General features: G+C 38.4%; 5 protein-coding genes and 1 non-coding gene across 6 annotated transcripts; 3 read left to right on the top strand and 3 right to left on the bottom strand.

The window, feature by feature from the left end:
• Positions 1–11,275: 11,275 nt before the first annotated feature.
• Positions 11,276–13,079, bottom strand: LOC108829268 (uncharacterized protein At3g60930, chloroplastic-like). The gene is made up of 3 exons (XM_018602934.1): positions 12,551–13,079; positions 11,884–12,470; positions 11,276–11,794 (listed from the first exon to the last, which is right to left on the bottom strand). The coding sequence occupies exons 1-3, from the start codon at positions 13,077–13,079 to the stop codon at positions 11,276–11,278; spliced, it is 1,635 nt and encodes a 544-aa protein (XP_018458436.1).
• A 13,232-nt stretch (positions 13,080–26,311) lies between these two features.
• Positions 26,312–26,419, top strand: LOC130497815 (small nucleolar RNA R71). The gene has a single exon (XR_008936835.1). It is a non-coding gene; the product is annotated as a small nucleolar RNA R71 (small nucleolar RNA).
• A 7,320-nt stretch (positions 26,420–33,739) lies between these two features.
• LOC108829267 (uncharacterized) lies at positions 33,740–34,572 on the top strand. The gene is made up of 2 exons (XM_018602933.1): positions 33,740–34,415; positions 34,559–34,572. Exons 1-2 carry the CDS (start codon positions 33,740–33,742, stop codon positions 34,570–34,572), a joined length of 690 nt encoding a protein of 229 aa, XP_018458435.1.
• A 351-nt stretch (positions 34,573–34,923) lies between these two features.
• Positions 34,924–36,520, bottom strand: LOC108829274 (transcription factor MYB93). Its single transcript, XM_018602940.2, has 3 exons — positions 36,387–36,520; positions 36,146–36,275; positions 34,924–35,981 (listed from the first exon to the last, which is right to left on the bottom strand). Exons 1-3 carry the CDS (start codon positions 36,517–36,519, stop codon positions 35,156–35,158), a joined length of 1,089 nt encoding a protein of 362 aa, XP_018458442.1. The 5' UTR covers position 36,520; the 3' UTR covers positions 34,924–35,155.
• A 28,616-nt stretch (positions 36,521–65,136) lies between these two features.
• On the bottom strand, positions 65,137–67,726 carry LOC108829261 (uncharacterized). Its single transcript, XM_018602926.2, has 8 exons — positions 67,310–67,726; positions 67,095–67,235; positions 66,737–66,964; positions 66,396–66,603; positions 66,001–66,137; positions 65,835–65,915; positions 65,673–65,739; positions 65,137–65,595 (listed from the first exon to the last, which is right to left on the bottom strand). The coding sequence occupies exons 1-8, from the start codon at positions 67,597–67,599 to the stop codon at positions 65,308–65,310; spliced, it is 1,440 nt and encodes a 479-aa protein (XP_018458428.1). The 5' UTR covers positions 67,600–67,726; the 3' UTR covers positions 65,137–65,307.
• A 259-nt stretch (positions 67,727–67,985) lies between these two features.
• Positions 67,986–70,595, top strand: LOC108829263 (protein yae1). The gene is made up of 5 exons (XM_018602929.2): positions 67,986–68,497; positions 68,679–68,738; positions 69,763–69,884; positions 69,975–70,096; positions 70,178–70,595. Exons 1-5 carry the CDS (start codon positions 68,482–68,484, stop codon positions 70,467–70,469), a joined length of 612 nt encoding a protein of 203 aa, XP_018458431.1. The 5' UTR covers positions 67,986–68,481; the 3' UTR covers positions 70,470–70,595.
• The last annotated feature ends 1,168 nt before the right edge of the window (positions 70,596–71,763 follow it).

The raw sequence follows: 71,763 nt of genomic DNA, 5'->3' as shown, positions 1-71,763 counted from the left end.
GCTCAGGTCTCGGACTTCTCGATCGGCAAGCTCCCTCTTCCTCAACTCTCTGAGAGCTCAGGTACTTTTGAGGTTAATATGTTTAATATCTCCTTTTCTGGAGAGTTCGGTTCTAATTTGGGATTGGTGGGTTCTTACTCAGCCCCAGTCGAAGCCGCCCTTGGAGATGGCGACAAGGAGATGGAGGAAGAGGTTCCTGAGGAGGATGATCCGGTTGACAAGGGAGCTGAGAAGAGCTCAGGTGACAAGGAGGTTTTAGAGCCGAGGCTCTTTCATGTGTTTCTAGGATTTCAGCCCAATGGGCTTTCGTTTCTTTTATTTCTAAGACTTATAGCCTGAGGAGGCTTTTAAACCTTTGTTTCTGTTAAGGTCTTTTGAACCTTTGTCGGCCTGAGGAGGCCTTTAAACCTTTTATCTATTAAGACTTGGTTTTCAGTTTCGTTTTAAGTTTTTCGATTTGACTTAGTCATTTTTTGGATGAACTCGAATTTGGTTAAGAGTTTCGATAGGGAATGTGCTTTGGTTACTAATTAAGAGGTTTAGTGAATCCTCCGAATTAGATCCCTGATTTCATGATAAGTCTTGGAGACTTGGATCGTTTTTGGCCCCTTAAGAGGGGTTCCTGAAGTATCGAGGTTAGCTTAAGGTTTTTAAGAGCCTGAGTTTAACTCGGGTACCTTAGGTGAGGATTCTTGGGAACCTGAATTTGTTTACGGGATTTTAAGACCCCCCAGAACTTGCTTAGGATTTTAAGACCTTTCGAAATTTGATAAGGGTTTTAAGACCTTTGTATTTTTGTTGAGGATTTCGAGATTCTAGGTTTAGGTCCGAGGTGACCTGACCTTGTTCGAAGGATTTTAAGACCTTGATGATTTCTAAGGGTTTTAAGACCTTAGGTTGAGGTCAATGGAGACCTGACTTTGTTTGAAGGATTTTAAGACCTTTAGTGGTTTCTAAGGATTTTTAAGACCTTAGGTTGGTTTATCAAATTTGATTTCGTTTGAAGGATTTCAAGACCTTCAAGATTATTAAGGATTTTAAGACCTTAGGTTCAGGTTCATGGAGACCTGAGCTGATCCGAAGGGTTTTGGGACCCTAGGTCCGTGTTTGTAGGGACCTGTGTTGTTAAAGAATTGAGACATCAAGGATAATTGCTTTATTGATAATTGGATACTTGGTATCATAATAGTCATACAATTGCTGTATTATAATGGTTACACACTTGCTGCTTGAGCTATGTGATTTTAGTCAGACATATGCCCCCCTTGGTTGTGGTGAACAAAGTGTTGAAATGAGGTTGGGGCTGCACTCATAACGGAGTTGCCTACGTACCCAGTCAAGGGATCAAGCCTAACGTAGTTCAGGAATTTTAGGTACCTAATGATAGTATCTCTTAAGATTCGTGGTGTTCCACGATCTGATTTCAGGTACCCCGGTTCGCACCTTTCGGAGCTTGTAAACGCCAGGTCATACCACATGGATGATCTGATAGGGACCTTCCCAGTTGGTTCCTAACTTTCCAGCATCTGGTTCCTTGGTTCCTTCGAAAACTTTCCTAAGTACTAGGTCACATACAGCGAACTGTCGGAGCCTGACTTTGGAGTTGTATTGTCGTGCCATTGCTTGCTGATAGTTTTGAATGCGAATCAGGGCTCGGTCCCGTCTTTCCTCGATTAGATCGAGGCTGTCCATTAGGAGCTGATCATTAGCTGCGGGGTCGGATGTACAGAGCTCCCGGCGGAGGCTACCAGCAATGGTTTCGGCTGGGACGACATCTTCCATCCCGTAGGCTAAGGAGAAAGGGGTTTCTTCTGTAGCCTTTCGTGGGGTGGTTCGACATGCCCAAAGTACTTCAGGTAACTTTTCTGACCAGAGTTCTTTCTGGGTTCCGAGGCGTTTCTTGAGGTTTGCTAATACTGATTTATTAGCAGCCTCCGCCTGGCCGTTTCCTTGAGGTCGTCGAGGTGTTGAGAAGGTCAGGCGAATATTCTATTTGTCACAAAATATTTTGAAGTCGTGGGATATGAACTGTCGTCCATTGTCGGTTATGATTTCATATGGGACGCCGTGTCTACACACGATTTCTTTCCACACGAATCGTTCGACCTCGATTCTGGTTACCTGTTGGAAAGCTTCAGCCTCTATCCATTTCGTGAAGTAGTCTGTTAGGACTAAGAGGAAGCGTAGCTTCTTCTTTCCACTTCCTGAGGCTACTAGTGGTCCTACGATGTCCATGGACCACCTCATAAATGGGTAAGGGGCGGATATGTTGGATAGCTTTTCCGCAGGTTGGTGTATAATCGGTGCATGCCTCTGGCACTTGTCGCATGAGGAGGAGTAGACCTCACAGTCTACAATAATGGTGGGCCAGAAATAGTCCTGTCTTTTGATTCTGATGGCCAGAGCTCTTCCTCCAGAGTGGTTCCCGCAGGAGCCGTCGTGCATTTCCTTCATGAGTCTCATAGCAACGAGGCCATGGACACATTTTAGGTAAGGTCCGGAAACGCTTCGTTTGTGGAGAACGGACTCGATTATGCAGTATCTCGCGCTTAATGCTTTGAGCTTCCGAGCCTCCCATTTATTGGGTGGAGTCTTTCCTTCCAGGATGTATTGCGTGATTGGAATTCTCCAATCCTCTCTCCCTACAACTTTGTTATGAAGAGACGAGGGAGGTTCCTGTTCGGGACCTGGTGTCGTGGTGCCCCCGGAGGTATTCGTAGGATTAGGCTCCAAGGAGTCTGAATTTCGGGGAATACCTTCCCTGTTTTGGATTGTGTTCCCGGAGGTATGCTTTTTAGAGCTAAGTATTCTGGCTTTTGGGAACCAGAATGTTGTGAGAACTTGGGTAGCTACCGTTTCAGGGCAGGTACCTTCGGGTTGCTCTTTTAGCTTGCTGTCTATCTCAGCTTTAGTAGCTATGTCGATGCTTGGTTTTTCGATTCCTTCTACGGGTATGATCCGTTTTACGAGGGAGTTCGATGTGGAGGCTAAAGCAGCAAACGCATCTGCTGAGGAGTTCTCTCCTCGTGGGATCCTTGTTAGCTCGAATTTGTCAAACTGCCTAGTGAGGTTCTGGACGACTTCGAGATATGCCCCCATTCTTTCGTCCCTCGTTTCATATTCTCCGTGAAACTGGCTAGCTACTAGCTGTGAATCACTATAAGCGTTTAGCTCTCGAATTCCGAGGCTTAGGGCGAGTTTGAACCCTGCGATTAGTGCTTCATATTCAGCTTCGTTGTTTGAGGCGCTGAATCCGAGCCTATATGACTGCTCAATGGTTTCTCCTGCTGAAGAAGTCAGCCTTAGACCGACACCGGAGCCCTGTTTTGATGAGGCTCCGTCGAAATACAGGCTCCACTTTGGAGATTCCATTTCAGAGTCTAATTGCTCGGATGCTAGCTCAATGACAAAGTCGGCAAGGACCTGAGCCTTCGCTGCTGCTCGAGGTCTATACTCGATGTCGTATTCACTGAGCTCTATGGCCCATTTAGCCAATCGCCCTGACTGGCTAGGGCTGTGCAATATCATTTGTAATGGTTGTGAGGTCATTACGACGATTGAGTGCGATTGGAAGTAAGGTCGTAATTTTCTGGCAGCTGTTACGACTGCTAGCGCTAATTTTTCTATTGCAGGGTACCTTGTTTCGGCGTCTATTAAACTCTTGCTGGTGTAATAGACATGCCTTTGTTCGTTTTGTTCTTCTCGCACTAGGACACCGCTAACTGCAGCAGTCGATACGGCGAGGTACAGGTACAGTGGCTCTCCTACTACAGGTTTGGATAGGATCAGAGGTTCAGATAGGTAAGCTTTCAATTGTTTGAAAGCTTCCTCACATTTCTCGTCCCATAAGAACTTCTTATTATTTCTTAGAAGTTTGTAGAATGGGAGGCACTTGTCGGTGGACTTGGATATGAATCGGTTCAATGCTGCGATTCGTCCGGTCAATCTCTGTACCTCTCTGGTTGTCTTAGGTGACGGAATTTCTAGGAAGGTTGCTATCTGCTGCGGGTTGACTTCAATGCCTCTTTCGGTTACGAGGTAGCCTAGGAACTCACCTGAGGGTACTCCGAAGGTACATTTAGTGGGATTGAGCTTCATATCGTATTTATTGAGGATATCGAAGCATTCCCTTAAGTGGGAGATGTGGTCTTCTCCTGCTGAGGATTTGACTAGCATATCGTCAATATAGACCTCCATGGTTTTTCCGAGTTGCCCATCAAACATCTTATTTACTAGCCTCTGATAGGTAGCTCCTGCGTTCTTTAATCCGAATGGCATAACCTTGTAACAATAGGTTCCTCGTTCGGTTATGAATGCAGTTTTCTCCTGATCCTCAGGATCCATCATGATTTGGTTGTATCCTGAGAAGGCATCCATGAAGGATAGGAGTCGATGGCCAGCTGTTGCTTCAACCAGGCGGTCGATGTGAGGTAACGGGAAGCTGTCTTTAGGACAAGGCTTGTTTAGGTCGTTGAAGTCTACACAGATTCTCCATTTCCCGTTTTTCTTCTTTACAACTACCGGGTTAGCTAACCAGTCAGGGTAGTGTACCTCTCGAATGGACCCAGCTTTCGTAAGTCGGTCAACTTCGTCGTTAACAGCTTGAGCCTATTCGAGACCTAGCTTGCGACGCTTTTGTTTGATTGGTTTGAAAGTGGGGTATACTTTTAGTTTATGGGTGGTGACGTTCGGATCTATGCCTTTCATGTCATTGGTGGACCATGCAAAGGTTTTGACGTTGCTTTTCAGGAAGTCAATGAGCTCCCTTTTTGTCTCTAGAGGTAGCTCAGATCCGATGCTCACCTGTCTTTCAGGATTTGAGTCGTCAATGCAAACTTTTTCGGTGAGGTTCTTAGGGGGACCTCAAATATTTTGTTGCATTTCGCGACCCTCCTGGATCTGTAATTGCTATTGGGGGGATTTTTTGAGGATTTCGAATCCTCCCAAGTAGCAGATCCTGGATATCTTCTGGCTACCGTGTACGGTAGTTATCCCTTCAGGTGTCGGGAATTTCACACATTGATGATAAGTCGAGGCTACTGCCTTCATCTTGTGAATCCAGGGTCTTCCCAAGATCGCATGGAACGGGGAAGGTCTGTCGATGACTACTAAGTTGGTCATTTTCATTATTCCGCCAGCTATGATTGGGAGCTTGATAGTCCCCAATGAGGTAGCTGTTTCTCCGGAGAAGCCTACGAGGTTAGCTTTTTGGCCAATAATTCCGGATTTGAACTGGGGAAAAAAGATTTGCATCCCTTTTAAGGTGTTGTAGAAGATAAGGTCAACAGAGCTTCCTGTGTCTATCATGAGTTTAGGGACCTCGTATCCTGCGATGTTCAGGGTGACAATCAGTGCATCATCGTGAGGTCTGTCAAGGTTTGAGGTCTCGCTTTCCCAAAAAGAAATCTTAGTATTGGACTCGGGGTTAGGAGGCTTAGGTCTAGTGTTAGACACAGCCTTCCGTACGTGATTCTTAATGGAGTTGACGGAGTCTTGACATATATCTGATCCTCCAAGGATACAGTCCACCCTCGAGTCGGGGCTCGATTGAGGGGACGGTTTGCTCAAGAGAGCTTCGACTTGTAAACTTTTTCCTTGGGGGAATTTTCCAAGAATCATCTCGACTCTTTTCTTGGGAGCTGGAGGTGGCGAATCGGTCTCCTTCTCAGGTGATCTCTCGCGCTTTGGAGAGGTGTCTCTGGGACCTCTTTTCTGATAAGGTGGTTGCTTTATAAGGTCCACTCCCTTTATTTCTCCGGCTGCGAATTTAGCTGCCAGTTGTCGTTGGAGGTCCCAACATTCCTCAGTTGAGTGCCCTTCTCGATCATGATACGAGCAGTGTTTGTTTTTATCAAAGCCCTTTGACTAGGGAGTTTTGTTTGCTGCGGCGACAGGTTTCTCTTCCTTGTCTTCCTCGATTGCATAGGAATGTTCTCCCTGAGTTTGGTTGTTTCGGAGGTTCCCCCTTTTATGAGGTCCCTTTGCCTCAGAGGATTCACCTTTCGAGTGATTCCGAGGCTTCTTGTGGAGTTTATCTAGTGCAGCTGTTTCCTCCTCCAGAGTAATGTATCTGGTGGCTTTATGAAGAGCATCCTCGATAGTTGGAGGAGTATTGAGTGTTAGTTCCGACCAGAACTTTGATTTATAGAACAGACCTCTCCTAAGAGCCTCGATGGCGACTAGGTCGTTCGGATTCGAGAGCTTAGTTCTTACTGCCCTGAATTTTTCGATGTAGACTCGTAGTGAGTCCCCCATTCCTTGCCTGACCTTCCAAAGGTCGGCCTCAGAGGCTGGCTTCAGGATATGGGTCAAGTACTGCTTCATGAAGGCACTAGTTAACTGGTCGAAACTATCTATCGAGGCTGGTTCGAGACCAGAGAACCATTCAAGGGCTGTTCCGACCAAGTTTTCGGCGAATGTCCTGCAGTTACCTGCTTCACATTCTTCCTGTGTGAAATGGGCTTTCACGATAGCCAATCGGAAAGCTCTCAAATAGGCCTTTGGGTCAGAGGTCCCATCATACTCGGGAATTCTGATTTTTCGGGTATCTCTTATGTAGGAGCTGGCAATTCTGTCAGTGAATGGAGTTCCACGGGTTTCTTCGATCAAGCTATCGATTTCGGGAGCTGAGCTCGTAGCTTTATGGACTTGAGCTCCCAATTTTTGGAGAGCTGCGTGAGTTCGTTCCATATACCTACGGATAGCTTCAGGTCCCTCTAAGGGAAGGACATTTGGATCGTTATTAGGTACCCGACGGGCAGGTTCCTGACGGAATCGTGTTGGCTCATCCTCCCATGCAGTTGGTGGGCTAAGTCGCTCACCAGCTCTTGGGTTATCGGAGTCTATCCTTTGATACCCGTTCCCATTCGGGGTTGAGCTTCTGGTTTGATAAACCGAAGCTGATGTTCTGCCCCCAGATGGAAAGGATACTCCTGCTCCGGACCTAAAATCAGGCGGCGGAGGAGGTAAGCGGGTGCTCCGGTCAGCGACCTGACTAGGTGTGGAACTGGTTGTCGCTATGTTACTTTCCATAACACTGGTGATAGGTGGGTTAAACACGGGAGCTCTCCCAGTATGAGGTGTCTGGAAAGCAGATCCCCGTCCTTCCGGAGCAGTGCTATCAGGAGAAAAATCTAAACGTCCTCGGGGGAATGAGGGATCGGTCAATCGATCTCGGAAGGTGACCCCCGGAGCTTGACGTTGCGGTGGTTGGGTTGTTGTGTTTAGAGATCTAGTTATCTCTTCGAATCGTTGCTGACGAGCATCTAGTTGATGCATCGTACGCTCACTTTCCTGAGCTTTGTCCACTAATTGCATCATCATCTGACGAATCTCAGAGAGCTGAGCCTACGTTTGATTCGGAGTGGCTTGCTGCTGAGGATTCTCGGTGACTGGAAGCCTGGGGGCGGTTCCACTTGATGATCTCGGGTTAGTAGCTCCGGTTGCGGGCTGGCTCGTTCGAGCGCTAGCCGGAGGCTGTTGCCCAGATCGGTGGTCGCCACGTCGAGGCTCCGTGGTTACGAGACTAGAGCCTCCATCGTTCGGTGAGCCATCGCTCTGAATCGGGAGGTTAAGGTCAGACAGATTTGTTGTCTGATCGGTAGGATTCATCCTCAAGTTAGGGTAAGGGATTCGATTGTTTCTTCCCCACAGACGGCGCCAATTGTGAGGGATTAAACTCACCTCCTGATTTTAGGTCAGGTTTATAGTTTAAGAAAAGATTAGGGAAAGATAATCGTGAGCTGAATCCCGTAAGAACTTGTTGAATGAACTTCGATTTGTATTAATGATTTTTGGTAAAAGAACGTTTACAAGAGATGATCTTTGATGAATACAAAGATTATAAGAATGTTACAATAATAAGGATGTTTTCAGAGTATCGAGTGGAATATGAGTTGAATATCTCCTCTTTCTTGATTTGCTTTCTCTTTAAATAGCCACAGGTTCCGCTTGATCGTCGCCAACTGGTTCCTGAGATCTTCTCCGTTTATTGGGGGATCTGCAACAGCTTCCCTTTGACCGGGTCCTGCGCTCCTTCTGTTAAGATGTGAGCTTCCTCGTCATCGTGACCTCTTTGGTAAAAGTCCTTAGCTCTCAGCCTCCGGCTCCAGCTTAACTCCTTTCACATATTGAATTCGTGATGGGCCTGTCGTGGCCTGTTATCGTCTTTTATTATTCGCTATTCAGCTATCGGGCCATATTCGGGCCCAACAGTGCGGGTCGACCGAATTTAAACTGCGGATATCCGCCAACCCGCAAAATTAATTTTTTTTTATAAATATGAATTTTTAATAAAAATATGTTTTTTATAAAAGAATAATAAAATTACGAATATTTTTAAAAAATTAATTAACATATATTATTTATACTGTTTTAAAAAAAATAAAAAAAATAATTTTTATTTTTTTATATTACCCGCGGGTCCCGCGGTTTACCCGCTAATTTATACGGGACGGGTCTTACATTTTCTATATGCGGGTCAAGCGGGTCGAATTTTTAAATCAAAAAATGATTCGAACCGCAGCGGAGCGGGGCGGGTCGGAGCGGTCGACCCACAAACCCAGCACTAGCCACACGTCTATAACTTGGACTTAAATGGCATCTTAACACAAACAGTCAAAACTTAATAGCAAACTCAAAAGCAAAAGCAAGGACTATGTTTTTTTAAATCTCAATCAGACATTTAACGCATCAACAAATAAATCAAATCACAAGCTTATGTATCTCAACTAACCAAATAGATTTAACATCACTGTGCAGGATCAGATGAAAAAAGAGACCTTTATGGAGGACCTGCAAATTCAATTCTAAAAGAAAAAAAATGAATTTAGTTAATGAAAAACATCTGTAAAACCTGAACCTACAAACCCTTGTTATGGCCGGAGAGCACTCGTCTTTTTAAATTTGGGGATTCTCTTTACAAATGGGAATATTTGTTTACAAATACAATTAGACAGGAAAAACCAGAAATTGAATATACGTTGATGAAATCACGGGAAAGCAAAAAGGGAAGAAGGAAATTAAGAGATTCTGGAAAAAGAAGACATACCTATTTATACTAATAGATAGACTGCCCTGACTCGCATTAAAGACCCGATCGTGGTTGATGGATTAAAGAAAGAGTTTAGCGCGATGGATTAGTAATCGGGAGGAGATTTTGAACACCGGCTTCACGATGGCAATCTCCGGTGATGGCTGAAAAAGAAGAGAGGGATATACCCAAAATCGGATGCTGCGCAGTTACAATGTTCACGATTCCCCTCAGCGTAACATTAGGCCCAAACCCTCAATAAAGCCCACATCTTCTGCAAAGTTACGTGAATGAAACAGTGCGGATTAATTTAGGTGACAGATGTCGTGCTGTGCAGAATTTGTGACAAGTAATCCGACGTAGAGAGCTCCAGGAGTGAGGAAACTCATCTTTATATAAATAGATGTATAAGTCCGAAAATCCTAGTTCTGATTGATGCTGCTAAAGTTGGGGTGCAGAGTAATCGATTTCTAGGGTTTAAGAGTCTCTTTTATAGGTTTATGTATTCGAAAATCAGGTTAGATCTTTCCATATCCTGAAAAACAGAAAAATCTTCCTTTATTTTAAATTTTCCATTTTTACACTTAGGCAGAAAAAATACTAACCCGAAAACTAAAAATCGTCTAAACAGAAGAAAACATATCGGCTTCCTACTCTAAGAAAAAAGATTAACTTCATGGATTAACTATCTCTGAAACCTTGGTTAACTATTTACATATAGTTAATTTAAAATTCTATCTAAACTGTAATTAAAAATAAAATAAAATTGATCCTCAAATTTTATAGAATGTGAGTCTCTAGTTTACCAATTTCTTATAAAATTTGTGGCATGCTTACCAAATTTCTTAGCCAGACAAAATTAAGTGTTGTTTATACCTAGCTGCCTAAAACTATGTTTGATTTTAAAGTAATCGTACTTCTTTTAGAGGCTAAAATCTTGAAAGACAAGCATGAAAGATTTGTCTAACTACCCACGCATATACCCCTACGGAGTAGATTAGTTACTATTCTAGAAAACATCATAAGTTACCTGTACCGCTGACCGAAATATATTGTGTATGCATGTAAATAAATATTATCATATTTGTGTTATAATAAATCAACTTATTTACTTTATAGTAAGAGTTGATAATCTGATAATACATTAGGAAGCCCTAGCCGCTCTCTGGCCCTTCTCCATGGCGATTTGCAGACTCCCGTACGCCTGAAGTAGAGCCAGCAACACGACGGCTACAGCACCAGCATTCTCATCGCAAGGGAGGCTTCCAAACACTCGTTGTGAGTCATCGTTTCTCTGGCTACCGGACGGCTCTCATCGCTGCGTTTAGCTCAAGTGACGACCCTAATCATGGCTTGATCTGTCGTGCAAAACCTTAGATTAAAGTTTCCTTTGAAACTTTGATCTTCACCTAATCAATACGTCCTTTGACGTTTAATTATCCTCTGCAGTCTCGGTCATGTTCCGAAGAGAAGGAAGTGGGCAACCAGCAGGCATAAAATGCCTCACCAGATGAGCCACGCTATCCGGATCCTTCGTAATCGGACAGTCCTTGGAGTGCGTAAATTGCCAATGAAACGGCTTCGCGACCCCATCACCAAGAGAACTCTGGTGATGATCAGAACCATTCGTCTTCGCCTTCTTGGAGGGACGTTCACGACCCTCCGAGCCAGTAGGCTTACTCGACTTCACACGAATAGCTGAATCCTTGCCACCAGATTCCTTGCCTTCCTGTCTAGAAGGAACCTGGGGAATTCGGGTTTCTTCACGAAGGACCTCAGTAAGAGCCTCGCTGACATCACCGGATCGAATCCTCTCCACACCGACGCTGCCAACTCGATTTCTCGATTTATCGGCCTCACGGGGATTCGATCTTCTTGTTGACATAATCGCTCAATTTGAAGAGAGAATAGGGATTTCGCAGGTTGCTCAGATGAAACCTGAGTAAGAAACCTCGAGGTCTTATAAAGAACGAAGTGCAACAAGTATCCTAACCGAAAGATTTTAATAAATCTGAAACACCAAAATATTCTTATCGAAAGAAAAACAGATAATATCCTAACAATTCAAATTTGAACCCACAAAATCCCGGGAAAAATAAGGATATCCGCGATGACATAGTTATCCAACAAAAAAGCAAAATCAAAAGAAAAATAAAATTAAGGGTCAGCGTCGCCTCCCGCGTTTGACGGCCCCCCAAGGTCCAACTCCTCCGGCACTTGCGGAAGTTCAAGCTCAGAGATAGTCTAACTCGAGGAGGGATAGGACTCGACGGCTGCTTCACAATCCCTTTCCAAATCTTCCAGGCGAGTCAACTCCCCATCAACGTCGCAGCTGCCCTCTTTGATCTCAGTCAGAAGATCAATGTTAGCAACCACCTCCTGAAGCTGAATTCTAGCTGCCATCTCCCTCTCCTTGTTGGACCATTTTTCTTCTAAAGATCCCAGAATCACCGCGTACTGACGCGACATCTCACGACGAGCAGAACGAACGTCTCGATCCCTCTCAGCTTCAAGCCTTGCGATCTTGGCCTGTTGAGCAGCGACCTCGATCTCTAGAACCGACTTCTCGTCACAAACCTTCACCCACTCTGTCATCATGGAGTTGATCTTCTCAACCTCCTCCTTGCTCTCCCGCTTGGCGACCTCAAGTTTAGCAGAGATCCTCTTGAAGTCAAGAGAGATATGATCAATCTCCACATCTCTCTGAGAGGTCCCTGTACGCTCTGCCATCTTCGGAACGAGGTCGTTACAAGCCTCCATGACCTGGAAGTAAATATAATCAGAAAACGATGCAATAAAAGCAGGAATCGATAATAAAATAACAATTCACTGAGATCAGACCTTGCATTTGCCTCGGCGACCTTGGCATAAGCATCTTCCTCTTCCGAGGAAGAAAAGAACGTCGCCCCGAAGTTTCGAGAGCTAGTCCCATCACCCAAGTGTTTGGGACCAGAACTGGTCTCACGTAGAGGGGAATGATCGCTCCTCCCTACTCTCCCTCTTTTCGACGTCTTGGGAGCAGATCGCGGCGGTCTCGGTGAGGCACTTCGCGAGGCCTTGGCAGACCCGTGCTCGCAAGCTGGCATATCCTCCTCCGAATCGGAGCTCAAAGATAACGGGGTAGGATCCACATGCGTTTTTCTCGAAGCAGACGCCAGGGTTCTAAGCGATCTCCGAAACGAGCACCTCTCAGAACGGCTCGTGTTAGGACGAGCAATTACCTCCTCCGCAGAGGTGGGCTCGTCATGATCAGAGGACTCAGCTTCTTCGAGCAACCCGATCGGCCCCGAGATAGCAGGAGCTATTCCTAAACCGACAGGAAGCAAATTCAAAGTACGAATTCGCTCACTAGTAAACGACGACCAATCTGTATCTCCGAGCTTCAAAACAGCCACCATACCTCGAAGTTGATCAGACATCGGAGAAACTTTCGGATGAGCTAAACAAAAAAAAAGAATACGAATGAGCAATTGCATAGATTCCTTGGATAACACGCAAATAAAAAATTCAAAACCTCACCGATAGTTTTAGCCCAGCGACGAGGGAGCAGGGAGAAATCAAAATCTCCTACTGTGGACGAGTCAACTTTGAAAACAAAGAACTGTTCTCGCCACAGGTCATCCCGATAGGGTGTCCCGCCAATCACGTGGAGGCCAGGGCGAGGAGACGCCAAAAATGTCCCAGGATTCTTCTGGTTGAGCTTTATGAGATATAAACTATGCAGCTCCTCCAGCTCAAACAAAAGCTTCTCCTCTCTGGCTCTGACAAGGATCGCTAGGAGGTGTCGGAGAAGGTTCACGCATAACTGCGTGAGAGAGATCCCAAACTCGGCGAGAATCTCCAGCAGCTGCCTCGGAATCGGGAAAGAAAGCCCGCAAGACTCGAAGAAACTAAGATATGCTCCTCCATACCCGCTTCTGACAGTTTCTGGAGTCTCGTGATCGGAAGCAAGTTCACAGACCACGGCGCGATCTACTCCGAACGAGGAATATAACTCTTTGATGTGCTCTTGCTTGATCGTCGGACTAGGGAATGAAAAGAAAGACATCTCGCAAAGATAGCAAAGAAGAAAAATCGCAAGAACAATAGAAAGAAAGATGATCGGAAGTGAAAAAGAGAGATCAAAACTCTATCGCTATTTAAAGGAAAGCCTCAAACGGCTATTTTGCGGCTCCCGAGGAACACAATTATTGCCTAGGGTGCGCTATAATCGCCATAATCACTTCCCCTTCGCCCTAGAAATTCACGCGCACGACCGTTATGCGGTGCAAAGTAACGGACAAATCGAAACATTAAAAACCGAAGAAGATCCAACCAATTCCCGAACCGAGTAAAACGAATCGTCTCTTTCCATCTCGATCAAAAGAAAAGAGACTGGGGGACAACTGTTGGACCCAATTTTTGACATAGGCTAAATGGGTTATATTTAAAATGGGCCGTAAAAGGATAAAACCCATAGCGACGTCAACGAAGTGGAAAAGGAGGTCGCCGAAGTCGAGAAGGTCGCGGAAGCAGTTACAAGAATAGCGGAGTCGAGCCTATAAAGGAGAGATGATATCAATGCTAAAGACACAGCGAAAACCCTAGAGAGAGAGCACACCACACATTTTCATCTTTCTTACTTTGTTTTAGATCTTATTCCAGATCGACCTCCTTGTTATATTTGATCTCTTAGCTATTCTTTGTACTCGACCTCTTAATCAATAAAAGTCCATTTTTGTCTACCGAATTCCGATTACATCGTTGTGTTCTAAGGATATCGTTGCCTACATCTTTTGTCACTTCCCTAGTTTACTTACAAACACTACAAAATACTTGAGTGTAGATTTTAGGTTCTACAAGTATCGATCGATTCTTATCACAATATTGACTTCCGACTTGGTCTTGAATGGTCAACTCGGGTGTATTATCTCTTGTACTCCAAAAACATCACTTTATCACGAAGCGCTTCTGAACCTGAAAACATACCTAACAGGCTAGAAAACACATTAGTTATATAATAAAATACTACTATACCATGGTAGAAAATGGGTGAAATCCATGGTATCTCAACTCCCCCAGACTTACTCATTTGCTTATCCTCAAGCAAAAACTAGTAGTCTTTGGAAAAGGTTTGAAAACAGTAGGGGCTCAAAGATTCAAAATATTGAAGTCATCACTCTATGGGTTCGCAATTCATATCTAAACATCCTAATCACATAAGTTCATTATGCATTATCCTAGCTTAGCAACCAAATTCATCTAGTCCACAACTTAGCAAATCTTATCTGACATTCCCCTCTACTAACCTCATTTCTTAACATAAAATAAAAGTGTAGGATTTACCTTGGGAATATCGATCAAATGACACATGGATTCAACTCAAACAAGTATCTGAACACACAGGTAGTCTTCTCTGATCCCTTTCTCCCTTCATCTCTCTTCTCTGAATCTCTTATTAGTTTCAATTTCAATAGGTTTTGATGCCACAAAGATCATCTAGTCTATCTCATTGACATTTGCATTTGTAACTCATACATTTTGACAAAGTGTAGCGAATAATGGGGTCTCAGGTAATTTACATGTCCCTCGTTTCCACAATGTGTGATCATCCCTGAGATTTAGAATAATGGGATCGCAGGATACACTCCTACCCCTATGCCTCTCAAGAAATCATTTCAATCTTTTATAACATAAAACTTAGATCTTTGAGATGCCGAAGAGAGAGAAGGAAGGGAACCAGAAACACACAGACTTTTTACCTTCCAGACTTGTAAGAGGATTCCGATCCAGTGACTACCAAGCCCCAAGACAAGCAAATCAAGTCAGTATTAGTGTTGGAGGTGACATGTTGATCCACTTTAGCATCTTTAGTACTATCTGCAATCAGTAAATCTAGAATGGTGCTAAAGAGTGGTTAGATAATCAAGTATAAATCTATATCAATGTCCCCTTTTAGTACTTATGTGAAAAATAATTTTGAAAATATTTTTAATAAAAACCAAAATAAAAACACATATTAGTAAACTCTCCTCCAGGCTTAAATTACACTGTCCCAGTGTAACACAGACAGAGTGAAGTGAATAAATAAATCATACGTACGCAATGTAACAAGATAAAACGACTAAACCTGACCGCAATTGGCGTCGATCGATACATAAAGCTATACGTCGATCGTTAGTGATGGTCGTGTGGTGTCGAGCGATGCTAATGGATTGTGTCGGTCGACGGAATCATCATTCTACTTGGATATTTAAAAATTTGCAAAATCAAATGCGAAAAATAAAAGTAAAAATGTAAAAACAACTTAAAAAGAAAATAAAAGAAAACCTAATAATGGGTTGTCTCCCACTCAGCGCTTTGTTATAGTCATTTAACTTTACTTTGGTGGGTGTGTGACTCAGTTGTGGTAGAAGCAGTTGTTTGCTGGTTGGCAAACGTCTCCTTCATCTTTGGACTCAGTAGCAGTGAAGCTTCTTGTGGCATCATATGGTCTAATCCATCGTTGATGCATATTTGCTAAATCTATTTTGATGACTTGTAGCCTTCTGTCTAAATCTTCCATGTCGAACTGATGTTAATAGAAATCAATTGTTGAATGCTCGGACAGTTCTTCATGTTGTGATGTGTCATGCTGGTCATTAGCCTGCTGATCTCCGTCTGCCAAGGACTCGGTGTCGATCGATGCCACAACGTGTGCGTCGGTCATTTCTCTGGGAGTAATGTCGGTCGATCCAGTGGTAACTCTGTCGATGGATTCTGAAAGATGTCCTTGGTACTGCAAAGCATGTATCTCGTTCTTCAGGAGGCGAGTAGCTCTGCATAGGCTGTTCACTCTTTCGTTGAGAGTGTTGTCAATGTCATCACTTCTTCCATTGAGTCTCTCCGCCATAGCATTCATAGCCTCGTATAGCTCATGTTTGATCTGATCAACTGTTGCTGCTGTGCATGCTTTCTGCGTTGGTGGTTGCTCGATGTCGATCGATATGGGTGTATGCATGTCGATGATGTCGCGTTTCTGTCATGAAGACCAAGATGATCTTGAACTATGCTAATGTCTTGTTGCAACTCGTTCAATTGTTGTGACAGTGTATCTAGGTATCTCATGATAGGTGAACTGTAGTGATTGTGCTTTTCCTCATATGATTTCATCATATCCTCCATTTCTGCGAACCTTGTGTCGATCGACGGAACAGTAGCATTCTGAGCCTGACCTTTCTCCCGAATTGTTGCCAACTCATTATGTAGAAGATCAATCCTCTTACTTAACCATTCGACATTGTTGTTGAGAGGGCTGTAGAGGTCTTCAATCCGTGTATTGATGTAAGCAATCTCCCATTCATCTCTTTTAGGTGATGAACATTCTAGTTGGTCATTGGATGTAGTCTTGCCGATGTCGATCGATGGTGCAGGTGCTGTGTCGATCGATACTAGTGGCGTAGCTTCCTTCTCAAGCATGGTTCTAATGCTCTCAATCTCCATTATTAGCACTGCCATATCACTTTGGAGAGCTTCATAGCTGCTATCCAAAGGCTGGAAAGTATCTTCCACCAATGTGTGAATTTTTTCCTCAAGGTGTGCCTGAGCTCCCCATACATCAGTCACCATATCATATATCTCCTCTCTGTTGTAGGGTATTGGTGCTGGTATGTATGCATGGTAAGGGTGTGCATGGTCTGGAAGGCGTAAGCAATTCTTCTGAAAATGATATGCTCTCTCCAGGATTCTCCTTATGTGCTCCTTGGTCACAGGGATGATTTCACCATCAACTCCTCTAGCACGTCCAAACTCATCTCTGTGGACACCAAATTCATCCTTCGCTTCCCATTTGAATCTTCTGGATCCGTTGGAATCAAAGGCACGTCGTCCAAACTCCATACGTCTGTCGGTCGATCTGACTCTTGCGCTGTCGATCGATCTGGGTAACTCGTCGTCGATCGATGGTAATGAAACGATATCGATCGATGGTGAACTCCTAGGTTGACCGAAAATTTTAGGAATTGTATCCTCCCTCATGGTGACGTGGTTGTTGTCTTGGACGTGAGCTAGGATGTCTGGATGGCCACGTTGCTGTGTGAACAGGTTGTCTGGTCCATTGGCAACTTAAAGGATGTCTGCTATGTCTTCTCTGGATATGTGCAGAACTCTTCCATCCATGGCTCTTGCAAAGCCATCTTTGTCCCTGAAAATACCAAATTCATCAGGTGTTAGTGAAACATTCCTGATATCATATGAATCATGAAATCGAGATTGAGCTCTGGTAAAGGAATCGATCGATGGTGCAGTGGTGGTGGCGATCGATGATGATCGTCTAGCTGCAGGGTTAGATCGATTGTTCTTGATGTTGCAGTCCTCCATGGTGATGTTGCTAGTTACTGGAAGCTGTTGGGTATAAGTTGTTAAATTTTTGAATTTTCGTGGCTGATGTTGACAACTTTATATACTCATTTGTTGCCCTAATCAGTGAAATTTCGATTTTGTCCTTTAAGTCGTCTGAGTCAATATCGAACGATGTGATACCGGCGATGTCGATCGATGGACGATGTCGTTTTGCTGGGCAAAGTAGATAATCGATCGATAATGTGCGGTTGATGTCGATCGATTTTGGGAAACGGTTTGCAAATCTATCATTCTCCATGTAGTTTTCCCAAGCTCTTTCTTCCCAATAATCTTCATCAAATTCTTCACTGTGGTTTCCACTGTGGGAAGATCTGGCTGTATCTACTGCAAAACTCTCATGAAATCCGCTATCTGCCCAACTCCTTACTGAGTGATCATCTTCTTTGCTGTTGGGTTGGATGGCGAAATTTGGGTAGCAATGATCTGGTAAATCGAGTTCATCATCTGGTGTACCTCTGTCGATCGATAATCCATGGTTGGTGTCGATCTCTTCCGACTCGCTGGTGTCGATCGATGATGTAGAGAGGTTGTCGATCGATGATGTGGAGAGGTTGTCGATCGATTCCGAGTACTCTGTCTCATACTCTACTTCACAATGACAAACTGCTATGATACCAATATCATCTTCTCTTTCCACGGTTTTGGCTGGTGGTTTGCCAAGTTTGACAGGGTCGTAGTGGATATCTGGATCTATCACAGTCAAACACATCATGTTGGTGTTCATGTCACATACAGCTCCTACTGTAGCCAGAAATGCTCTTCCAAGTAAGAGGGAAGAGTTCTGATTTAACTTGATGTCTAGGACATGAAAATCCACAGGGACAATGGCATTACCAATCTGCACTTCCAGGTCTCTGATCAAGCCTCCAGAATTTTTCTGAGTGTAGTCCACAAATGTGAACTACACAGGGTATTGCGACTTCCCAGGATCACTCTTCTTCTTCAATGTGATCATTTTCCTCATATCTTCTCTGATATTGTCAAACATTCTCCTAATGTCATTTTCAGTCTCCCTTGTTTCTCTGAAGAACATCCACAATCTACTTGTGAAGTAAACCTCCTCAAAAGTTTTCTCTAGTGGGATTCTGATAACTCTCTTAGTGAAACTATCAATCTCCTTCTCATTAGCTTCCCTCTTAAGGTTTTTAGGAGTTTTCTCCTTTCTACTCCTTAAAGCTTTTCCTTCAGTTCCCTCTTATGTAGGTGTAGTGTCTGAAGGGTTAATAGTAGTCTTTGCAGGGTCAGCTTGTGGTTTCGGTGTGGGTCGGAGTGCATTGATTCGGTTGTTGTCAACCGATGGTAGTTGCACTCGGTATGTGAGAGGTGCATGTTGATCGATAGGTAGAGTAAAGGTCGATCAAGGCGTGTCTCATCTTTGTGTCGATCGATGAGTGGATTGTCTCGTCGGTCGATATCTTCGTAGGTGGGGGTGGTGGATGAGGATGCGAAGCCGTGAATTCAGCATGTGTCAAAATCCTAACCGCGTTACAATCTGTAGTCGTATCTGGAAATGACATCGTTTGTGTCGATCGATGTGGACTAGTTGGTGTCGATCGACACCATTGTGATCCTCCGACACTTAGTGAACTTTCCACTTAGAAATATCCTTCTTGTAGCTTCTCATGCTTCACTACTTGCCAGAAATCATCATCTATGATGGCATTCACGTGGTGTTTCATGCTTCTGATAGTGCTCAAATTACCCAGTAGAGCTTACTCTCTCAAATAAGAGGTACAGCTGTAGTACTTAGGGATCAAATCACGAGGAGCTAGGGAACCAATTAAATAAAACCTACTAATCAATCCTAGGCAAGGTTGGTTTATATGATAGAAATGAAAATAACAATTCCTAAAGTGAGCAAGGCAGTTGCTCTAACTAACAATATGAAGGGTTGTTTAGATGGGATAAAGAGTGCTAGACATAGGGTTTCTATTCAGGAATGGAGATTATAATCTCTATAAATGCTTTAATAAGTTGCTTGCATGATACTATAGATCTCAGCCGCTTAACATATGTGAATGAATCACTGGTTAAAATATCTTGATCTCTGGCCACACATTTCGCATGATGACACAGAAAAAGAGTCGGTCGATATCCTTTTGAGATATCGAGCGATACACCTTTCGCGGCGCCGATCGATTTACCAGTAGGGTATCGATCGACGGCTTCTAGATCTGCCTAGGCGCGAACTGAATATGACCGCGAGGTCTCAAGGAGGAATTGTCGTTCTTCTCAACGGGAAACAGGCATAGCTCAAATGGATAATTCAAGATAATCTAAGATCCTAGTGATCTATGTTCTAGTTAGCTACTCTAAAACAAGCATAGGGTACAATCCATTTGATGAGTATCACAACTTAGCAATTATAGCTTGGGGCTAATCCCACAAACCTATTTAAACCCTAGATCTAACAAGTAGACTACTCAGACATAGCTAAGCAATTCATAACAATAGATAGATGAAAGAATTGCATAGATAGAATAAAGTAGAAATACAAAAGGAGATGAGAAATCTCTCCAATCTCTCTCAAACAAATAAAACTCTAGTCTCTCTCTCACACTCTCTGCTTTGGTTGTAAAAAGCTTCAAGCTTCAAAGGGTTTCAAAACTTACCGTCAAAAGCACTTAGCAGGAGTATTTAAGCATTTCCATTAGGTTAAAAACTCGTCAGGGGCAATCTCTTAATTTGGTGAAGTCTTGGTGAAGTAGTCGGCTAAACCATTTCGTCCTCGATATCGATCGACAACACTAAATGTGTACCGATCGATTATAATCTTCTAGTACTCAGATCTTCTCAGCTACATCGATCGACAACTCAGGATGAGTATCGATCGATTGTAATCGCAATGTTGACTTCCGACTTAGTCTTGAATGGTCAACTCGGGTGTATCATCTCTTGTACTCCAAAATGCTCCAAAAACATCACTTTCTCACAAAGTGCTCTTGAACCTGAAAACATACCTAACAGGCTAGAAAACAGATTAAATATATAATAAAATACTAGTATACCATGGTTAAAAACGGATAAAATCTATGGTATATCAATTCCCCCAGACTTACTCCTTTGCTTGTCCTCAAGCAAAAACAGTAGTCTTTGGAAAAGGTTTGGAAATAGCAGGAACTCAAGGATTCAATATATTGAAGTCATCACTCTATGAGTTTGCAATTCATGTCTAAACATCCTAATCACAGAAGTTCATCATGCCTTATCCTAGCTTAGCAACTAAACTCATCTAGTCAACAACATAGCAATTGTCATCTGACATTCCCCTCTACTAACCTTATTTCTTAACATAAAATAAAGTGCATGCTTTACCTTGGGAGTATCGATCAAAGAACACATGGATTCAACTCAAACAAGTATCTGAACACACAGGTAGTCTTCTCTGATTCCTTTCTCCCGTCTTCTCTCTTCACTGAATCTCTTATTAGTTTCAAATTCAACAGGTTTCGATGCCACATAGGTCATCTAGTCCATCTCATTGACATTTGCGTTGTAACTCATACATTTTTGACAAAGTGTAGCGAATAATGGGGTCGCAGGAATCACTCCTACCCCTCGTTTCCACAATGTGTGATCATCCTTGAGATTTAGAATACTGGGGTCGCAGGAGACACTCCTATCCCTCTGCTTCTCAAGAAATCATTTCAATCTTTTATAACATAAACTTAGATCTCGAGATGCCGAAGAGAGCGAAGGAAGGGAACCAGAAACACACAGACTTTTTACCTTCCAGACTTGTAAGAGGATTCCGATCCAGTGATATCCAAGCCCCAAGACAAGCAAATAAGTCAGTATTAGTGTTGGAGGTCAGCTTTGGTTCCTTCAAACAATCTTAGCTAGTGAATATAGATAGCAAGTTGATCCACTTTAGCATCTTTAGTACTATTTGCAATCAGTAATCTAGAATGGTGCTAAAGTGTGGTCAGACAATCAAATATAAATCCATATTAATGTTCCTATTTAATACTTATGCGAAAAATAATTTTGAAAAACAATTTAAATAAAAACCAAAATAAAAACACATATTAGTAAACTTCCCCCCCCCAGACTTAAATTACACTGTCCCAGTGTAACATCCGGTGGTGAGGTAAATAAAATAAAACATAATAAATGTAACAAGTTGGAATGAATAAACCTGATAGACAAGATTTCGATCGATTCGTAGTGGTATACGTCGATCGTTAGTAATGGTCGTGTGGTGTCGAGCGATATGAATGGTGAATGTCGGTCGATGTAATTATCATTCTACTTGGATCTAATAAAAACTGCAAAATAAAGTTGTAAAAATAAAAGCAAAAATGAAAAATAAAAATAAAATAAAGAAAAAGAAAACCTAATAGTGGGTTGCCTCCCACTCAGCGCTTGGTTATAGTCATTTAGCTTGACTGTGGTAGGTGAGTGACTCATGGGGTGCAGTGAGGGTTTTTGTTCGCTGGTGGGCAAACACTTCCCTCATCTTTGGACTCAGCAGCAGTGAAGCTTCTTGTGGCATCACCTGATCTTGTCCATCTAGGAGATATCTTTGCTAAATCGGCTTTGATGACTTGCAATCTTCTGACCAAATCTTCGGTGTCTAACTGATGCTGATAGAAGTTAAATCTAGAATGCTCAGGTAGATCTGCATGTTGGTCTTTGGCGTGCTGGTCCTGAATCTGTTGATCCTTATCTGCCAAAGCGGTGGTATCGATCGATGCTACAATAGGTATGTCGGTCGCTTCACTGGGATCACTATCGATCGACTCCGTGTCAGCTTTGTCGATCGATTCTGAACGTTGGCTTTGGTACTCAAGATTGCTCTGCATAGTGCGTATCTCATTCTTCAAGAGACCAGTAGCTCTGCAAAGGTTGGTCACTCTTTCATTGATAGTCTCCTCAATGTTATCACTTCTTTCTATGAGTCTTTCCTCCATAGAATTCATGGCTACGTACAACTTATGTTTGATCTCATCAACTTCTGCTGTGGTGCAAGTTCTCTTCGCTGGTGGTGGTTCGGTGTCGATCGATGTTGGTCGAGGCCTGTCGATCGATGCTTCATTGCTATCACGTAGATCGATATAAGCCTTAATGATGCTCATATCTCTTTCTAGCTTGTCCAGCTGTCGTGAAAGCGTATCCAGGTATCGCATGATAGGTGAACTTAAAAGATCATGCTTCTCTTCGTATGATGTCATCCTATCTTCCAATGCTGCGAACCTCGTGTCGATCGACGACGAACTATGTGTGTCGATCGATGGAAAAGTAGCATTCTGAGCTTGGTCATTCTGGCGAATTGTATCCAACTCTTTCTGTAGAAGATCGATCCTCTTGCTTAACCATTCGACATTGTTGTTGAGAGGGCTGTAGACGTCTCCAATCCGTGTATTGATGTAGACAACCTCCCATTCATCTTTCTTAGGTGATGAACGTTCTGGTCGGTCCATGGATGTAGTCTTGCCGATGTCGATCGATGGTACATGTACTCTGTCGGTCGATACTGGTGGCGTAGCCTCTTTCTCAAGCGTGGTCAATATGTTTCCAAGTCCACTCTTATCTCAGCCATATCATTCTGGAAGTCTTTGTAACTGACATCCAAAGGCTGGAAAGTGTCTTCCACCAATGTGCGCATGTTTGCCTCAAGGTGCGCCTGAGCTCTCCATACATCAGTCACCATATCATCCACCTCCTCTCTACTGTAGGGCATTGGTGGTGGTGTGTATGCAAGGTAAGGGCGTGTGTGTATTGGAAGTTGTAAGCAACCTTTGTGAAAAGGGATGCTCTATCCAAAAGTCTCTTTACTTGCTCCTTGGTAACATGGATGATCTCACCATCAACTCCTCTAGCATAGCCAAAATCGTCTCTGTAGACACCATATTCATCCTTAGCTTCCCACTTGAATCTCCTGGATCCATCAGTATTGAAGGCACGTCGTCCAAACTCCAATCGTCTGTCGGGCGATCGGACTCTTGGTCTGTCGATCGATCCTGGATATCCGCCGTCGATCGACGGTGTTGAAACGATGTCGATCGATTGTGAATGTCGAGGTTGACCGAAGTGTTGAGGAACTGGATCCTCCCTTGTGTTGGTGTTGTGGTTGTCCTGGACGTGATGTAGGATGTTTGGATGGCTACGTTGCTGTGTGAACAGGTTTTCTGGTCCATTGGCAACTTGGAGGATGTCGGCTATGTCCTCTCTGGATATGTGCAGAACTCTTCCATCCATAGCTCTTGCATAGCCATCTGTGTCCCTGAAAATTCCAAATTCATCAGGTGTTAGTGAAACGTTCCTGATATCATAAGGTTCATGAGATCTCGGTTGAGCTCTGTTGAAGGTGTCGATCGATGGGTGTGTGGTGGTGGCGGTCGATGGTGCACGTCTAGCTGCACGGTTGGATCGATTGATCATGTTGTTGCAATCTTCCATTGATGAATCTCTGAATGCTGGAAGCTGCTGGGTAGAAGGTGAAAAGTTTTGAATTTTCGTGGCTTGAGTTGTCAACCTTTTATACCCATGTGTTGCCCTAATCGGTGAAATTCCGATTTTGTCCTTTAAGTCGTCCGGGTTAATATCGATCGATATTATACTGGCAATGTCGATCGATGGACGATGTTGTTTTGCTGGATGAAGTAGATAATCGATCGATGGTGGGCGTTTGATGTCGATCGATTGTGGTGCAAATCTGTCATTCTCCAAGTAAATTTCCCAAGCTCTCTCTTCCCAATAGTCTTCATCATATTCTTCACTGTGGTCTCCACTGTGGGAAGAGGTGGCTATGTCTACTGCAAAACTCTCATGAAATCCGCTATCTGCCCAACTCCTTATTGAGTAATCATCTTCCTTTCGGTTGGGTGGGATGGCGAAATTCGGGTAGCAATGATCTGGTAAATCGAGTTCATCATCCGGTGGGTCTCTGTCGATCGATGATCCATTGTTGTTGTCGATCTCCTCTGACTTGAATTTGTCGATCGATGACGTCAAAGTACTGTCGATCGATCCCGAGTACTCTGTCTCGTACTAACTTCACAATGACAAACTGCAATGATACCAGTATCATCTTCCTTTACCACTAATTTGGCTGGTGGTTTGTCAAGCTTGACAGGGTCGTAGTGGATATCTGGATCTATCATAGTCAAGCACATCATGTTGGTCTTCATGTCACATATGGCTCCTACTGTAGCCATAAATGCTCTTCCAAGTAAGAGGGAAGAGTTCCAATTTAGCTTGATGTCTAGGACATGAAAATCCACAGGGACGATAGCATCACCAATGTGCACCTCTAGGTCTTTGATGAAGCCTCCAGAGTTTTTCTGAGAGTAATCCACGAAAGTAAAGATCTGTGGTAAAGGCTCTACTTGCAGGCCCAGATGGTCTGCCATGACCTTTGGTAAGATGCTGACTGATGAACCAGTGTCACATAGTGCATGAGGAAATTCAATACTTTGTACCACACAGGGTATTGCAAACTTCCCAGGATCACTCTTCTTTAGCAAAGTAATCCTTTTCCTCATCTCTTCTCTGACGTTGTCAAACCTTCTCCTAATGTCAGTTTCAGTCTCCCTTGTTTCTCTGAAGAACATCCACAATCTCTTTGTGAAATAAACCTCCTCAAAAGTTTTTCCGGTGGGATTCCGATAACTCTCTTAGTGAAACCATCAATCTCCTTTTCATTAGCTTCCCTCTTAAGGTTCTTAGGAATCTTCTCCTTCCGACTCCTTAACCTTCTTCCTTCAGTTCCCTCTGATGTAGGTGTAGTGTCTGAAGGGTTACCAGTGATCTCTGTAGGATTGGTTTGTGGTTTCGGTGTGGGTCTGAGTGCATTGATTCGGTTGCTGTCTATCGATGGTAGTTGCACTCAGTATATGAGAGGTGCGTGTCGATCGATAGGTGGAGAAATGGGTCGATCGATACGGTTCTCTTCATTGTGTCGATCGATGAGTGGCTCGTCTCGTCGGTCGATATCTTCGTAGGTGTGGGTGGGTGGGTATGGATGAGAAGCCGTGAATTCAGCATGTGTCAATATCCTAACCGCGTTGCAGTCTGCAAGCGTATCCGGAAATGACATCGTCGATGTCGATCGATGTGGACTAGTTGGTGTCGATCGACACCATTGCGATCCACCGAGACTTAGCGAACTTTCTACTGCAAAGTCTCCTTCTTGTAGCTTCTCCTGTTTCACCACTTGCCAGAAATCATCATCTATGATAGCATTAACGTGGTGTTTCCTATTTCCTTTCCCTACTTCCTTAGAAGTTCCAATCCTCCTGATAGAGTCTTCAGTCTGGACAATTTGTGTCTCAAGTTTCTTAACTTGAGTGCAGATGGTGTCTATCCTTGTGGTTAGATTGTTGAAGACAGAATCAATCTTCCCATTGAAGTCTACTGTAAGCTTCTGCTGACCTTCCAGAACTCTATCAATCATGGCATCAAACTTACTCTCCTGGGTGGGTGGCGGTGTGTTTTGGTAAGCTGAGTTGCCGTAGTTCCTTGTGTTGGTGAAGGGTCTTGATACTGTGAACTCTGGTTGTAGTTACTCTTCTGACCACTGCCAAAGAAGTTTCTGTTTCCACTCTGGTTTCCATATCTCTAAAATCCAGTACCTCCAATGTAGTTCACATCTTCCTCTGTATCATCCTCTCTAGCCTCTCCTTCTTCAGCTGAGCAGACTGGCTGCCCCAGAAATGCGTGTAAAGCATCTATCTTGGCTCTGACTTCATTCATCTGGTCTTCACCGATGGCTGCAACCGATTTCTTCTTGTCAGAGTCAGTGTTCTTGGTGCTGCTGCTGTTGGCTAGGTTCTCAATAAGTCTCACAGCCTCTATTGGATTCCTAGTGTTGAAGTTTCCCTACTAGCAGTATCAAGAGCCATCTGATACCTTAAGGCGATACCTCTGTAGAAAGTGCTTAACAGCTGCACTTCATTGAATCCATGGTGTGGACAGTCTCGCTGGAAGAACTTGAATCTGATCCACGCGTCTTTAAAAGTCTCACTAGGCTTTTGCGCGAAAGTGGAGATTTTGCTCCTTAAGTCTTCAGCGCGTGCCTCATCAAAGAAATTACGCAGGAAGGCGTTCTTGATGTCGGCCCAGGATGTCAGTGATCCTGTAGGTAGCTTCTTGAGCCAGTGCGAAGCTTCTCCAATAAGTGAGTATTTGAAGAGCTTGCAGAGTAGGTAGTCCTCGGGGACTCCATCCATACGAATAGCAGCGATAAGATCCTCGAACCTCTTCAGATGGTCCATAGGATGCTCGTGTGATTGCCAGAATAAGGTATCTGAGACACGAGAGAGTAGTACTGAGGCTTGAGCTCGAAGTTTGGCTTCTGAATCTCTGGAAGTCGAATAGCTGATCTGTTGGTGTAGTACTCGTCTGGACGGTTATAGTCTGCCAACGATCGTGTTTGAGCTTCTCCTGTAGCCTCAGCTTCAGTTTCAGGGATTATGTTTCCCTGTGCATCTAGCTTCTGACATGTTGCATTACGCAGATGACCATCTTGGTCATACAGGTTTCCATTCTCGCCCTGCGTGAGAATGACAATCGCGACCATGCTTCGCGGAGTAGTGTCGATCGAGATACGGTTAGAAGTATCGATCGATGTTGATCGGTGAACGGTATCGGTCGACGGTGCTGTCTGAGTGTCGGTCGACTGTTGAACGTGAGTATCAGTCGACGGTAGTGCGGTTCTGTCGATCGATGCGGAGCGTAGGTCTTTGCGGATTGAGCGTTCCAAGTGTGCAGGATCCTCTGAGAATAATAGTTGATTTCCCTTGTTGCTTCTGGTACTGCTGGGCATGTACCTGAAAAGACAAGAAAAAAATTAAATAAGAAAGGGGGTAAAAGAAAAACCTAAAATTAATAAGATTAAATCTAATGGCGATCAAAGCTCCCCGGCAACGGCGCCAAATTTGATAGTGCTCAAATTACCCAGTAGAGCTTACTCTCTCAAATAAGAGGTACAGCTGTAGTACTTAGGGATCAAATCACGAGGAGCTAGGGAACCAATTAAATAAAACCTACTAATCAATCCTAGGCAAGGTTGGTTTATATGATAGAAATGAAAATAACAATTCCTAAAGTGAGCAAGGCAGTTGCTCTAACTAACAATATGAAGGGTTGTTTAAATGGGATAAAGAGTGCTAGACATAGGGTTTCTATTCAGGAATGGAGATTATAATCTCTATAAATGCTTTAATAAGTTGCTTGCATGATACTATAGATCTCAGCCGCTTAACATATGTGAATGAATCACTGGTTAAAATATCTAGATCTCTGGCCACACCTTTCGCATGATGACACAGAAAAAGAGTCGGTCGATATCCTTTTGAGATATCGAGCGATACACCTTTCGCGTGGCCGATCGATTTACCAGTAAGGTATCGATCGACGGCTTCTAGATCTGCCTAGGCGCGAACTGAATATGACCGCGAGGTCTCAAGGAGGAACTGTCGTTCTTCTCAACGGGAAACAGGCATCGCTCAAATGGATAATTCAAGATAATCTAAGATCCTAGTGATCTATGTTCTAGTTAGCTACTCTAAAACAAGCATAGGGTACAATCCATTTGATGAGTATCACAACTTAGCAATTATAGCTTGGGGCTAATCCCACAAACCTATTTAAACCCTAGATCTAACAAGTAGACTACTCAGACATAGCTAAGGAATTCATAACAATAGATAGATGAAAGAATTGCATAGATAGAATAAAGTAGAAATACAAAAGGAGATGAGAAATCTCTCCAATCTCTCTCAAACAAATAAAACTCTAGTCTCTCTCTCACACTCTCTGCTTTGGTTGTAAAAAGCTTCAAGCTTCAAAGGGTTTCAAAACTTGCCGTCAAAAGCACTTAGCAGGAGTATTTAAGCATTTCCATTAGGTTAAAAACTCGTCAGAGGCAATCTCGTAATTTGGTGAAGTCTTGGTGAAGTAGTCGGCTAAACCATTTCGTCCTCGATATCGATCGACAACACTAAATGTGTATCGATCGATTATAATCTTCTAGTACTCGGATCTTCTCAGCTACATCGATCGACAACTCAGGATGAGTATCGATCGATTGTAATCGCAATGTTGACTTCCGACTTAGTCTTGAATGGTCAACTCGGGTGTATCATCTCTTGTACTGCAAAATGCTCCAAAAACATCACTTTCTCACAAAATGCTCCTGAACCTGAAAACATACCTAACAGGCTAGAAAAGATTAAATATATAATAAAATACTAGTATACCATGGTTAAAAATGGGTAAAATCCATGGTATATCAGCTTCCTTCTCCTACTTCTTTTAAAGTTCCAATTCTCCTGATAGAGTCTTCAGTTTGGACTATTTGTGTCTTAAGCTTCCTAACTTGAGTACAAATAGTGTATATCCTTGTGTTCAGATTGTTGAAGACAGAGTCAATCTTTCCATTAAAATCCACTGTAAGTTTCTGCTATCCTTCAAGAACTCTATCAATCATGGCATCAAACTTACTCTCATGGGTGGGTGGTGGTGGGTTTTGGTAAGCTGAGTTGCCGTAGTTCCTGGTGTTGGTGAAGGGTTTCTGATACTGTGAACTCTGGTTGTAGTTACTTTTCTGACGACTGCCAAAAAAAAATCTGTTTCCACTCTGGTTTCCATATTTTTGAAATCCAGTACCTCCAATGTAGTTCACATCTTCCTCTGTATCATCTTCTCTAGCCTCTCCTTCTTCAGCTGAGCAGACTGGCTGCCCCAAAAATGCATGTAAGGCATCTATCTTAGCTCTGACTTCATTCATCTGGTCTTTCCCGATGGCTGCAACATATTTCTTTTTGTCAGAGTCAGTGTTCTTGGTGCTGCTACTGTTGGCTAGGTTCTCAATAAGTCTCACAGCCTCTATTGGATTCCTGGTGTTGAAGTTTTCCTCGCTAGCAGTATCAAGAGGCATCTGATATCTCAAGGCGATACCTCTGTAGAAAGTGCTTAGCACCTGCACTTCATTGAATCCTTGGTGTGGACAGTCTTGCTGGAAGAACTTAAACCCTAGATCTAACAAGTAGACTACTCAGACATAGCTAAGCAATTCATAATATAAGATAGATAAAAGAATTGCATAGATAGGGAATAGAAAAAAAAATGGAGTTCAATCACAAATCTCTCAATGATCTCTCCAATCTCTCAAAACATATAAAACTCTAGTCTTTCTCTCACACTCTCTGCTTTGCCTCTCAAGACTTGCTTTTCTTAGACTTTTTCAAAGCTTGCCGTCAAAAACACTTAACAGGAATATTTAAGCATTTTCATTAGGTTAAAAACTCGTCAGGGGCAATCTTGAATTTGGTGAAGTCTTGGTGAAGTAGTCGGCTAAACCATTTCGTCTTCGATATCGATCGATAACACTAGATGTGTATCGATCGATTATAATCTTCTAGTACGCGGATCTTCTCAGCTACATCGATCGACAACTCTGGATGAGTATCGATCGATTCTTATCATAATGTTGACTTCCGACTTGGTCTTGAATGGTCAACTCGGGTGTATTATCTCTTGTACTCCAAAATGCCCCAAAAACATCACTTTATCACGAAACGCTCCTAAACCTGAAAACATACCTAACAGGCTAGAAACACACATTAGTTATATAATAAAATACTACTATACCATGGTAGAAAATGGGTGAAATCCATGGTATATCAATTCTCCCCTGATACCGTATAGATCAAGCAATGTCACTGCCATGGCTTGACGTGTAGAAGATTATCAGAATCTATCAATACCTATTTCTGTCCACACAGCCTCGCTTGATCCTTCTGATCAAGTCACCGCTTAGCGAACGCGAGCTGTACTATCTTCTGAGTGGATAATATACACATAGGTGTTCTATACAATCGATCTTCCGGCTCTCTCATTAATCATATTTCCATATACTCTTTGGTATATTGGCTTCTCCATTTTCGCTGCTTTCTCCATTGGCGTTTTTTTTTGGTTTCTTAATCTTTGTTAAGAACCACTACTGATAGTATGGGATCATCTTCTCGCACTAAGTCTGCTCATTATGCGTACGTCAAAGGAAAGGGGATTTGCTAAGATGATAATCATCCATGAGGACACTCAGTTGGAACTGTCGAGGGATAGGGACTGACCTCACAGTTCAACGCCTTACGGAGATGTGTCAGAAGCATCGCCCAGGACTAGTGTTCCTTTCTGAAACGAAGAACAAGAAGCTATGATTGCAGAATATTCAGGCCGACTTAGGATTTGATCGCTTGTTTACTGTTGAGCCACTTGGTCTCAGCGGAGGTTTAGCTCTTTTATTTATGGATGATTTTCAAGTTAATGTTCTATTTTCAAATAACAAAATGATTGACATTGAGGAAGTCATTGATGGAATAAAAGTCTACATGACATTTGTTTATGGAGACCCTGTTTTAGAACGTAGAGATCATGTTTGGGAGCGTCTTACACGCTTTGCCACAACCAGAAATGGACCTTGGTTCATGATTGGAGATTTTAACGAAATAGTTGATCACAGTGAGAAGGAAGGAGGCAGACGACGCTCTGATAGCTCCTTCTTACCATTCAAACAAATGTTAAGCAATTGTGGAATGCTGGAGTTCCCATTCACGGGAAACAAGCTCTCATGGGTAGGGAAAAGATCGAGAGGAGCAACAGTGAGATGCCGGCTAGATAGAGCAGTGGGCAATGAGGATTGGCATGAGCAATTCCCACATACATCATCGAGATATCTCAGGCTTTGGGGATCGGATCATCGTCCAGTTCTAGCAGAGATTCTCAAAAGGCCAAAGAGAAGGAAAAAGAAATTTAAATTTGATAAAAGATGGTTAGATGATGAGGAGTTGAGGCAAGTCATTCTTGAAGGATGGATGTCGGATGATCTGCCACCTGATGCAAGAATCATGGATTATATTGCTAGCTGTCGGAGAGCTCCGAGTCAATGGAGGAGAGAAAATAATGTGAACTCAGAAAAGCTGGTGGAAGAACTTAAAGAGAAGGTAGAAGACTTGTACTCTGATGATAATGCTACATCTGAACAGATAGCTGCTGCACTAAAGGAACTTTCAAACGCTCTTAAGGCGGAAGAAATGTTTTGGAAACAAAAGAGCAGAGTACTATGGCTAAGGGAGGGAGACCGAAACACAAAAATTTTCCATGCATTAGTAAAATAGAGGAGAGCAAAGAATAGGATAACAGAACTCTTAGATGCAAATTGGAACATGGTGGAAGATGAAGAGGGATTAGTAGCCATTGCTACTAGTTATTTCAGGCAAATATTTGAATCATCTAACCCAGAAGATATAGCAGAAGCACTTACGAAGGTAAAGACGACCATTACTGCACAAACAAATGAAGATCTCACAGCGCCAGTAACAGAATGTGAGGTTAAGTTAGCACTTTTTGCTATGCATCCAGAGAAGGTTCCTGGGCCAGATGGTATGACAGCTCTTTTCTACAAAAGTTTTGGGACATTGTCAAAGAAGATTTAACTCTTATGGTTAATCTATTTCTTTTCTAAGGTACAATGCCACAAGGATTGAACGACACAAATATATGTCTCATACCTAAGACCACAAAGCCGAACGAGATGACACAGTTTAGACCTATCAGTCTATGCAATGTCAGCTACAAAATTATATCTAAGGTCTTATGCCAAAGATTAAAAAAGGTTCTTCAACACTTGATATCTAAAACTCAGTCGGCGTTTGTTGCAGGAAGACAAATAACAGATAGTGTGATGATAGCACATGAGATGTTCCACACTTTGAGAACAAAACCAGGAGGACAGGTTAAGAGAATGGCTATTAAGACAGACATGAGCAAGGCTTATGATAGGATGGAATGGTCTTTTATAGAGGCAGTCATGAAGAAGATGGGCTTCTCTGAGGTATGGATTGAATGGATTATGAGATGTGTAACCTCGGTTAAGTACCAAGTTTTGATGAACGGAGAGCCTAGGGGACACATAGTTCCAGAGAGAGGTCTACGTCAAGGAGATCCTTTGTCTCCTTTCATATTTATTATATGCACGGAAGCGCTCGTTAGCCTTCTTAGTCAAGCAGAGAATCAAGAGAATATAACGGGGATGCGAGCCTCTCGTGTTATCCCCCCGATATCTCACCTTCTTTTTGCTGACGATAGCCTTTTCTTCTGTAAGGCGAAGCCCCGTGAATATGAAGAAGTTATGAAAGTAGTCAGGAAATATGGGCAGGCATCTGGACAATGCATAAATTTTGACAAGTCTTCTTTGCTCTTTGGCAAGAGGATACCAGCAAGTGACCGTCAACAAATTAAAGATATACTGGGAATAAAAAATGAAGGAGGTATGGGGACCTACTTAGAAATACCAGAAGATATCAGCGGGTCTAAATGCAATTTATTTGCATTCCTAAAGAGGAAGCTGTTACACAGAGTGATGGGTGGACTGGCAGATGGTTATCGAAGGGAGGAAAGGAAGTGTTAATCAAGTCTATCTTACTAGCCCTCCTGACGTATGTGATGTCTAGCTTCTTACTCCCTATAGAAATATGTGAGAACCTCGCTAGTACCATTGCACAGTTTTGGTGGAGTTCGAATCCGCCAAAAAGAGGGATATATTGGGCTACATGGGATAAAATGTGTAAACCTAGAGAGGAAGGTGGCATTGGATTTTGCATGATCCACGAATTTAATCTAGCTCTTTTAGCTAAACAGATATGGCGTCTTGTTCAGTTTCCAGATTCATTAGTGGCAATGGTACTGAGAGGCAGATATTATCGACTGAGTTCGCCTTTGCGAATTTGCTCAGTAGATTCCCCATCTTATGTGTGGACAAATATTATTGCAGCAAGGAAACTACTGTTGTTGGGAATCAGGAACAAAGTACATTCAGGGTATGAGATTAAAGTATGGCAGGATCCATGGATTCCATCAGTGCTAGCGAGACTGGCTCGAGCTAATGCTCCGGTGGTACACCCGGGGATGACAGTCATCAGCCTTATCGATTTTCAGACCAAAGAGTGGGAACTACGTATGCTTGAACAATATGTTCATCATGAGGACATACCAAGTATATAGATTATGGCCATAAGCCCAACTCATCCACCACATACGTTTTGCTGGAACTACACCAAAAAATGGACAATACACAGTAAAATCTGAATACTGGGTAGCAACAAAATTCTGAAGGACGGCGAGGAAAGACAAGTTCTGGAACTCAGCATCACTAAACTCCAAGCCTTTGCTTGGAAGGTGAGTGCTCCACAAAAGATTCGCCATCTTTTATGGCAACTAATCACAGGCAAGAAACATGAGATGTGATAACTACTGTCCAAGATGTGGAGAGCCAGAAGAGACTGTGACTCATGCAATATTTGAATGCCCACCAGCTCTTTAAACATGGGCATTATCATCAACTCCATCCAGCCTCAAATTTTTCCTTCTCCGAGCATGTACAACAATATCGATTATTTGTTTTGGAGGAAAAATAGCATAGTGGAACCAGAGAATGATATAGACCCATATCCTTGGATCATCTGGTACATATGGAAAGCCCGTAATGATAAGTTATTCAGGGGAATAGACAGGGATCCAGGTGAGCTAGTTAGGCATGCAGAAAGTGAATGCCAAGCTTGGCATATTGTTAGAGAGAATATGACTACGCTTCAAGTTATTCAAGAGCCTCAAGTCCTAAGCTTGGGTGATATATGCATGATAGATGGTTCATGGACCTCTACTGATCCGTTTAGTGGACTTGGATGGGTATGGAAAGATAGCAGGGGGATGATACAGCTAATGGGGATGAGGAACCTGAGGAGGAGGGAGTCAGCTCTACACTCGGAATTGGAAGCTTTGAGATGGGCAATGAAAACAATATTGCAACATTCGAATTGTCAGAGATTTGGAACAGACTGCAAAGACCTGATAGCAATGTTGACGGAACCGAAAGTATGGCCAAGCTTTTCAACTGAATTGGAGATGATTCATACGATCAAGTTGTGCTACTCGGACTTCAAGATCTGCTACGTACCAAAAACTGAAAATGTGATAGCTGATTCTTTAGCTAGGAATGCTCGTACCTTTCATAGATCATTATGCTACTTTGGTTGTTCTATTCCGGTATGGTTACCCAGACCACCTCAAGCTTGAGTAATATAATAGCTTTTTGATGCCAAAAAAAAATAAGAGTTGATTTGCTGATTCTCTATTGTGTTTCAGCTTCTCAATTCTGATTCATTATATCAGATAGCAAAAACATTTTGTAGAGATTTGTACTATATCGATTGTTCTCTTTCAGTTTGGTTCCCAAAACCATTCCAAAATTGATTTAAAAAATACCCCCTTGATGAGAAAAAAAATAAGCTCGATACATTGACAATAGTTGTACATTTATACTAATGCCATCTAGAGTTCCATCTCTCTCTCTCTCCCTCTATATAAGTAATATTGATTTGACCAGTAATAGATAAGATAGTAAAGTGTTTCATTCGCATGATGTATATATGACGAATCGGTTATAACATCAAATAATTTATATGCAGAAAAACTATACCACATTGAAAACTATGTACAAACATTCGATCTAACATATATTTCATGTCGTGTATAAACAAAATAAAAACATATGTCGCGTCTAATTACATAAAAACTAAAAAGGAGAGGAATGTATAATCGGACGACACCTTACAAGACTAAAACGACGAACACAACAAATGAAATATCTTTTTATAAAATAAACTCAGCTTGATCAAACGTAATTCAACTAGACATGCGTATATAATAACAGAATTTACAAGAACAATATGCCAAAACTAATTAAGAAATATCGTTGATAAGGCTTTCGTCGAAGCAAAAGTCAGGCCAATAAAGAGACGCACCGTCCCCACCACCATAGCTTGAGCTGCTGCTCGCATCCGCATCCGCTAGCTTGTTGTAAGGAAGAGAAGACATGGCATTTTTGGGGCTATTGTCTATAAGAGATGGCAGAATCCATGAAGATGGATCATCGTGATCTTGATCTATTGGATGTTTGACTAAATTTTCTATAAAGTGATCTTCACTATTCAAAGGTGTTTGTAGATTGAAAGGGACATGATCAAGAAGTGGGTCACCTTGGGATGGTTTCTCACTAGGACTATTGTTTAAATGATATTGTTGTTGTTGGAGTGGTTGGGTGGTTGAATCAATGAAGAACCCGAGTGGAAATAAACCTTGATTTTGATGGTCAGCCTCGTGTTCAAGAGCGGGATTGAAATTCGAGTTGTTTTCTTTATTCCATGAGACCATGGAGTTTAAGAGATTCATCGCATGGTTATGGTCGATATCGAGAATACTACTGGGGTTATTGTTGTTGTTGTTGGATAATGAAGCCGAAGAATTAAGCATACCATTGAGATATTGTAGCTTGGCTAGTTGAGCTGCCTCAGCTTGAATGGATGAGAACTGTGATGTTTGTTCAATGAGGTCTTTTAAGTTTGCTAAGGCTATGAGCTGAGGTAAGCTTGCGAAGAGGTCGGTTCTTGGCTGATGAGTCACAGGATCGATGCCCATTTGGATCAGTTTCTTCTTTAGATGCGTGTTCCAAAAGTTCTTGATCTCATTATCAGTACGTCCTTTCAAATGTGTCGCAATAGCAGACCATCTATATATACATGAAAACTAATTAAGTATGTACACATGTAGTATAATAGTTTATTTTAATGATATATTTGTGTTTCCATCGATGTCACATACATATCGTAGATAAAAAATTCCTTTGAAGTTTTATAACGAAAAACTAATAAATATGTTAAAAATACTACTTACTTATTCCCAAGAATAGAATGGAGATGGAGGATTGTTTTCTCTTCTTCTGCGGAAAACTTTCCTCTTTTGATATCAGGTCTCAAGTAATTTGTCCACCTTAGTCTACAACTCTTTCCACATCGGTTTAAATCTGAAAATAAAAAGACAAGGGTTTCAAAACCATCGAAATATTCATACATACAAAACTAAACAAACGAGCTTTTATAGACCGATGAGTTGAGTTAATAGAATAGAAAGAAACCTGCGAGCTTTGGAAGGGCTCTCCAGCTTCCATGGCCATGTTTATGAATGTAATCAATAAGCTTTTGATCTTCTTCATGAGTCCATGGCCCTTTCTTTAGACCATTCTCATCGCAGCAAGGCGACCTCCCCATCTTCTCTCTTCCAAACTACCAAGCTTGAGGTTAGGACTTGGTATATATATACAGTTTCGTGGAAGATTGATGATATATTTAAATATATTATTTGATAAATCTTCGGCCATAAAACACTTGGCTTTCTTTAATGTATTTTGCTTGACAAATGTCTTTTTTTTGGTCTTTTTATTAAACATTTTCTGAGACAAAATCTAAGTCGCCGTTTTTTTTAATACGGAAAATTATACTCACAGTAGAGACGAAGTCAATACGTACTATGAACTGATGTATTTTTCATGCATTTCTGAAGAAAAGACAAATGTTATGGATTATATCTATAGGAAATTTGTTGATAACAAGCATATAATCAAATCATTACTAATCACTTAATCCGAATAGTAGAAGAATGAAATAGCTTCAATAGTTTTTCAGAAGAAATGTATTATATAAACATTCCAAATCTCTCATTCCAAAAGAGACATTCCAAAATCTTACCGAGATTTATGTGTGGTGATATGGGGCAGAATATCCGTGAAGTGTCTCCCTTGTGGTAATGCATTGTCGTCTCTGGGGGTTTGGTAAAAATCATATCTTGTATAAAATAATCTTCTTCTTAGATGAATTAGATAAGCTACATATATTTCGTGTAGGAAGGTCAATCAAATACATATTGAGTCAGCTCTCATATGTGAATTAATTTCAATATGTATCTTGTACAAATATGATTTAACTAGTATGTATATAGTTTATAGTTGTTCACTATATAAAACATAGATGTATTTGCAGCGTATATGGGGACGAAGATGTTGCGGGAGAATTTAGGTACTCTCTTTACTATCTTTTCATTCGACCAACAACACATGACATAACCATGCGGGTGTGGTCAGATGGCGAAGGCTGCTCGAAAAGCTACGAATGGACTTGGGTTAAAAACTTCACGCTACCAAATTCCTATGTCCAGAAGGATATTTAACTCTTCTTATGAACAACCATATTTATCTAATGCCAGTGAACATGTTATCAGTCGACTGGATTTCGGCCTACCTGATATTGTATATCCCGGATCAACAAAAAGAAACAACACATGGCAGTATATTGTGTGTTCTAGACTGTCTTGTGGGTAAATAAGTCCGTTTTATTATTTACAATTTGAATATTAGAGATCGATTTTCATCATTTACAAAAACTTTAGTGGGTTTTTTCTTTTTTGCTTTCGTAGACGATTTAAATTGTAAGATGCACCGATTTTTTTATACAAAAAGATAGACTAGATTTGTTCCTCTTTTGTATAATAATGTACAAATCATTAATTCATTTTACTTACCGAGTCCAAAAGCATTGATAAAAAAAAAAGAGTTATAGTTAGGTTCATCCCTGAGGTGAACTTATGAATTCACCTCTTTTCTTATTTCAATCATATTGCCATAAATATTAATGTCACATAAATAAATAAATTATAAATTACAAGAGAATAAACTTTAAATCATAAATTCTAAATTCGAACCCTAAACCCAAATCTTAGATCTTAAATTTTAAACCAAACTCTAAACCTTAAACCAAACCTATATCCTAAACCCAAACTATATACCATAAATCTTAATCTAAATTTAAATTCTAGATCCTAAACTCAAACCATAAACCCTAAATCCAAACTCTAAACCCTAAACCCAAACCCTAAACCCAAACTCTAAACCCTAAATCCTAAACCTTAAACCCAAACTGTAAACTATAAACCCAAAATTTTCAAATACCTTTGGATTAATGATCATCAAATGTATTTTCAAATACATTTTAGGGTATAGAGTTCGGGTTTATGGTTTACAGTTTGGGTTGAAGGTTTAGGATTTAGGGTTTAGAGTTTGGGTTTAGGGTTTAAAGTTTGGAGTTTGGGTTTAGAGTTTATGGTTTGAGTTTAAGGTCTAGGATTTAAATTTAGATTTAGGATTTAGGGTATATAATTTGGGTTTAGGGTATAGGTTTGGGTTTAGGGTTTAGGGTTTAAAATTTAAGATCTAAGCTTTGGTTTTAGGGTTCGAATTTAGAGTTTATGATTTAAAGTTTATTTTATTTGTAATTTATAATTTATTTATTTATGTGACATTAATATTTATGGTAATATGATTGAAATAAGGAAAGAGGTGAATTCATAAGTTCACCTCAGGGGTGAACCTAAGTATTGTTAAAAAAAAACAAGGAGAGCGTGGAAAGAACGGTGGTGCAAACAAGGTCCATTATGCTTTTGCTTCCTGAATATACTCACTCTGAGCAGAATTAGGAAAAGTAATCAACTCCTTGCTGAAGTAATTTAGCATAAAGAGACGAAAAGATAAAAACGTTGCACTGTGGAATGGTGGATTTCCCTTATAAAGGTAACCCAATGTCTTGGGTAGGCTATCGAAAATCAGGAAAAGTTCAATGCAGGCTGGATCGTGCCGTCGGGAATGAAGAGTGGCACCATTGTTTTTCCCACACAAATGTGGAGTATTTAAAGCTTTGGGGTTCGGATCACAGGCCGGTACTGACCCGTATTCAATCTCGTGAGATCAGACTATGCCGGAGTTTTAAATTTGATCGCCGATGGCTTCTAAAGGATGGTTTGCGAGAAGCCATAGAGTCAGGATGGGGTCCTATGGAGATAGAGGATAGTCGGCCTCTACACATCAAACTAAGTGATGTTAGGAAGGCAATCTCACGCTGGAAGAGATCTAACCCGACAAATACGGAGAAAAAGATTGCATCTGTAAAGGAACAACTAGAGAGAGCACAATCTGATGACGATGTGACGAGTGAAGAGATCCTGAACCTAAAATGGAACCTATGTACGGCATTTCGTGAGGAAGAACTATACTGGAGACAAAAGAGTAGAGCTCTATGGCTTAAGGATGGAGATAAGAACACTAAGTTTTTCCATGCCATAACCAAGCAGAGACGAGCGCGAAACCGTATTACTAAACTCAAAATCCCGAATGGAGGATGGGCAGAAAGTGACAAAGGGATAGAAAAAGTCGCATCGGAGTACTTCCAGAACCTGTTCACGTCTTCGTTACCAGGAGATTTCGAGGAAGCCCTCAGGTATATCACGGCAAAAGTGACACCGGCCATGAATGCAACATTGACAAGAAGCCCATCCGGTAAGGAAATAAAAAAAGGCAATCGATGAGATAAATCCCGATAAGGCGCCAGGACCGGACGGTATGACGAGCCTATTTTATCAACAATTCTGGGAAGTCACGGCATCAGACATCATAAAGATGGTAAAAGAATTCTTCAGTACAAATTCTTTCGATCAGAGGCTAAACCAAACAAATATTTGCCTCATACCAAAGTCGGAGAGGCCGAGAGAGATGACTGAATTTCAACCAATCAGTCTATGCAATGTGAGTAATAAGATTATCTCTAAAATTCTATGCTCGCGTCTGAAGAAAATTTTGCCTAAGCTGGTTTCAGAGATGCAATCCGCCTTTGTGGCGAGAAGAGTTATTTCAGATAATATCCTATTAGCTCAAGAGGCTTTCCATTCTCTGCGTACAAATCCTATGTGTAAAGCGAAGTTTGTGGCAATAAAGACGGACATGAGCAAAGCTTACGACCGCGTCGAATGGAACTTTCTGGATGCCCTCTTACTAAAAATGGGATTCTCGGAAAGATGGGTCGCCTGGATACACTGGTGTATATCTTCGGTATCCTACCAGGTCTTAATAAATGGCGAACCAAAAGGGAGCATCTCACCAACCCGAGGTCTGCGGCAAGGTGATCCTCTTTCTCCCTTTCTGTTCGTACTGATGACAGAAGCACTTATCTCTCAATTAAAAGGAGCAGAGGATGAAGGTAGGATTACTGGTTTAAAGATTGCAAGAGCCAGTCCTGCGGTTTCTCATTTATTATTCGCAGATGATAGCTTATTTTTCTGCAAAGCGGAAGTCCAGCAGTGTGCTGAGTTAATGAGGATTATTAAATTATATGGGAGGGCATCGGGTCAGCAGCTCAATTTAAATAAATCTTCAATTTCCTTTGGAAACAGAGTTGGACATGAGATCAAAGGAGCTTTAAAATATACTCTTGGAATAACCAAAGAAGGAGGAATGGGTATGTATCTAGGATTACCCGAAAAGATCTGTGGTTCTAAACGTCAAGTCTTTGCATTCATAAGAGATCGTCTCAATGACAGAATCAACTCTTGGTCTGCAAAATTCTTATCTAAGGGAGGCAAAGAAGTACTCCTCAAATCCGTAGCTCAAGCCTTACCAACATATGTGATGTCATGCTTCCTATTACCAAAAGAGATTATTCAGAAGCTACAGGGAGCGATTGCTAAATTCTGGTGGAGCACAAAAGCAAATCATAGAGGTTTACACTGGATCGCATGGGATAAAATATGCATTCCTTTTGACAAAGGGGGATTAGGTTTCAGAGATCTACATGACTTCAATATTGCCCTCCTAGCCAAGCAAATGTGGCGACTACTACATCACCCGGATTCCCTTTTAGCCCGAGTCCTAAAGGGTCGATACTATCGTCACATAAGTCCCATGGAAGTTAAGAAATCAAATTCCCCTTCTTATGGGTGGAGGAGCATGCTAGCAGCGCAGGATCTCCTGCGAGAGGGCTTGAGGAAAACCATTGGCACAGGAGCAAGTACCCGGGTTTGGCTAGACCCATGGATACCGACTACTCCGGCCCGGGCAGCCAATGATGTCGGAATACATAGAGACCAGAATCTCCTCGTTAAACATCTTATCGACCAGGACACGAACTAATGGAGAACCGATATGCTAGACGCTTTGTTTGATCCGGATGATATCCCGTTAATAAGGAGTTTAAGGCCCAGTCACAACGCAAAAGAAGATGGTTATTGTTGGATTTATACGAAATCGGGCTTATACTCAGTCAAATCTGGCTACAAGCTAGCATCGCAAATAAAGGAAGAGAAGCGTGAAGGCAGTTTGGTGTACGACACCAACACTAACTCGTTAAAAGCACTGATATGGAAGCTAAAGACGACAAGAAAGATCAAGCATTTCATATGGCAAGCAGCCTCTGATTGCATAGCTTCGTGTAGCAGACTCGTAGATAGACACTGTGGGATTGAGCGTACTTGTCCCCGATGTGGAGAGCACGATGAAACCATCAATCATCTCCTGTTCTTATGCCCACCTGCACTACAGTCCTGGGCACTATCGGATATACCGACATCTCCGGGTGAATTCCCGAGCGCATCTTTATACGGGAATCTTGACTATCTCCTACTCCGGGCAAAAAATAAAGGGGTGCCCGAGACTATAATGAGGCGTTTTCCATGGATTTTGTGGTTTATATGGAAAGCGAGAAATGAAAAAGTGTTCAACGGCGATACTATTCTCCCACCGGACACAGTACAGCACGCGACACGGGAAGAAGAAGAATGGAGAGTAGCACAATGCATATCTGACCAGCTGCAACCACGTGAAGTATCAATACAAGACCATGATGACGATGAGAGGGTTTCACGCCTACCAAGATGCCAAGTGGATGCGTCTTGGGTGAAAAACTCAAGTTTTGTTGGTGGTGGTTGTATCATTGAAGCCGAACCAGAGCTTACCCTCTACGGTTCTTTCGGGATAGACCAAGTTCTATCCCCCTTGCATGACGAGTTTAATATCTTGCTGTATGCAATGGAAACTGCTATGCAGTTGGGTTATACATCAATGTCCTTTGAATCAGACTGTCTACAGCTTGTTAAGCTGTTAAATGAAGAAGAAGATTGGCATATATTGGCATCAGAGTGGAATGAATTCAATCACAAAAGAGCTATGTTTACTGATTTCTCTATTTCTTTTATTGCAAGAAAGCACAATGTAAGGGCTGACCTCCTAGCCAAAGGAGCTCGATCCCAAAATTCTCTATTTTCCCATGTAAACTCTGTAATTCCGAGTTGGCTAGCTTCACAGGCTAACCGTTTCACTTTGAATTAATAATACATAGGGTTCGATGTCAAAAAAAAAAAAAAGATAAAAACGTTGCACGATTCGTGGGACTTCTAAAATTACGTTCAAACTCATACTTGTTTCTTTCTTCAAAAAAAACTCATACTTGTTTCTGGGCATGAGCCATTATTTCGGGGATTAAAGAAACTTCTTGTTCATGGAAGTTTGTTCTTGTTTTTAAATAGACGAAAAAACTAACTTAAGTTAAGTAATCTAACAAAATTAAATATTCCCAAATTACAGACAGAATTATGTATTTATGGACTATCAAATCGAGTTGGTATAGGTAAAACCAAGTTGAACTTATTAAGTAGTTAAGTAATAACTATATTTAACAAAAAAAGTCCAGTAATAACAGTAGATTTGGTCAACAAAGATGTGAAAACCAAATAGCTTTCCCATGCACGCAAGGTGACGATTATTGTTTTGTCAGCTAGTGCATGGCTTCTTCTATCTTCATCATATCTACGTGTATATACACTGCTTGAATTTCATTTTTTTTTTTGGTAAAATAAAAAGATGATTTCACCTATTTACCGGAAATCCAAACATTGTAAATAGTCTCTCCCACCGTAAATTAAAATTGGATGACGGAAGTTACAGCCGTAATCTTTTTACCACTAGACCAACTCAATATTGGTTTAAATTTCGTATTTACGTCTGCTTCAAGATAAATATCTTTGTTCACCTATTATTCTTATTATTGGAAATAAATAATATAAAATTATAAACTATATTGGCCTATCAAGAGAAGCACAAACTAAAGCTTTTCAAATGAGACTTGGAGTATCTAGCAGGGGCGATCCCAAAATTTTTTTTTTGAGGGGTCAAAAACATGTTAAAAAGTCATCCATAGGTGTTGAACCCAGGATCTGTGGGTTCAATGATAGCCTTTTGAACCAAATACACTACTTTCATTTGGTAAAAACAGCTTGCAAATTTTACTTTTGATATTTCTGTGGTGTCAATTGACACCTATAGGTTGCAAGTGGGTCCGCCTCTGGTATCTAGTAAAGATAGTTTAATTCATAATGTCTCATCCATAACCTTGCGATTTTTAATGGTTGGAGGCTGTTCATTTTCAAGACTAAGAAAACTACATGGGTTTCCAGAGATGTATTTACATATTATTTTTACTTGTGAAATTAATATGAAATTCTGGATTTACTTATCTCTATTTTTATACTCTTTTTATTTTAATATATTTATTCGGCTGAAATATGTTTATTATAATTTTTTTATATAAAAAGACATCTTTTGTTTTATATTCTTATAAATAAAAATTATTTTGTGTAATGACACTTAACTAAATCAAAATATTAAATAATATATATATATATATATATATATATATATATATATTTCAAATTTTACTTTTAACTTTTTATTAAATATTTTTAAACTAATTAAATTTTTCATTGAATTTGAAACAGTGTATATTGTGAAAAACCCAAAAAATATTTATATTAAAAAGATGAAGCGCATTTTTTAAAAAAAAAGAAAGATGTATTTCATTTTTTCAAAAAAAAAGATGAAAATGTATTTTTTCAAAAATAAAATAAACAAGTGCGTTTTCAATTAAATGTCCGGTTGTCTACAGATATAAAGCTACATCTAACTGTATTTTTGTTTCATGCGCTAGTCCTCTGATATTTCACTTGTTATTTGAATATAATATGCTCTTATTTTATAAAGCATAGCCCGTGAGTGTGAAGAAATTACGAAAGAAATAAAAGGTATATGGAAAAGCCTAGGGTCAGTATATTAACTTCGAAAACTCTTTGATTCTATTTTGCAAAAGGATCCCAGGAAACTTAAAGCAAAAGATCAAGAAAATTTTGTCTATTAATATTGAAGGTGGGATGGATTCTTATTTGGGAATCTTAGGGGACATAAGTGGATCAAAATACAAGCAATTCACATTCCTCAAAAGGAGGCTTGATCACAGAATCAATGGATGGTCAGGTTGGTGGCTAACAGCAAGAGGTGGAAAAGAAGTTTTTAATTAAAGCTATAGCCTTAGCATTGCCTACATACAGTATGTCATGTATAGCTTTCTTATCCTATTAGAATTTGTGAAAAATTGGCAAGTGTCTTGGCACGCATCAGGTAGAGCTCGAATCCGCCAAAACGAAGAATGCACTGGGCAAAATGGGAGAAATTATGTGGCCCAAAAGATGAAGGGAGTATTGGTTTCTGATTAATTAATGAATTCAATCTGGTTTTATTGGCAAAACAAATATGGAGATTAATACAATTCCAAAAGTCTCATTCTTGTGAGAGTGCTGCGTTGAAGGTATTACCGCTTAAGCTCACCTTTACGGGCGATGGATACAAAATCTCCTTCATATGTATGAACGAGTTTGTTGGCAGCTAGGCCTCTATTTATGTAGGGGATCAGACAGAAAGTCTACTCGGGATACCAAATACGTGTTTGGGTAGATCCTTGGATCTTTATAATCTCTGCTAGACCATCTCGACATAGAGTACCAGTGGCACATCCACGTAAGACATTGAGCGATTTTTATTCATTGCTTTCCAAAAGAGCGGAATGTAGATATGTTGGAGAACCTCATTGACCATAAGGATATACCATTCATTCATAGTTTTGCCATAAATCAATCCAATAGAGATGACAAGTATAGCTGTGGAGCTTTACAAAAAGCGGGATGTACACAGTTAAATCTGAGTACTGGGTAGCGAAAATATTCTTTACCAAGAACAGGAGGTTGGGGGTTGCAGAACCCAATATTGCAAGGTTACAAGGTTTTGTTTGGAAGATCAATGCTCCACATAAAATGCATCGTCTGATATGGCAGATAGTATCTGGGTACCTAGCAGTCACGAGGGACTTAACACGACGGCATATTATGAAAATCACTGTCCTAGATGTGGATAATTGGATGAATCGGTTAACCATGCCGTTTTTTTAGTGCCCACCATCCTTGCAAACTTGGGTCTTCGCCTCGACACCATCGTGTCAGGGCAATTTTCCTATATTGAGAGTGTATGCCAACTTGGACTATTTGTTATGGCAAAAAAGCGACATAGAACATCCGGAATTGGAGAGAGATCCTTATCTATGGATTCTTTGGTACCTCTAGAAATCTCGTAATAACAAACTGTTTAGAAGAATAACATGGGACCCGGTAGAACTAATTAGACATGCTCAAAGTGAATGCAATGCATGGTTTGATGCAAAGATAAAGATCCTAGGGAAAATACAAACTCAACACTAGGTACAGAACACACAAGCCTTACCCTTGGAGAACATTGTTTGGTAGATGGATCTTGGATCTCGAAATCACATTTTCTGGATATGGATGGATATTGCTAAATGGATCTGAGAATGAACAACTCTTAGGGTTGGGAAATAGAAAATCTTCCCTATCAATAAACACTTAGCTAAGCCCTACACAGATCCCAAACACCCAAGCCACAAGACCCGAGCTTCCCAAGCCCTATATGAGCCGCGACTGATCATGTTGCCGACCAAGGCCGTCCGCCTCCGACGCTGGCTGACCACTTCAGTTTGTTGCTCGTCATTGTGGCTGCATCACCACAGATCCTCATCTCTTTGTTCAATGTTCGTCATCTTTGTCTTCGTCTTTAGATCTATTCTTCAGATCTTCATCTCTTTTGGAACCAAATTTCGTTCATCTCCAATCTAGTGAGGTGTTTTCAAAACTTGGTTCTTAACTCTTGATTCTTTGTATTGCATGGTGTTTTGTTATGATTCTTTAGCTTCCTTTAATGATGTTAGGTAGATAGATCTATGTTGTGTGGTGCACAAGAATGCCCATATTGTTAAAGGATCAAAATAGACTAATTTGTATTGATTTGATGGATTGAATAATGATATTGATTATGATAATGAACTGAATGAATTAGACTATTAGATCATTGGTATGAACTGATATACTAAATGTTATCGAGGATGATACTATGTGTAATTACATATTAATAAAAATTTTGATATTATGATGTAAAGTATTTTTGGTTAACATAATATAATTTTTTTAAATAATGGTAGTTATCAAATTAATGAAATTTCTTTTCAACTTGTGGGTAATTATATATTGATAAATCTAATCTAATTCTTTATTAAGGGTAATAAAGACTAAAAGGCTTTAACTTTTAACGTGAGAGCGAAAAATCATTTCACAAAATAATATTATAAATATTTCTCAATTCATTGCCAACTTTTATTTTTAGACAATGATTGATTTTTGATTATCCTAAGATATTTATCTTAAAATAGATGATTCATTCTATCTTATTCTTATGTGATATATTTATTCAAATACAGTCGTTCTAATATTCGTAAACCAAATATGATATAAACATATTTATAATATTTCAATATTATTAAAGTAAAATATAACATAAATTTAACTATGATATTATCGTTAGAATTTTTTATTACTCTCAAGATAATGATAAATTATTAGCTAAATAACAAATTAATTATTAAAATTAATAATTGATCATAAAATATGACTAAACCTATAACTATAGACAATATACATTTGCCTTATCCTTATAATATTAAATTATTTTTTCAAAAATAGTATAAATTTAAATTAAGTTCATGATTTATTAGTAAAATCCTTAAAAACATGACAAATAACTAAAATTAACTAAAATCATGAAGAAAATGACAAATCAGCAAATTTATTTCTATTAATTATTTAATTCATTTTTAATATAATATTATTAAGGTATACCAGGGAGTGTTATCCTAATCATTCTTTCTTATTTAATCAAGTTTCAGTAATGATGTAAAATTAAAGCTTCAAATAATATTTTAAATTTAAATTGATGACTCATCAGTTAAGATCATTAAAACATGAAAATAGGTAAAATTACCTAAAATCATGTATCTTAAAAGATAGATGATTAATTGTATCTTATGTGATATATTTAGTAAAACAGAGTCGGTTTAATATTAGTAAACAAAATATAATATAAATAAATTAAAAAAAAAAATATATATATATACATATAATTTTAATATTACTAAAGTAAATATAATATGAGTTTTACTACGATACTATCGTTCGAATTTTTAATTATTCATAGATAATGATAAATTATTAACTAATTCATTAAAATTAATTATTAAAATTAATAATTGATCATAAAATATGACTAAACCTATAACTATAGAGAATATAAATTTAACTTATCCTTATAATATTAATTTTTTAAATATAATATTATTAAGGTATATTACGAAGTGTTATCCTAATAATTATTTTCTATTTAATAAAATTTCAGATAATGATGTAAAAAGAAGTTTCAAAATAGAATAAATTTTAAATTCATGATTTATTAGTTAAAATCGTATAAAACATGATAAATAGTTAAATTATCTAAAATTATGGAGAACATGACAAATTAACAAATGTACTTCTATTAGTTATAAAATAATTTTTAATATAATATTATTAAGGTGTATTAGAGAGTCTTGTCCTAACCATTTTTTCTTATTTAATAAAGTTTTGTAAAAACAAAGCTTCAAATAATTTTATAAATTTAAATTGATGACCCATCAATTAAAATCATTAAAAATGACAAGTATGTAAAATTACTAAAGTAATGTATCTTAAAAGATAGATGATTCATTTTATCTTATGTGATATATTTATTTAAATATAGTCGGCTTAATATTAATATACCAGATATGATATAAACATATATATAATATTTTAATATAACCAAAGTAGATATAATATAAATATAACTATGATATTACCGTTAGAATTTTTAATTATTCTCAAAATAATAATAAATTATTAGCTAAATCACTAAATTAATATTAAAATTAATAATTGATCATAAAATATGACTGAACATATAATACTTGACTATATACATTTACCTGATTATTATATATTAAATTCGTTTTAATATAATATTATTAAGGTATATTAGGGAGTATTATCCTAATCATTATTTTCTTATTATTAAGAATGACAAATTAATAAATTCATTTCTCAAATAATTGTATTGATCTGAATAAAAGCTCTTTGATTCAGAAATTAACTATTTTACTTGGATAACATATCAAACCAATCGTATTTTTCAAAAAAAAAAGAGAAAAAGACTAAAAAGAAGTATAAAACAGTGAACTAAAAAAGTATATAAAACTTTTCTATATTCAGGTAAATGTAAAACGTTGTAGGATTTTATTTTGTAATATTTTTTAAAAAATCCTAACGTAAAACCATGTGCAATTGAACTATTGAGTTAAAGATTTCAACAGTTGAATGCTTACAATAATCTAGTTTAAAAAGTATAATTAGACACGGATGCAATAGTGTTAAAAAATTTCAGTCCATTAAAAACAAAAAAAAATCTGGAACCATATTTACACATGTCACTATATTGAAGCACTATGTTTTGATTAAAATATAAATTAAATATATGGTATTTTTACTGGCTACATGTATTTTTAGTATTTGTTTACCCCAATTGTTTAAAGATAATTATTTGATAGTAATATTTTTACATATTTTTATATTTATATCGAATTTTATTATTTAAAATTTCTAGAAATAGGTATTTGTTTCACTTTATTTGGACTCTAAATTTCTTTTTGAGACAGATTCAATAATAAATATTTTAATATTTGATCATAATTATTATTTGAAAAATATGAAAACATAGTTTATTTTTTTTTAATAGTTATTTTATTTATTTAGAATTTTTTATTTTGTTGGTATATAAATATTAAAATATTAGAAAAAGTGGGATAGGTTGTTGAATTTTATAAATAAAACTATTGTAGAGATAAAATTTATATGGGTGTTGAATTAATAGGTGCAAGTAAGAGAATACTATGTGTAAACTAGGGTGTTGAATACTTATAACCATTGTTGATACTTGATAGTTACAGAATTCAGATTATCCGACATTGCAACATTCTCTTTGTCAGATTATTTAAATAAAAGGTATCGAAAATAAGATATAATATATCAATTCTCACGCGGTTGCTTAAGAAATTTACTTTCCAAACTTGTCCCGACGTTTGTTGTTTTGTCCGAAGTTTTCTTAATGTGTTTCAAATACTATGCATAATTTATATTATTTTGCTAAAGTAAAGCTCGGTTATATCGTCTTCCACAAGTCATAGTTTGTTTTAATTCTTACTAGGGTAAACCCGCCCTACGGGCGGGCTGAATAAATAAACTAATAGTAAAAATCTATTTTAAATTATTAGTTTACTTTAAATAAAAAATAACATTAAGGTTCATTAAAGTTACTTTAACATGTTAGTGAATTTATATTTTTTTAAAAGATAATTTCTTATTTAAAAATATTAGAAATTGTCAGGATTTTTAATGAAAAGACTATATTTAATTTATTAAAATAATCAATTTGAAATCGTCAATATGAAAATTTAAATGTTAAATATGAAATATATAATAAATAATGTGATGCGTCAGTATAATTTTTTCTAAAATATTTAGGTATAAATTTTTGAAAAAGAAAAGATTATATAGCACCAAGATTTACTTAACTCGATTTCCTTAACCTATTCGTTTAGTTAATGAATAAATGATTTTTTGAACCGAAACATCTTTGTTTCTTTTTAAAAAGTTTGTGGTTTGCTTAACCAATTGGTTTAGTTTACGAATTAGTTAAATTTTGAACCAAAGCATTTGTCTATTTTTAGCAACAGAAATCAAAATTATCTCCAATGAACGAAAGCTTTGAATAAAAATATTTATAATCAAATACATGAACAAATTTAAACAAAATCCACAAACAAAGTCAAAAAATAAATTATCTCCCATAAACTTAAACTATCTGGAAATATTATGACTGAGGAAATAATTTTGCCACTGCATCAGCCTCATGAGCCTTGTATTGCATAATCCGGGAATATGATTGAAAGAGCAAGCTTTAAAGAGGCTGCTGAAATGGTAATTGTCAAAGAGAATGCCAGTCATCTCTTTGATGAGTCAGCTTGCAGAATTCTAACTAACACCCGCTAATTGGAGAATAAGTAAAATCGAGACAAAAATATGAAGAATACTTTGGCTTTGATTAGAAAAATATTATACCTATAAAACATACATAAATTATATGATACTCTTATATTAGCAGAAAAATTTCCTTAGAATCGTGACCAAAGAATATAAAACATATTTTGTTTACACTATTTGGCAGAACAAAACTTCTAAAAATAATAAAGGAAGCTGCTTCGTTTGATACAATGATGAGTGATACCTACAAATAAGAAGGTTCATCTCTCAGATTCATTATGGCTAAGTCAATCTCCTCTCTAGATCATCCACTTCAGTAGATTCTAACATGCATAGATTAAATACTAATTCTTGTATAGATTAAATATAATATTTTTCAAGGAATCTTCATTTGTTTGGTTTATATGATAAGTTTAGTAATTATTTAATTAATGATTCCTGTTTCGTTAAGATTAGCGGAGAATGATAATTGTTAAGGGATAATTATGTGGGTTGAGACTTGAGATTTCCTAATTTAGTTGGTTTTATGATTTTTTTTTATTGAATGAGAATAAAGGATGTTTCTGTGCATGACATTTTACAGTAACATTCCTACCAAAAAAAAATTTACAGTAACATTATCATAAAATTCAAATCTTAGTGCAGAAAAAAATAAACTAACATTAATCTCAATGTTTACTACTTATTCTATTATATATATATATATATATATATATTAGAAAGAAATTTATATTTTATATCAGTAAAATACGTGAAAATTTATTTGACACACTTTATTATAGAGATTTGTTATATTTTGACTTTGATAGTATGTACATTGAATTTTAAAAGTATAGTTAATCGTGTTCAATATGGAAAGATGAATCATTCTTTTATATGTTTATTTCTTGAAATTTAGTATCACTTTTGCTTTTATAGATCTTCTTTGTTACTAATTCAAATAGTGCAAAAATTATAGTCAATTAATTAAAATAAAAAATAACTTATATTATGTAGGAAACACAAATGTAGGAAACATGAACAAACCTTCCTTCATCCCTCCATAATCACAAAATAGACGTTTCTGCATATGGCTCCGAGTGTTCTTTAATCATGGGCCGGTAATCTTTTCAGCATATTAAGCCTTATTTCAAATAAAAGATCTTCTATTCTCGCTGGACCGTCATCTCTGTAACTTTATTTATTCTGGACCTAGTTATTATGAATTTTGTTCGTCTAGCCTCGTTTGCGTTTGGCCCAAGCTCATTTCACCTAACTATATGTACATCGTTTTCGTCGTCCACTCGCGAACTCAATTTGTTCTCTTCTGCAGAACTACGATCTCTATAAAGAACTCTCTCTATAAACAAACCACCTGTGTTCAAAAGAAAAAAATCAAACCACCTCACTTTTTCTTTGGTTCAATAAACAAATCACGTTCCTTTATACCTCCACAATCACAAAACAATAATACCAATTTGGTTTGATAAAATAAAAGAATACTAATTTTCTTGATATATTATTAAATTGAATCATTAAACGTCGAAGGAGGTGGAATCATAGGGATTCGCGGCGAGGGACGACGTAGAACAGCCGTCTACTCCGTCTTTGATGCAGAGGAACTGACCAAGTTTTCTTTATACAGAGCCTTTGTTGCGGGGTTCGCAGCCACTTTTCTCTTCTTGTCGTCACTTTTTTGACTGTCATCGGCTTCCAGATTCAGTCAGATACTAAGGCTGGTGGCGACCACTGTGGAGGTGTCGGAATCCTCGGCATCTCATGGCTTTCGATGGGATGATCTTCATCCTTATACTGCATGCAGTTATCTCAGGTATTAATGTAACGAACCGGTCTGATTAATATCTTTCTTAATGAAATCGTAGTAGAAAATAAGAAAGGTTTATTGTCAGATCTGATTTTACTCTGAGTCTAAAAACGCAAATGTCTGAACGCTTTAATAAGAAAGGTTTCCGGTCACCGGCATTACCTTCTCGTCGAAGAGGAGCATGTCGACAGCGGACTTTGACGCTGGTGTTACATTGAACTTCGACAGTGGAGTTACAACGTCATGTCTTCAAAGCCGAAAGCAGATCGGTAGAGGCTGCCATTCTGGATCAATGGGATTGTGAAGATTACAATGATTTAGAAGAAAGTGATGATCTTCACATCTCTAAAGTCGCTTATTTATAGGTTCAGATCGGCAAGCAATAAGTTGAAAGGTGTATTGATGAGACGTCATGGTTTAAGTTCTTTGATGAAGTCAATGACAACATTAATTTTATTCATTGAATCAAATCAACAACCGTTACCGTCGTGGCTACAAAGTCACTGAACAGAACATCTAACGACATGAAGGCGTGGCTAGGTCATTTAACGGGGAGAAAGAAGAAGTGAGTTAATTCACAAACCAATACTGGACCTAATAAATAGATCTAAAAGGTTTAGTTTAATACATAAAATCTTATTGTTTTTGAAAAAGCCCAACCATAAACACATCATCGAATTAAGCCCAAAATCACATTGAGTCGTGACTTAAATGAAACGCTGCGGATGGTGGAGCACGGACACGTGTCAGCACCAGGGAACTCGAGTTTATGACTTGTAATCCTATGTGGCAGCAGGAGGGATTAAACCCTTCTTTATATAAATAGATTAAATCATTCGTTGCTTTAAATGAGATCACACATTTATTTTTATCTTTTTTCCTTTTACTCTAATAAGATGTGCAACACATGTAAGCATATTGTACCACACAGGTATGAGTACTTGTGCGACCATGTTAGATAACGGTCAATGAGAAAACAAAGGAACAGCAAAGGTAGTTTAGCAAAATGGGTCGAACCTTACACCAAAAAAATGGGTCGAACCGACCGAACCGGTTTTTTCGGTTTTCGGTTCGGTTCGGTTCGGTTTTCAATTCGGTTCAATTCGGTATGAGTTTGAAAATTAATTCTGTTATCGGTTCGGTTCGGTTTTCACTTTTTAAAAAAAAAAATTGTAAAAAACGATAACCGGTAATAACCAAAAATAACCGAAAAACCGAACCGAAAATAACCGAATAACCCAAAATAACCGAATTTACCGAAATAACCAAATTTAACCGAAAATACCCGAATATTTTGGAAAAACTATACCAAAATTAACCAAAACTTTAAAAGTCGGTTATTTTCGGAAATAAATTTGAAAACCGAAAAAACCGATAACCAATCCGAACCGAACTGAATTTCATTCGGTTTATTTCGGAATTTTTTTTAAAACTTTGGTTAACCGAAAACCAACGGTTCGGTTCGGTTCGGTTTCGGAAAACCGAAGTCGCAGGCCTATGCGACTCGTTGTCGGGAAGGAACGTATATACGTACAAAATATAGTTTAGCTAGTTATTTTTTATATTTAGAATATAGACGACTTCTAGGAAATCTTGTAAGTCGAAAATATTTCACATAATTGAAACTTTTTGTCTTAATATATAACAAAAATTTATATATTTTTGTTCTTTCTCTCACATGACTGCAACAAAAATATAATATTTTCACTTTAAAACTCCATAACCTCTCTATAATCTATTTAATCTTAGAAACACTAAACTTTATATCAATTTCTCGTTTATTGTCTGATGCCTCTCACTAATGTATCTTATTTTTGCAGGTTTTTAATCACATGGTTTTCATATTTCTCTCATTTTAAAGTAAATCTATAAATTTTGTATATGCATTTTTATGTTTTTTATAAAGGTAGATTTATCTAATATTTCACTTATTTTCTCTGTTTTGATGCCAATTGAACGCTTTTAAATATGCATTTTTTTAGGTCTGGGTTTGGATATGTAGGTTTTCAGATATGAGTGAGACTCTCGAAGATTTCTGAAATTTTTTCTTGGAAGTGTTCTAATATATAATCCGCTAAAGATTTTTTCGATGTCTTCTAACTTCATGGAAGACATCATGGTAATCTTCTGACGGAGTCTTTTTCCATGTCTACTCTTTCATAACAGATCTGTGCGTTTTGGTAAGTCACCATGTCTGATTTTTTTATTTGGTAACCCCTTGTTGCATAAAATTCTTACATTTTTTTTCAAACTAAAACTCTTCGACCTCTCTCTAATCTTTTGAATTTGAAAACACCAAACTTTATATCAATTTCTCATTTTTTGTCTCATATCTTTCTTACTACACGGAATGATAAAGTTTTCAATGGAAAAGAAGTATCACCGGTTGACACTCTCCAGTTAGCTTCCATCGAAGCCGAATGCTGGAGGAAAGCGAATCTACCTGAGGAGGGAGAGGAAGAGGGAGCACGATCAGATCATTTACCTAGCTCGCATGTCCAGATAGCACCCCAACGCCCGACCTGCCAAATCGATGCGTCATGGATCGATAATGGCACGGTCAGTGGTCTAGGATGGTTCTATAAGGATCATATGGGAGTCGAGAGATTTGGACTACAAGGATGCCGTAAAAGCCTATCCTCTCTCCATGCAGAGATGGAAGGGCTTATATGGGCGATGTCTTCCTTGAGAGAGTTTTCCTGCAACGTGATCCATATGGAGACGGATTGTTCCGATCTGGTGGACATGATTGCCAACCCTACCGACTGGCTGGCCTTTCACTCTGAGCTAGTCTCCTTTTGGCTTCTACAAGTTGGTTTTTCGGAGTTCAATATTGCCCACATACCCAGGAGTATTAACTTGCGTGCAGATTCTCTCGCCAAGGAGGCGATACGTAGTGGTGTTCTCTTTTCCCACATAGATCAGACCCAGCCGGACAGAGTGGTTCTCCGGAACGACTCAAGACCGTCTACCACTTGATCTTCGAAGATGGGAGTCGACAAAAAAAAAAAAAATCTTTCTTACTAATTTGTCTTGTTTTTGCATGTTTTATCACACGATTCTCATCTTTCACTCATTTAAAGGTAAATCTAAATTTTTGAATATGTATTTTTGTTTGTGTTTTTAAGGTATATCTATCTCATCTTCCACTTATTTTCTCTTTTTGAAGTCATTTCAACATTTTGGATTTGCAAGTTTTTCAAATCTGAGTCAGACTTTGGAAGACTTATGGAAAATCATCTGACGAAGTCTTCTCCCATATCAATTGAAGTCCAAACTTGTTTTCTTGGAGGAACAATTTATAATAGTTTTGTTTGTAGTATGTTTTGTGATTTGTATGTGTATTTTATTAGTTGTGAATTCTTTTATAAATTTGAAAAGATGTTAATTAAAAAAATTGGTAAATATGTTCATGTCTACAATATTATCTTGCCAAAAATACTTGACATTATTGAATTTATTGATATAATTTCCATAGCTAAACACAATAACATAAAAAATTAGTCAAATTTATTACAAGTAAAGGATAAGAATTCTCAAGAAAATTTAGTCAAATTCACAAAATATCAAACATTACATAAGTTCAAAGATGTAATTCACTAGAAGATTTCTCAAAATACTTCCGAGAAGACTTTTCAGAAGACTTAAATTTCAAACATGAAATTTAAAACGGGAAATTGAAACATAAGCAAGAAATTTAAGCGGAAATTAAAATTTAAGCGGGAAACTAAAATTTTAAGTGAATTTTAAATTTCAAATTTCATGAAAATCAAAAGGTTTATCTTATGATCTAAGAGAACACATTAAACCATAAGACTTGATATTCTTGAAGTTACTTAACACTTTTAAAGTTAAAAATATATAATAAAGTTGAAAATACAAGTTTTACAAAAACTAACGCACGAGATTTTCCCAGAAGTCTTCTCTCATTAGCAAAAAAACATTAATATACATGAATGTAGTTAACCTCATAATTATCAACAATCAAGTTATGAATTCCATTCAGGAGTTCCAATATCGACTAATATACATGAATTAATAAGAAAATATTAAAAAGTCTTTCATGTTTAGAGAAAATAAAAGTTTATCACACATTGACTTAGAATACTTCCACAGAAGTCTTCCGCCGGGAGACTTCTAGGAAGTCTTCCATATAGGTCATCTTTGCAATTGAAGATTTACAAAGGAAAACTTCCAGAGAAGTCTGCTATAGAGCAGACTTTTTTATAAGTCGTCCTTTGTAAATATTGGCTTATTTTGTTTTTTAAAAAATATTAATACTACCAGAGAAGACTTCCCGGTAAATCTTCTAAGATAAACAAGTTAGTTTTGCAATTGACGGAATTATTTCAAAAATTTGACTTTTTCTAGAAAATTACACGGAAGTCCTCCACGGGAACAAAATAAAACTTAAATATTACATTAAACTAGACGACTACCATGTAAGTCGTCTCAGGTTACTATTTCAATTAAAAAATAAAACTTAAGTATTTAATTTTAACTAGACGAATTCTATGAAAATCTTCCGGCAAACGACTTACACGAAAGACTTATGAGCCAAACAAGGTTTGACCAGAATCTCAGAATAAAAATCTCGAAGACTTTCGTGTACGTCGTGTTCCGGAAGACTTACATGGAAGTCGTCTAATTAAAATTAAATATTTAAGTTTTATTTTCTAATTGCGAAAGTAACCTGAGACGATTTTCACCAATAGTGAGAAGACTTCCACCAAGAGTTCAGAAGATTTCCGTGTAAGTCGTCTAGAAAAAGTCAAACTTTTGACACAATCCGGGTCAATTGTAAAACTAACATTTTTATCTTAGATGACTTACCGGGAAGTTTTCTTTCGTATTTTTGAGATTTTTCGTTAACAAAGAAAAGTCGGAAGACTTCCAGAGAAGTTGTCTCTAAAAAATACACATAAATTGCAAAAGTAACATATACATTGACCAGAAGACTTCCGTACAAGTCTTCTAAACCAAAAAAATTACACAGAAGTCTTATGACGAACATATCTGAAAAAAAAAATCAGTTTTATAATTTTAACCAGTGAAATTATTTGATTAGGTTCTCCTAACACACTGAACTTCGCCACGAAACAGACCCACTTGTTAATGATCAAGAATCATGAGTTTAAAGTTTAGAATCAAAATTTTGGGTTTTGTGGATGAATATAGAGAGAAAGTGAAAGAGATGTAGTTTTTGAGCATAAGAAATGAGATATGAAAACTGAAAATTAATTTTAGGTGCATTAAGAGTTTTCAATTGGTTGTTTATGGTGGTTGGTGTATTGGTGGTAATGGTACTATTGTAAATATATAATGAAAATGAAGATAATAGAGTAAAATACTCATTTTCAAACAAAAAATAATGGAATTTTCGTGAATAATCCAATTTTTCTGGATGAATAGGCAAATGAAAGTTCGGATTAGTTTTGTGTTTGACTTTAAATTTTGAATCATATTTGCAAAAACCCTATATATGTGTATGGATTTTTTACCATAAAATAATTGTAAATGATTGATAATGAGTGTTTTGGTTTATGTAATCGCACCAATTTAGTTAATATAATAGTTACTGTATTTTCAATTATTTAATATATATTTTTATTTTTAATATATAAAATAACGCACATAAATAATAATATAACTAATAATATTATAGAGATAATTAAGGACTATAAGCTATATAGATAAGTACGATAAGTTAGAGATAAGGATAAATTAGAGTTATTATATTCCTACGATACTTAGTTCTTACTGCTGTATATATACTCAATGTTATACATGAATACACTACACGCTTTCTACTCAATATATATATAATGGTCATTTTGTGAGGGATGTTGATCTTAACCTACTTCGCTTATTATTACTAAGGAAAATTGTAGTCATCACTCGGTATCCGTAAAAGTTAAGAAAGGAGAAAACTGAAATGGTTGATGGAGAAATCGTGCTTTTCAAGGGTCAGCTAAACAACTGAATTACTTGTACTGTTGAGTCTTCAACTAAAACATAGTCTTTTCAAAATAAATTAATTTAAACTTTACATAATAATTAAAAAACGGGAAAGACTTTTTGGAGGGCATGAATCTGGCGAGAGGTTCCCCGACGACAACATTGTATGTCTATTCTTCTCCAAGGTCTCACTCAAAAGATTTTCCCCTTTAGTCTTTAAAATATCTCTTCTTCTTGGACTTACAAATATTAAATGATGTACATATATTTGCTACTTTTTGTTTCATTTTAATCGTCATTTTTCGACTTATGACATAAATTAAAAAAAAACATTTAATTTTACATATTTTTAAACTAAAAATATCATTATATATATATATATATATAACTATATTTCAACCAATATTATTGGTTGCCGCCGGTAATTGGATCCACAGTTATCCCTTTAAAAGCTTATTTTTGAAGATTCATTGCCCAACAAAAATAAAATATTTCCTTTAACAGATAGTTTCAGGTTGCATATCGGTTAAGAAAAATCTAAGGTCAAGAGGTATACAAGGTGATATCCAGTGTGAAAGATGTGGAGCCAATGAGGAATCAATTAACCATGTATTTTTGAAATGTCCTCCGGCGGTTCAAGTTTGGGTTTTCTCTAAAATCCTATCGAATCCCGACATATTTCCTACTCATACACTGTTCACAAATATAGATTACCTATTTTGGAGGGTGTCTCCGTCTATGGAAGACCATCAATTCGCATGAATCTTATGGTACATTTAGATGGGACGGAACTACAAGGTTTTCAGTAATATTGATACGGATCTCAGAGATACTCTGAAGCTGGCTGAAACCTAGTCCTTACTTTGGGAAGAGGCTCAGGCTTTAGTTAAGAGTGGAACCACCCAGCCGAGAGAGACTGAAGAGTTCAGTTTAGCTCTTATCTCAGGTTGATGGTGTTTTATGGATGGCTCATGGAAAGATAAAGAGATGTTCTTCGGAAATGGCTGGTACATTACACTAGAGGGTTTTGAGGGCTTGATGGGAGCAAGGAATACGAGAGCAAGTCTTTCGCCTTTACACTCAGATATGGAAGCTTTGATATGGGCAATGGAAAGTATGAGGAACTTACTTAAAAAATGTTACTTTTGCGACGGATTGTATTCAATTGGTGAAGATGGTTTCCGCACCAGAGGAATGGCCAGCCTTTGCGAACAATTTGGACGACATCAAGTTTCAACAAGAAAATTTTACACACTCAGAGATCATTCATGTACAAAAACGCTAAATACCAAGGCAGATAGTCTGGCAAGGAGTGATAGGAAGCAAACGTCTTTCGTTGTTCATATGGATGCAGAGTTACTGGAATGGTTTATAGAGTTTATCTAGAGTCTGTTGTAAGCTGATGACAAAAAAAATATTTTTCAACCAATAAAAAACTAAACTATTTTAGAAAATATTGTTAATAAATTTTGTATTGAACTTAAAAAAAACAATTATTTTGAATGAAAATTTCTCTTTACAACAACAACTAAACTAAAACATAGGAAGAATTATATTAATTGGAAGCATAACAAGTTTTTTTAGTAATGACATCAACATCAATAGTATTTTAATGCATTATAAAGAAACATTTGAAAAAAAAATTAAAATGCATAAAATACCTTTTATCACATATGTCAACTTCTCATTTGTTTATTCATATTTTTATTAGTATAATGTTGGCAGTATTATCTTTAATGGATCTTTAACATTTCGATTTGGGAAATAATTTTTTAAGAAACTTTTATTCAAATGTTTGTACATAATATTTTGTTTATTGTTGGGAATAATTAATGTATGAGTCATCACTTCTTATGAGCATAGCGCCGGTTTTTGATTCATGTCTAGATGAATTCCGGCTTTAAATCTGGATTCATTTGTATCTCTCAGTAAAATAAGAAACTTATATTAAAAAGAGATTTTCCCATAACTCAGGATATTGAAGGATCTAACCTAATTTACAATTGTCAATTTTTTATGAATGAGGGATCCAAACCCTAGAACAAGGGCGACTATTCAAACATCAGCTATAGAGTTAAACGGTTAGAACTTAAGTTCTTAATCCAAACTGTTATAGTCTTGTATCTAAATATCAATAAACACTACTTTGATCATTCTCCCTGTTTTTTATTGCTTACTTCTTGTTTCTGTAATACCAACAAAGAGCTGGCAAAACTTTACTCTAAAAATTTCACGAGAAAGGGTAACAAATATTACATGACAATAACTGAGAGTAAGCATAATGAGAAGCAGCCAACAGCCACCCCGGTCGAAACCGAGTTGCGAGCTCAGATTGCAGCTATGCAACAACAGATCACCGAGATGCATACAACTCAGGAAAGAAACGCTCCGGATAACCCCGTACTCATCTCAAAAGTCCAAACCTTGAAATGGAAGAACACTTAAAGCTACTGGAGCAAAGCGTAGAGAAGCTATCATAGCTCGAATCTAGAAACATAGTTATCCAAAAAAGAACTCAACTTTCAACACAATAAGCAAGAAATTATGCAATTTCCAAACTTGTATCCCACATATGCAACCCCTGGAGACTTCGGGTGAGGGAGGCAAAACGTTTGACAGACTCTATCACTAAATGGAGAACCAACAAATGAATCCGACATCCCAAGAAAAAAATGAGTAAACCTGAAAGAAGATGATGAAGACTCCGACACAAATACTGATGTGGAGATGCAAGAAACGACCGTACTTAAACAAATCTTCTTCAAGAAGTTTGAAACTGTTCAGTTATTGATAGAGAGAATTCCAGGTGTAATGCCCCCAATCTGAAAAAAATGCTCATGATTCCTGCGCGAAACTCCCTTCTTAGATGAGATCACCCTGGTGGAGATGTCAACGAAGTCCATCTTCTCAAATATGATGATGTATGATGGGACATGTGACCCGGATGATCACATGGCTCAATTGAAACAACATATGCTTATTATAGCTATCCATAAATAACTCAGAGAAGCTATCGTGTGCAAGGGTTTGGGTCAAATCTGATCGAACCCGCACTGCAATGGTACATCAACTTTCCTAATGGATCGATACACTCCTTTTAAGTCCTGACCGACCAGTTTGTGGAGCAGTTACGAACAATGGGACACATGAAAAAGTAGCCAAAAATATTTACGAGATCTTGCAATACCAAGCTGAACCTATGTGCAGCTACATAGCACTCTAACCAGGAAAAGGTATTCATCCTTGGATGTAATGCCTTGACAGCCATGTAATGGCTTATACGTACCCGACGAGACCTGTATAAGGAGCTGTCCAAATACTAGTGTAAAACCATGGAAGACATCTTGTCTCGAGCATGGGCACATGTAAAGTGGGAAGAAGACCCAGTGTGTCGATCCAAGCACTCCCAGAAGCAGAAATTAAGGGGAACAAGGAATAAAAAAATGACAAAGAAGAGAAACCCCATCAAAATGTTGCAAAAGAGGCAGCAAGTAGGAATCATGATCGATACCACAATCAATTCATAGAAAGGCCGGTGGAATGACAATATCAACATGGTCGGACATCTCCAATCTCTCCGTATCGAAAGCTGGAACTGATCAACATTCCGAGGCAGATGTGATCACAGGTTAAGTTGCCTTAGAAGATGAAAGCACCATAAATTTTCCAAAACCAGAAGCAATAGTGTGCGTTCCACAGAGACCACATTCATAAAATGGAGGACTGCATTTCACTGAAAGGAAGTGAACTAGCTAACAAAAAAAAGATATCTCTGAGAATTCTTTTCTGGCAAAGCGAATAACATCCTCTTCAATAAGGAGGAGAACAATAATCTGTCCAGAACTAATCATGCCTCACCTCCTCGACATGATAGGGTAATCAATGTGATATTTGGAGGCTTTAAGATAAGTGACATCATGCATGCAGCTGCCAATACAATCACCAGAAAAGCCAAGAAAGGTCAGGAAATCCAAAACGCCTGCTCCTGGAAACCAATGAAACAAGATTCACATCAAATGCGAGCATGAGAAAGTTTTGGGTCCCACCATGAGGCTTTGGTTGTGTCTCTCACGGTGGAGAATTTTTTTAGTGAAAAGGGTACTAGTGGACAATGGAATCTCCAGTAACATCATTTTTCTGGCTGTCTACAATGACTTAAGACTGGAAAAGACGCCCTAACCCGGAAAGTCATACCACTTATAGTGGTCAGCGGCAAAGTCAATCAAACAATAGGAGAGGTTGTGCTTCATGTCTATGCATAAGGAGTACCATGTCTTTAAAGTTCATGGTAATCAACTGCGACGCGTCCTATAACATGATATATGGACGTCCCTGGATCCAAAACATGGGAGTCGTCCCTTCCAATCTCCACCAGGTAGTCAAATTCCCTATTCCATGGGGCATCATTAAGATCAAAAGGGTTCGGAAAAAATCTCGTTCTTTCTACAAGAAAACTCTCAAAGGAAAGATCAGTATCTTATAGAAATTACAATAGAAACCCCTGGTTCTGTATACAGAAGAACATAAGTTGAAGAACCCGACGAGGTACCTTAGATTGAGGGAGATTTCATCTGAAATCTCAAAATAAATTCTAAACTACCAACAGGTCTAAAACAAATAGTAATATAATTTCTCCATTCTGCTGCTTCTTCCGGTCCCACATAGACATGCCATGAACAGAAAAATATAGCATGCATAAGCTATAGGTCGATCCTCTACACCAGCCAGTAAGGTATAACAGAGGAAATTCTCTCCAGAGCAGGATGCCAACTTCAACGAAAAACTTAGGAATCTACTGAATGTCGGGTTCATTAGAGGTGTGCATTATCTAGAATGTCAAGCTAATGTTGTTGTTTTCTGCAAGAAGAATGCCAAGTGGCAAGTCTACATAGACTTGACCTTAATAGATCTTTTTTAAAGGAACCTTTTCCTCTACCTCATATAGACAAGCTAGTTGATTCAACGACATAACACCAGTAAATGAGATTCATGGAGGCCTTCTCCAGGTCTAACCATCTACTAATGCACTCAGATGACCTGGAGAAAACATCATTCATGACATCTGGAAGTATCTACTAAAACAAGGTTGTGTCTTTCAACCTTAAAAATGCTGGCTCCACCTATCAAAGAGTGGTGAATTTAATGTTCATAGAATAGATATGCCACACCATAGAAATAACATAGATGACATGCTCATCAAATCACTGGAGGCAGATATAACAAGTTTTTTTTTTATTTTTAGGTGGTTTTAATTGTTGATATCATTAGAACCGATTTATATCCAACAAATATCATTTACTTAAGCAACAAAATCTTGTTAGAGTTATGGACTCTATCTTCATTAGTTCAGAGCAATATGTTGCAATATTTAATGATACATTTTCTTATACGATTATACAGAAGTCATTTATCCAAATAAATGACGCAATCTCTAATTATAATTCAGAGAAAAGTTATGCATACATTTCTAATCTATTTTATCAGTTCCTCTATATATTGTTTAAATGATTGTCTAACTCAAAGAAAATTTATGCATACATTTCTGATATTTCTTACTTTATCTAATCTATGCAGTTTAGTCAGGCGTAGAGATTTCTATGGCTTAATATCAAATTGATGACTGATTGGGGATTAATAGGATTATTCATCATATTCTACATCAGGATTTCTTTTATCATATTAGTTTTTTAGAGTAATTAACTAGAACTTAGAATCATAAGATAATTGTGAGGCACGAGAATATAATCAATTTTCAGAACGAGAGTTGGTCTAAGAATTTAGTTGAACAGGTTCAAAACTGATCTAATGTTTGTCTGATTCATTGAATTCACAATGAGATTTGTTTTTTATTACAATTAGGCATCTACTCCCTCCGTTTCGATTTGATTGTCGTTGTAGGAAAAAATTTCGTTTCAAAATAAATGTCGTTTTAGAATTTCAATGCAAAATTTATCAAAAGATTCTCCATTTTATTTTTCTATTGGTTGAAATGTGGTTAGATATATAGGTAATTGTGTTTTCATCTTGGAAATATACAAAATCATATGTTTTCTTAATCTGTGTACATAAACCTAGAAAGACAATTAAAATGAAACGGAGGAAGTAATAGTTTTCTTGGATAGTTTTAGTTGTTTTTAACAAACCCTTGACACCTATTGATTGCAGTTATGTTTCAAAAAGAAATTGAAGGTGATTATTTACTATGTATAAAGTATGTGAAAGCATTTGGGTTTAGTTCAGTATAGGATTTGTACAAATATAAATACGATTGTATCACTGATTGTAGTACAAGCAAGTGTTCTAAAAAACGGTCTAGGCGGCACTTAGGCGCTATGCGCTACAAGACCGTGACGATTATTTTTTAAACCACCTAAATAATTACAATACTGTAATAATAAATAATATATAATTTATGAATATAAATTATAATAATTAATATATTATAATGTATATTCTTATGAAAATAATTTTTAACATATAAAGATAATATTTTTACTATTATTCAATATAAAACATTACATATATTTAATATATTATTATAATTTATAAAAGCCTAAACCAATTAACTAATGATCTAGACGTCCGACTAATCGTTCTGAAACTTCTTAACTAATATTGTAGACGTCCGCTTAATCGTTCTAGACACTAGGTATTAGATCACCGTCCGTTTATCGCCTAGCGTTTTCTTGAATACTGAGTACAAGTTCAGTATCTTCAAGGTCAAACAAAATCATATTTCTCTCATCTTCATCGTTACCATGCACAGATTAGTTTCGTTAATAGATTTTCATTTTGTTTCTTTCCAGTAAACGTTTTTGAGGATACATGCAATGCAAGTTGCGACTTGCGAGTGACCTGAACATCAATGTTAAGAGTCTTGGTGTTTGTGATAAACTACAAGAATTGGCATATCCGCTTATGGCTTCAAAAAATCCTCATTCGATATATCAAAACCCGAAACAAAACTTCTACAGAGGACTATTAATGAACAGCGTGCCATCATAAGAAAGATCTTTTGGTTAAACGTGAAACACAAGTAACTTATGTTTTGCCTTCTGACGTCGATATATGTGGAAAGTAAATGCCTCTAGGTTTCTTCACAAGGAGGAGGAGGTGGAACACCGAAAACCCAATCTAGGACGTTCAAATATTTTGATCCAAATACCTCCCTTTCCTGTGCGTAGCAGTGCATAATAATAGCTGTCGAAACGCTGAAGACGACTACATCTGCTCTTCTTAGAATCTTGGGCGGTCGAATGTATCCAGCCTCCGTCATGGAAGTGAAGAAGCTCTCTATAGCCCTCGCTAAGCAGTATAGTGATATCTCTATCCTTCTGCTTTTCTTTTCAATTGCTAAGGCCAAGCCTGTTGGGAACTGCAGAATAATGCACGGCTTAAATATGAAACTAGTGCTACCTACCCTTTTTGTGAATGGATTAGGTTCGTACGTACCGTTGCCATAGCCACGAGTGGTATGTTGCATGTATCAAGTGTCCGGAACAGTAGGCAAGTCGAAGCCCTTGTATAGATAATTTCCGCGTATAAGTTTCCGCGTCAATAAGGTTACTAGTTATGATGACATTTAAAAAAAGAAAAATTAGATTGGGTTCTAACCAGGCAGAAGTGCAGTAAGTGGAGAGAAACAAACTAGATCTCGCTGTGCCAAGAAGACCCTTGCCAAGTATAGAGTATTGCCTGTGAGATGAATATGAAAGACTGATGCATAAAGATACACACAACTATAACGAGCAATGGAATCAAGGCGAAACAAAACTATTACTTCCTTAGTAGGTCTTGGCGATGGACTATCAGCGCTGGAATCAAGTATACAGGGACGTAGACTGGTAGCGCCCTCGTGTAAGCTTGAAGGAAAAATGTAAGACCGTGCTTAGTACATGATTCACCTCCATGTATCATCTGCAAGCAGAATCATTGAAGACAATCTATCGACAAAGCTGCACAAGGTAATGCAGTGAGAGGAAAAGAAAGAGATACTGCTGAATATATAACTAATATGGTAAAACACAAAGAGATGACTAGGAAGTTTTCAGATTGCCAAGGCTCTAAAAAAATGCCACTTTTGATTTAACGAACAAAAGCTCTGTTTCCTTATATAACAAAGAATGGTTGCTGTTGATACTTGACAGAAACAAGAAAGATACAATATAAACGTACCGAACAGGGGACTTTCATGTTAGGATCAAGTTTGATATCAACTCCGACAGACTTGTAATATTTCTCAATCGCCCTTAAATTGGTGAACGGTTTGGCGCTTGCGAGATCTTTAATGCCTTGTAAGATAGAAAGATCCTTCCCACCATGTTTGTTAAGGAAGGACTTATACGATGAAGGAAGACTTTCCTGCTTTAAAATGTAAGCAGACCTGAAAACACAAATAATCAGAATGAACCTTGTCTTGTATGCAGAATATATATAAGAAAATGTTGAACCATTTCTTTTGGAATTAGTATTTCAAAAGCCTAATATCCATTGCGTAGGAAGAGAGATAAACATACAAAATCTGTGAAGATGAGAGACACATGAGAAACAAGTCCCCATGTTCCCAAGTAAGCGGCTTGCAAACCGAACCAAACCGTTTGCTTTTAATGCCGCACCGCGACGCAAGAACAGCCGCACGCATCAGTATGTAAACAGCCAAACTCGTGTGTGTTGTGTTTGGTCCTGTGAGAAGCATCGATGGCCCAGCCACTAAACCAGCAAACAGGGCCCTCCACTTTGCAGTTCTAGGTTTCAGACAAAACAAAACACTATCAAACATGTTCCCATAAACTTAATCTAAAGAGATTGATACTATTTTTGGTCAAATGAAACTGAAATTAGCAGACAAAAGCAAGATAATGGGATGGGACATGCCTTTGGTGTCCTGCCAAAGAACAAATAGCTTCATCCACGGAGACAAAAGTACCAGCAAAAGTTCCCAGAAACAGCCCGTATCTTAGTGTTTCCTTAATCCCCATTGCAATAGCTTCGCTATTCGAGAAATCACCGGTTCTCCTAAACCGACAGATTCCAATATCAAATTCAGCAACAAATTCGAAAAAAAATTAATATTTTGAATTTCCGGTTACCTCGATTTAGAAGAAGATCTACGGCGAGCGAAACGAGCTACGATAGAGAAAAGAGCTAATCCACCTTTGATACCAGTACCTATGGAGAATCCTTTGATGGAAGCGACGATGATTCTACGCAGCTTCGTCGAGTCATCCGAAGAGAAATAGGTGGAGAGATCGGTTTTAATCGAATCGGAGCCGTTGCAATGAATGCATGAAAGGTCAAACGATTCGTCGCCGGCGATTCCATCGATTTCCCCGTTGCACGAGCAGCGAGAACCGTTCGCCTTCCGGCGAGACGGCGACATGACTTTGATCGGATTGCCGCCAAAGTGGAAGAAGATACGTAAGCTTTGGTGGGAAATTGGAATTGGCTTTTGAATAGAGACCAAGGAGGAATGGGAAGAAACCAGAAAGTTAGTATGGGAATGACGAAGACAGCAAAACAGATTTAGAGCCACTAAGGATTATCCAGTTGTCCCGTTGACTGACACGTGTCAGTTGGCTTTTGTTTCGTTTCTTTTCTTTTTCTGTTCCGAATCTCTTTGATTGTTCTGTCTCCGTAACGGTTACTAACTTACAAAGGAAGTATGGGTTGTGAATGGTATGGGCTTATATTATGGGCTTGACAAGATAATCTTTTTTTTTCTGAAAATTTTGGTCTGCGTCACATCTTGTTTTGTGTTCTTCTTCTTCCTCTTCACTAATTTGTCTCGTCTCGTTTTCACCACCTCATCTCAATCTTAATCTTCACGACCTCATCGTCTCTTGTTCTTCGCCAACTCATCTCCTTCTCCATATAATCTTCTGCTTTGCCTTTCTCTTTGGATTTTTCTTCTTCCATGAATGAATTAACTTTGATAAAGTGAGATTCATTTTTCATTTCCAGCCGCAAAAGTTAACGCCTTAAACTTCGGCAACAAAAAGTGAAAACCGAAGTAACCGTTCTCGAACCGAACCGTTTATTTGTTCGGTTCTATTCGGTAGTTTTTTCTCAATCCGAAATAACCGGAGAACCATATTAACCGAACCGAAATACCCGTAATAACCTTAATCCGGAGGCCTAAATAATAATAGTGAAAAAGAAAACTCCGAAATTCTCTTTAACTAGTGGCCATCGAAGTCTCTCCGTTCTCTGACGTCTTTTGGGTCAAACTGCTCAATATCGTCACATCTTCGCTGTAGAACGGATGGAGCCGCCTGAAGGTTGTGATAAATAATAATACCAGTTTTATGATTTTGATTTTATGTTCGTATTAAGCCTTTAGCTAGCCAAAGAGATAGTTTTCTTGTTGCCAATATCGATACTCTGTTATGCTAGAGCTATTTCGTTCCCATTGCAGGTATTGATTAAAAGCTTTGTGTTTTGTTTGTTCCGATTACGCAGATGAGAAGTCTAATTTCGCCAAGGAGCTTTACGGAGAAAATTTGCAGCTTTCGAAACCTGGTGAGGGTCTTTACCTTCATATTTTAGATGCAATTGAAGTACCTTGAGGTTTTGTCTCTTGCTCTGTACCTGACTATGCTTTTTCTTTTCTTTTTCTGATCCTATGGCTAAATATATGTTGTCATTAGTTTAATAAAATTTCAGTCTTGCATGTCTGAGAAAAAAATCATGTTCTATTACTGGATGATCCATATACTCTTGTTTGTTTTGACGTGATCCTATTATAGGTCTTGTTATGTGATCACATTATATTATAGCTACATGTTGATATTCTAAAGGATTATTTGGTCATCCATTTCATGCTGTGAGAATATGTACATATTTAAAGAAAGATGTTCACTTTCTCCAATTAAGAAGATTATATGTTCGTGCTAGGCGTTGATTGCCATGATTTTTTTTAAAAAATATAGGTGTCCATCTCGAATTAGTGTTGGCTTTTAGACTGTAAATGTGGGCATTACCTTTTAATTAGGGTCACCCGGGTCTACGGATGAAGGTGCTTTTGTGTTCTGAAAACTTCAAAACCTTAGTGTGAACATGGATATATTACTAAAATCAGCATGTAAATGATTTTTTCTAATATCAAACATGTACTGCAGTTTCACATAGGTGATGGTACTAAGTTGACGCCAAGGCATTTGTGTTCAGTTTGAGATGCTATTGATTATTGAATTCTTTGTAGAATTTTTCACTCTTCCGGTATACAATAAGGTCTGTCATGTTTCTGAATCCCATCTGCTTTTTTGGATTCTTTTGTGAGCTAAGTAGATTTCATGATATACTATGAACCCTACCTCCTTTGTTGCACAGTTCGTTTAAGGTTTTAGATTTAATAATAACAAATATTTTCTGTGTTCTTATTTTTGTCAGTTGTGTGAGAGTTACGTCCCCTATGTTGTCTCTAAGGTCGTTAGTTGTATCTTTTGTAGGATCACCACTATTCCGTGGAGAATACGTATCTTGTATTTCCTTGGTTGGTTATGATTAGAGCAGAGCATTAACTTATAATGTTTCGTTCGTTTAGGTAATGAAGATCACAACCTTGAGGGTTTAGACGGATCCTTCTTTGGAAGTTCTGATGATGAACCAAGTGAAGCTTACTCCATGAACAAGGAGACGGAGAAAATACGTGAGAAATTTCACACGGTATTATTCTCTCTAAACTGAATTTGTTTTGCCTGATATACACCAAATAAACATGATTTGATTTTTTTGTTTGCTAATTCGGTATCATAGGTTGGATACCGTGACGGTATTAGTGCTGGGAAAGAAGCTGCTGCGCAGGAAGGTTATAACGTTGGATACAGGGAATCAGTTCTTGCTGGCTACAAGTTTGGTTTTGTTAGAGGTGTTTCCAGGTAATTAATAGATTAGCTTCTTTCCTGCTGTGAAGCATATAGAGTAGTCTTATACATATTCTTTTTTTTGCCCTTTTGAAGTGCGATGGCTTTCCTCCCAGATGAGCTCAGAGAAAAGCTGATCGATGAACAAGAAACTAGAGACAAGTTTCATAAACTACACGATTCTGTGCATGCTCTCTCAACTGAAGCGGCAATGAAAGTGTTTTATGGAACTCTGACTACAAAGCAAGTGGAAGACAAGAGTGGAGAAGAAGGGTCTGACTCTAGTGTTGCTTATGTTACGTCCACAACTGACTTGGGAAGCTATGTAAGTGAGCTAAGCTCTCTTCTTCACAAATCTCCTAAGATTGAAGTTAGATTGGACATATAGACCAAGAGAAGCATGGAAGCTTGCTGTGCAAGATGGTGAGCATATAGCTTCTTTGGTAGTATGGATTGTCCCAATATTAAATCAACAAGAGTATACCACTAAACAATAATATTATCTTTTCATACATATTAATCTTTCGGAAGAAACACTTTCCCTGAAGAAAAAATTGTATTGCTATTGTGAAATCTTTACCAACAACTGATCATGTTTTGAAAATCATATCGATGCTCATCTGGTTCTAGTGATTTGTTCACCAAATAGAACCCCTTCCGAACCTCAGTTGTAACCTCTTGTTGCAATATCTGCATTCACAGTCAGAGCATAATGAGATCTCTCAGTGCACAACTGTTTCCCCAATATAAACATAGAAATGGCTTGCAGGCTTACACAGAAATGGTGGTATTTGTCTTTGGCACGCATGTTTTCTCATGTTGAGGTTGCGAATAAAGTGAGAATCTATGCTTCTGATTGCTCTGACCCTAGCTCCGCATAGCAACAACAACTAGTGGTTGGGCTTCAACGGAATGTATTTCAGAGCTATGCCTCTTTTGCTTGGTCTTCGGCTCTTCTCAGACATGTGATGGTCTCTAGTGTGGCACTTTTGCTTCCTCTGTTGTTGTTTTTTCAGCTTTGTAATGACAAATTTTAGATTGGTTCAGGTTGACGGTGGTTACTTCACGAAGATCTGGTTTTTGGTAGTTATGTGGTCACATGAGGCGTCTCCGGCCGCCCGTAGCATCCTTGTGCCGCGGTAATAACTCGGTTTTCTAAAGGTGTTTTATTTTTGTGTTACTCTTCAGAGAAGCTCCAAGCTCTGTGAAGGGATCGGGCCCGGTTTCCGTACCGCAAGTAAGACCGTGGGTTGCAGCTCCGGATCCAAACAAATTCCTTTTTCAGATCTTTCCCTTTTACTTAGTATTTTTATGTGTTATACCTCAAGGATCTTATACCAGTGATCTTCACCACTAATTCACGATCATCATCAGCCATAACTACCAATATTTTAGTTTTTTTCATTGTGATCCATCATGATACTCACAAATACAGATTACTAGTTGTGTCCGGATGTGCGGATACAACAAATTTACAAATATTTATTGGGAGAATTGCCAAGTGTGATTCAAAATTTGGAGTCAAACCCAAAAGAATACCCCAACTTGGGTCAAAGGCAAAAGTAACCTAAAAAGCTATTGAAATTACAATTATCTCCTTGTGAACAAACAAAAAAACGGATTTTTTTTACGTTTCTACCCCTCGCAAGTCGTCTGTTTAGACGACTTGAAAATAAGTCGTC

This window comes from Raphanus sativus, chromosome 1 (assembly GCF_000801105.2).
Source record: "Raphanus sativus cultivar WK10039 chromosome 1, ASM80110v3, whole genome shotgun sequence".
Taxonomy (NCBI): domain Eukaryota; kingdom Viridiplantae; phylum Streptophyta; class Magnoliopsida; order Brassicales; family Brassicaceae; genus Raphanus; species Raphanus sativus.
Note: the sequence above shows the minus strand (reverse complement) of the source record. Positions and strands in the feature narration are given on the sequence as shown.

Bases quoted from the DNA above. Each gene is read 5' to 3' on its own strand.
- LOC108829274 (XM_018602940.2), bottom strand. From the start codon at position 36,519: ATGGGGAGGTCGCCTTGCTGCGATGAGAATGGTCTAAAGAAAGGGCCA. The intron at 36,276-36,386 runs GTTTCTTTCTAT...TTTTATTTTCAG, and splicing joins AGCCCTTCCAAAGCTCGCAG to ATTTAAACCGATGTGGAAAG. The intron at 35,982-36,145 runs GTAAGTAGTATT...ATGTATATATAG, and splicing joins CATTCTATTCTTGGGAATAA to ATGGTCTGCTATTGCGACAC.
- LOC108829267 (XM_018602933.1), top strand. From the start codon at position 33,740: ATGGGCATTATCATCAACTCCATCCAGCCTCAAATTTTTCCTTCTCCG.
- LOC108829268 (XM_018602934.1), bottom strand. From the start codon at position 13,079: ATGTCTTTCTTTTCATTCCCTAGTCCGACGATCAAGCAAGAGCACATC. The intron at 12,471-12,550 runs GTGAGGTTTTGA...TTTTTTGTTTAG, and splicing joins TCGCTGGGCTAAAACTATCG to CTCATCCGAAAGTTTCTCCG. The intron at 11,795-11,883 runs GCAAATGCAAGG...ATTTACTTCCAG, and splicing joins CTTATGCCAAGGTCGCCGAG to GTCATGGAGGCTTGTAACGA.
- LOC108829263 (XM_018602929.2), top strand. The intron at 68,739-69,762 runs GTGAGGGTCTTT...TCGTTCGTTTAG, and splicing joins TTTGCAGCTTTCGAAACCTG to GTAATGAAGATCACAACCTT. The intron at 69,885-69,974 runs GTATTATTCTCT...TCGGTATCATAG, and splicing joins TACGTGAGAAATTTCACACG to GTTGGATACCGTGACGGTAT.
- LOC108829261 (XM_018602926.2), bottom strand. From the start codon at position 67,599: ATGTCGCCGTCTCGCCGGAAGGCGAACGGTTCTCGCTGCTCGTGCAAC. The intron at 66,138-66,395 runs GTACGTTTATAT...TTCTGCTTGCAG, and splicing joins ACATGAAAGTCCCCTGTTCG to ATGATACATGGAGGTGAATC. The intron at 65,916-66,000 runs GTAATAGTTTTG...TTCATCTCACAG, and splicing joins CGCCAAGACCTACTAAGGAA to GCAATACTCTATACTTGGCA.